At 47.6% G+C, this 70,571-nt stretch overlaps 2 protein-coding genes across 5 annotated transcripts in view; both read left to right on the top strand.

The window, feature by feature from the left end:
* Positions 1–16,193, top strand: part of PRDM16 (PR/SET domain 16) — a 424,846-nt gene extending 408,653 nt beyond the window's left edge. For 3 of the 4 annotated variants that reach the window (XM_034753221.1, XM_034753220.1, XM_034753223.1), the window contains 5 exons: positions 3,831–4,000; positions 5,136–5,310; positions 8,167–8,397; positions 10,086–10,260; positions 13,205–16,193. In XM_034753221.1, the coding sequence (XP_034609112.1) occupies positions 3,831–4,000; positions 5,136–5,310; positions 8,167–8,397; positions 10,086–10,260; positions 13,205–13,339 (886 nt within the window). In that variant the 3' untranslated portion in view covers positions 13,340–16,193. The remainder of the gene's footprint in view (positions 1–3,830; positions 4,001–5,135; positions 5,311–8,166; positions 8,398–10,085; positions 10,261–13,204) is intronic. The other variant, XM_034753222.1, reaches the window with a different exon arrangement.
* A 14,573-nt stretch (positions 16,194–30,766) lies between these two features.
* Positions 30,767–68,806, top strand: ARHGEF16 (Rho guanine nucleotide exchange factor 16). The gene is made up of 15 exons (XM_034753578.1): positions 30,767–30,890; positions 42,070–42,644; positions 45,782–45,833; positions 47,140–47,309; positions 48,942–48,998; positions 49,347–49,507; positions 54,216–54,368; positions 55,146–55,275; positions 56,220–56,294; positions 58,469–58,561; positions 59,341–59,498; positions 63,276–63,485; positions 64,580–64,653; positions 67,139–67,240; positions 67,958–68,806. The coding sequence occupies exons 2-15, from the start codon at positions 42,096–42,098 to the stop codon at positions 68,095–68,097; spliced, it is 2,124 nt and encodes a 707-aa protein (XP_034609469.1). The 5' UTR covers positions 30,767–30,890; positions 42,070–42,095; the 3' UTR covers positions 68,098–68,806.
* Positions 68,807–70,571: the final 1,765 nt, after the last annotated feature.

The raw sequence follows: 70,571 nt of genomic DNA, 5'->3' as shown, positions 1-70,571 counted from the left end.
ACAAAGCAGACAGAAGTGATTGGGATATAACATATGAGCAATTGGCACCACTTGGGGGATTACATGTTTGGCTGGGGTTTAATTTTTTAACTGGGGGTAAAGGTAGGGTGAGGAATGGTAGAGTCAGTAAGAGTAAGGGAGTAGGGAAAGGAAGGCCGGGGAAGGAATCCTCACCAATCTAGTCACGCTCAACAGGAAGGGTGATGTGGGCAGCATGGTAAAGGGGAGCCCTAAAGAGGGATTTAAGAGAGGAGGAGGAATAGGCTGCATGGGTTTTTATCAAGGAGTATTTCCCATGCACAAGACACTGACTGGTGGACGGAGAAGGCTGGTGGCACTGCCGGAGTGAAGGAGGAGATGCTAATGAGAGGTTATTAGAGCGAAGTGGAGCAGGGCTCAGTAGTGAAGAGCCTTGAACGCAAAGACAAGAAGCTTGTGTTTGGTGTGGAGGTGACGGAGCAGCTGGTTAAGGGCTACTGGGAGCGCTGAGGCCAGAGCAGTGGTAGTCCGAGCGTGTGGCTGGAGCAATAGCCACAAGGCTAGTCTTGCCAGCATTTGGAGCGGATCTTAGGGGGCAAGTTCGCAGAAGTCAAGGCTAGAGAGGTAGAAGCTTCTACATTCAAGAAGCTAAATGACCTGTGTCCATTTCTAGAGATCTGTGTCATCTACAGCATCTCTGTCCCCTTCCTTTTTATATTGCCTGAAGCCAGGGTAAGGGTTGATGTACCCTTGGAGAGCAACAGGCAGCTAGAACACCGATGTATAACATTGTGTAAAGGAGCTAGTCATCATAGAACTAAGATACTCTGATTAAATCACAACTAGAATATTATGGTGCCTTGTTCTTACTACAAATCAAAACAGGAGCCATCTTGGGGTGTTACTTTCCGGCACTTCCAGTGACGTTTGACCTGCCTGTGTGATCTGTGGTCATACCCCTTATGGGACTGCCAGAGCTATAGTGTGTGTGCCTCTCCCAAACGCTCACACCCAGGGACAGCTTCCCTTGGAACCCTTGATTTGACAGAGCTTGTGAATTCCTGAGAATTTCTTGATTGTTTTACAGCACACACATTGTTTGAACTCATTTCTCAGTGCAACGGCCTGTTCTTTGGAAGCTGCAGTTGTCCACTCAGCTAATAGGGAGCTTCTTGGATTGGCTTAACATGCTTTTGGGTTGGTTTAATTGGGGGGTTCTTGCCAATTTTAGCATCACCTTTGTTTATTTACTGTGTATTTAGCTCTGTGTGTAGGTGTGTATATACAAAAATATGACATTATAGAGTATCAGGGCTGGAAGGGACCTCAGGAGGTCATCTAGTCCAACCCCCTGCTCAAAGCAGGACCAATCCCCAACTAAATCCCCAAATGGCCCTCTCAAGGATTAAACTCACAACCCTGGGTTTAGTAGGCCAATGCTCAAACCACTGAGCTATCCCTCCCCCCCACTTTGATGAGTCAAAGTGTATACTTTCTTTCATTGTCCCGTATGATGTTCTTACTATAGTTCAACAGACTAGAAAACAAAGAGGAGGAATCGGTAGCCAAGTATCTATGGAATAATTGGCAAGTTTCAGAGTAACAGCCGTGTTAGTCTGTATCCGCAAAAAGAAGAACAGGAGTACTTGTGGCACCTTAGAGACTAACAAATTTATTAGAGCATAAGCTTTCGTGGACTGCAGCCCACTTCTTCGGATGCATATGCTCTAATAAATTTGTTAGTCTCTAAGGTGCCACAAGTACTCCTGGAATAATTGGGACATTTTGTTATCTGGACATTTTAATCTTGATGACCAGAAGTGATGGGCAGCCTCATCTTCGGGTGGCCTCAGTAGAAGCTGCAAATGCTCAACATATCTGAAAATCAGACCCTTCAATTTTGGGGAGGGAAAGGGAGCTGTACAAAACTTGTGCATGTTTAGTCATCAGTATATAAAATGATTTCTTTGGCTTTTTTGTTGCCAACAAAAGCAAACGTCCAAAGAGGCATCATGCTCTGTTTTCATCGATGGTTCAGTTTGCATTTTGTAAGAGTTGAGTTAAAAAAGAAATGTATTTGGAAAAGAATTTTGGAGAAAGGCAGTTTGAAAAAAATGTGATAAAGCAAAAGACTGTGTGTGTTTCCTAGTGTATTGAGGATGAAGTTACATTATATCTAATGTCTTGATCCTTATTTGTGATTTAACCGTAGGGAACACAGTAGTGGATGTGGAATCCATAAATACTGGGGGGAGAGTTTAATATATATATATATCTGTTACTTCCAACGATAATATGAATATATTTTTAGAGACCAAGTCACAGTCACAGATGTAGCACATCCAGAAGGGGTGTGTGTGCCACAATAGCATAGATTTTTGACACTTCCACCCCTCCCTCATTTGAGTCTTTTATGTTTTTTTTTTAAAACAACAACATTACGTCTTACTGATGGGCTGAATCTAGTTTCAGAGCTAAATGGTACAAAGAGTCCAATCCTGATGGTCTTCCTCACACCCAAGGACTCTCACTGAAGTAAATGGGACTAGGAACATTCATAAAATTAACAAGACTTGGCCAACAGCAGGGTTTAATGTTGTTGTGTTCTGCGGGAAATGGGTTTAATGCGCTAAATTTTGCTCTTGTTTATGCCCGTATCTATCCAGAGCAACTCCCTTTAAAGTAAATATAGTTACTCAGGATTTATGTTGGTATGAGTGCATTGGTCCAGAAAGTTTAAACAATTTGCAGAAGTCCACGGTGGAGAAATAATTCCACTGTTGTGGATTGTGGTGATGGGACTCGGGGAAAAGAGACTTGATGAGTATTAACTTACTGAGATTCAGACTGATATAAAAAGGACTTAACGTTTGAAATCTTCAATATTGAAACCTTTCCTTGTGGCTCAAAGCTGCCCTCTTCAGTAAGTTAGGTACATTCTTGTTCCTCAATACAAGTGAGTGCAGAGGGTTAGGGCTCACGAGGGACCATTGCATTTGCAAGGCCTGTATACTCCTACTTTGTTTCAAAGACACTGAATATAAAGTGTGTTGGGGGGACATAGTTTGGAAATGAGCTGCTGACACATCAACTGTGGGTTCTGCAGAGACTTATTTGAAAGGGAGCCTCTTTCCCATTCACCCCTTTCTAAATGCTCTCTTCCATGTCTCCTACCAACTACCTTCCCACCAATGGGTAGGTTTTCTCCACCTTTACAAATGCCATTTCTGGTTTGCATGATCATTTGCTAAATAAATCATGGTTTTATTTTTAGATTGCGTATACTCCTCAGGGCAGGGAGTGCATTTCCCTCTGTGACTGGAGATTATTTTGCAGATGCTGGGTACTACCACAATATAAATATTAATTATTATTAATTATATGCTAATAGGCCTCACCTTGAGCATCTCTTTGTTCCTTCAGCCCTTTAGAAATTTCACAAAAAATCACTAGAGTCTATTTTATCTCCAAATGACTCTGTCACTTGTGAAGCTACAAGATAATGGGCTTTTCTTTCTCTTCCTTTCTATCTCCTTCTCCCCCTTCTTCTTTCTTTACAAAATAAGAAACCTGAGAGACATAAATTCTCCTTTCGTGTTGGTTCATTTATATATGGAAAAGTAATTGTTTACTTTTAAGTTCCTATTTGTTTGGACTGGCTAACCTCTTAATTAATCCTAACCCCTTCTTTCCGCATCTTGAATAATAATAATATCAGAATTGTCGGAGATGATTAATGCCCCATGCTTTCCAGGTCCTCAGTCAAGTAAAGATTTATAGAGCGATGTTTGATGGTAGGTTTTTCCCCCCCCCCTCGGTTGCACTCATTGGCATTTGCTTCTATTTTTCAGGTGTAAATACTGTGACAGGTCATTCAGCATTTCCTCTAACCTCCAGCGGCACGTTCGAAACATCCATAACAAGGAGAAGCCATTCAAATGTCACCTGTGTAACCGATGCTTTGGGCAGCAGACCAACTTGGACCGACACCTTAAGAAGCATGAACATGAGAATGTGCCAGGTAGGGGGTCAACACTGCTGTGTAACTCTGTTAGGGGCACTGGAGAGAGAAATCCCCTATTTAAGTCACTCTGGGTCACATGAGAATCTTCATGGAAATCTCCATTCTTGTATGTGAATATTACTGGGCAGCAAAAGAAAAATATTTATTTTAGATGTTTGCATTTCTAAAATTACAAAGAAGTGTGTGTGTGTGTGTGTGTGTGTCTCTCTCTCTCTCTCTCTCACACACACAAACTTTTTTAAAGCTGAAATAATATATTTTAGATGCTCGCATAACGAAAGCAGATAGATTTTTGCTTATGTGAAAAACAACTTAACAAGAAGGAACCTGTGTATTGAAACCCAAAATATGAACTTTCATCTGAGAAAAAATTTCTTGAAAAAGCTACAAGCAAATAGAAACAGATGTTTATAATGGATTCGTCTTCTCCAATGTTTTTATACCGTAAATGCCTGCAATGCTGAAATGTGTCTGTGACAGTACAAACTTGATGTATTATTTAGACCTGCTAACTCCATAGTAACAGAGAGGAAGCGTAGTCCGGTGCTTAGGGTTGAGACTTAGGAGACGTGGATTCAGTTTTCTTGCTCTGCTCCATCCTGCTTGTGTAACCTTGGGCAAGTCACTTATTAAAGGTATTGAAGCCCCTTAAGAATTTTCAAAAGTGCCCTGGGCATGTTTGAAAATCTCATTAGGTGCCTACTGCACCTCTTAAAATTCTGGCCCTTCATTTTTCCATGCCTCCGTTCCTGCATATGTCAAATGGGGACCATAACTCTGCCCTGCCTGCCCACAGTGCTGTGAGGATAAATTCATTAAAGCTTGCGAGGTGCTCAGATACTGCAGTAGTGGAGGCAGAGAAGAACCTAGGATAGCCAGATAACAGTACTTAATGATATTTCCCGTCCCTGTAAGATACTAATTATGTCTCCCTGTGCACATTCACTTTTGGAAGATATCAGCTTTTTCTGCCAAGATTTTTGTTTCCTGAAACGTTCTTTCAATGTAAATTCTTACCATGCAGTAAATGCTTTATTGCGCTAATTTTCCTCCTTGTTTTCTATTGAGAGCAGCATTGGCAGTACCTGATTCTTTCTCCTGGTTCTTCTCTTGTCCCTTGTCCCCTGTGCAGTGAGCCAGCACTCTGGAGTCATTACTAACCACCTTGGGACCAGTGCCTCCTCCCCAAACTCGGAGCCAGACAACCATGCACTTTTAGACGAGAAAGAGGACTCGTATTTCTCTGAAATCAGAAATTTTATTGCAAATAGCGAGATGAATCAAGCATCAACTTTAACAGATAAAAGGTAAACAAACAAAGCCACACTAATGGACACTTCTTACCAGACTGTTCAAAGGCTGGCCAGCCATCTCCGTGTTCAGGGCTTGATTTCAAATAGTCTGAAAAGATCAGAGTAATAATGAGAATCCCGCAAGGCACTCAACTTAGACTCCCTATACAGAACGTCCCAATTCTTTTCTGCTTGTGGAAGAAGTTACATAAGAACGGCCATACAGGATCAGACCAAACGTCCATCTAGCCCAATAGCCTGTCTTCCGACCGTGACCAATGCCAGGTGCTTCAGAAGGAATGAACAGAACAGGTAACCATCAAGTGATCCATCAACCTTGCAGAAAAAACTTGGAAAGCTCTGTATAAGGAGTCTGTCTCTCAGGAGCCAAAGTCCCTGTCACAGAATGAGCGGTACAGCTCAGACTGGTGTGTAGCGTATGAGGAATGGAAGTGCTGTCTTTGGGAGCGAGTGTCAGGGGAGGACCCTCCCATGAGCACAGAATTCAGTGGGAAAGGGCACTACGGAGGAAGAACCAGACACTCATCATAAGTCAAGAGGTTCACTTTTCAAAACTCAGCTGTGGGTTAAGAGTCTGGTCACTTGGCATCTCGGGCTCACTGCTGTGTTGGGTCCCCCTTCCCAAGTAGAGCTGGGTGAATAATATCATTTTCAAGTATCAGAGGGGTAGCCGTGTTAGTCTGGATCTGTAAAAAGCGACAAAGGGTCCTGTGGCACCTTATAGACTAACAGACGTATTGGAGCATGAGCTTTCGTAGGTGAATACCCACTGTGTCTGATGAAGTGGGTATTCACCCATGAAAGCTTATGTCTGTCTATAAGGTGCCACAGGACCCTTTGTCGCTTTTTACAGAACCAGACTAACACGGTTACCCCTCTGATACTTGACATCATTTTCAATTTAATGGCAATTTCAAAAAGTAAAAAAAAATTGTTTCAGATAGGACAGAAAATGAAAATTTTAGAATTTTCCGGCAAATTGAAAAGTTTAAAAAAATTGCTTTGGGTTGAATGAAACATTTCATTTTGGTTGTTCGTTCTGTTGTTCTTTAACACTTTTGATATTTAAAGTAAAATTAAAAGAAATTTTTCAACAAAGTTGTTTCAAACAAAAAAAAAATTGAAATGTTTCATTAGAAAAAATGTCCAATCATAATGTTTCATTTTTTTCAGATTATTTTTTCCTTATTTGGTGGGAGGGGGAAAGATCCCAAATCAACAATTAGCTGAAACTGACCAGAATTTCCAAAATGTTTAGATGTTGCCAAATGTTTATTTTTTTCCCGAGGAAAAAAAAGTTTGGTCTAAAATGTTTTGCCCAGCTCTATTCCCAGGGATCCCTTCATTTTTTCCATCACTCGTGAACCCAGCCCTGGATATTCAGTTGCATTCATAAACAAAGAACAAATTGTGCTGGTGCTGGATGATTACACTGCATTCAGCGCTTAACTTACCAGCAGGCCAGCCTCGTGTTCATTGCCAATGCTACAATAGTGAGAGCCCTTTAGAACTTTACATGTGGAATGCAACACTTCACTTCACCCAGCATGCTTGTAAAAATGTGAAATTTAGACATGTTTTCCATTTCCTTCCCTACTCTGTTGCCTTCATCTCAGCCCTGAAAGCAAGATAAAGTAACCCCATCTCAGATACAGACTTCTCACCAGTTTTTGTTTAGATTGCACACGTGGAAATAAAACAGGGGGGAAAAGGTTCGCTGTATTTCCTGAGGGAAATTAGGAATCTTTCAACCTTGCCTGATGTAGACAAAAAAATAGACAAGAGGAGAACTCCTCCGCAGGCTGATATAATTGATCCAGAGGGAGAATCAAATTTGGGCCTGTACCTTAAAGAAAATCGATCAAAATTCTCTAAAACAAACATGCTGATGATATGTTTAGACCAAGTGACAAGATCCAGGGCTTGGAAAACATCTGAGTTTCCCCTTAATTTTTTAAACCTTATTTTGACTGAGTGATATTTAATCTACAGGGGAACCAAAAAGGACATTCTGTGTTGTACAAATGTCACTCTGTTCCAGGGCCAGTTGTAATTATGTTCCTGATGCTCTGTTGTTTTTACAAATAACCATTCAATGCTGATACCAAGTTTGAAAGCTTTTTTGTTTTGGTTTTTAAAAAAAAAGCCAAAAATGTTTGAATGGGACGTCCATGTAATTAGTGTAACCTACATTCGACAAAAGGAACAGGACAATGATGTTCCTGATTTTAATATTAATTTGGTTGTGGAAACTTTCTGGGTGAAGAAGTTGAAATTAAACTTCTATCATTCCATCTAGCAGCATCTCAGACTGTTCCAACTACACATTGTTACCAAATGGGATCTTGTTCTCTTAACCTGGTTTGTTTTATTTTGCTGGCAGCTTACTTCCTATCATGTCCATATGAGTATAACAAGGGGCAATGGGACAAAGGAAGATGTAGGTTGGCCGTTAGGGAAAGTTTGTAATGAAACCTATCCCAATGTGGAACTTTGTCGCTAGGCGAGTGGTTATTTTGATACTATAAGCACAGAGAAAAACATGGCCCTTGGCCCATAGAAGTTACAGTCCAAAGAGTGAAGATACTTAAAACCAGACTGAACAAAATCTAGTTTTAAGAATGGACAGTGTTTGACTCACTCCATTAGCTCTTAGACACTGTAGAGAACAATCTTGCGTTGGTGAGGAAGCACAGATTAGATCATCTAATAGGTATTTTCTGTCCCCAGCCATTCTGAACCATAAATAACAAATACATGGTTAAATGCCTGAATCTTGCACCAAAATGGCAGTGCATTGCTGCTCTCAGCTGACCTCTTGGTTCCTTCCCCGGTGCTCAAACATTCCAGGCCAGAAATCCAAGACATTGATAGCAACTCCCAGTGTCACGGGTTAGCAAATGAGAAAACAGAAGATGTGGATGAGGAGGAGGAAGAATTGGAGGAGGAAGATGACGACAGCCTGACAGGGAAGTCACAGGATGAAACAGTATCACCCACGACGGAGCCCCGAGGAACGTTTGAGGATGAGGAGGATGAAGAGCCCACATCCCTCACCATGAGCTTTGACCATACCCGAAGGTGAGTGGGGCCATTTCCTCTGGGAAGCAGAATGGGGTTAGATTTCTCACCCTGTGTCATTAGCAGCAGGTCATGGGTGGTATCACTTTATTTTTCAAACCATGAATCATACCTCCAGTTTGCCCTAGGAACTTCATTTTCACCATGGTGGGGAGCACAAATAAATAAACCGAAATGCAAAAGTATAAGAAGACAGATACACAAGGCCTGAAAAATGCACAGCGGGAAAGGTAAACAGCACATGAAAAAACCAGCCTCCTCAATGTATCATGAACTCTTCCACCTGACACAATGGCAATGCCTTGATTTTCAAAACCCTGGTCAGTGAAAAGAGAGCTGGTGCAAGGAAATCTAGAGAATGGCAGCTTTCCACTACCCCACCCATTTTATCTGCAACAAAATGGCAGCATCCTTTTGTCTCAGGATGTAAGGCCCTGCATTAATTTCAGATGAGACGGTGCATCTGGCCTTTGTGTGGGCAGAGTGGATGTGTCCCCAGGCCTTTGTTTGCTTCTTGTGCCCATCCGTGCAGTGCACCCTGGTTCGTACACCATCAGGAGGACATTTGCAAGTACAAAAAGGACACTTCTGAAGTAGTTAATCGGTACTCTGTTTTACTCAGGTGCCCATCCAGATTGACAATACAAAGCGCCCCAGTGTAAAGCTGTGTAAACCAAGAGAGGCAACTATCTGCCGCAGATGTAGTTTACAGAATGAGGTAGAGCCTTAGCGTGAAGGCACCCTAGGATAACTGTACATTAGAAAGTGCAATAAAATATAGCAGTGTTTGATTGTAAAGATATAAACAATGGTGGGAAATGGAATCCACTCCTTCCGTTAGCTCTCTTACCCACTTGCCTTTCGCAAAATCTGTTGCATTACAACCAGGAGCTGGCATGCCAAAGTTCATCCAAAGGGTGGTCCAGTAGATAGGGCAGGAAACCAGGCTACTATATGTCACTCTGCCATCGACTCACTAGGCGCTCTTGCATTTAAGTCACTTTAAGCCTAAATGTTTGGGAAAAGTCTATTTTTGACTCTCAGTATTTTCAGAGGGGAGGAGCACCTGCAACTCCCACTGACTTCCATTGGGGTCGTTGGTGTTCGGGAAAATCAGGACGTAGGTATCTAAAGTTGGTCCAAAACATCGGGCACTTAACATTAAAGTCCACTATTGAAATCGTAGATCTTAGCCTCTCTTGTGCCACAGGTTTCTATCCACTAATGATGCTTTGATATCTATGGATGAAAAGTGCTATGTCATGCAAAGTATTATTCTATTCAAAGGGTTTTTTCAGTGTGTCAGCGCTTTCCAATTAAGCCTATTGACACCCCTGGGGAATATGGTGCAGTGACTCTATTCCCCCAACTTTCAGGAATAGCTAGTAATCAGGCATCTCTGAATAGGAGACCAGAATGAAAACGATAACCACACCGAACCACAGAACATATGGTAGCACTAATGCTTGAGATGTATGTGCATAACCATGCATCCACTTTTTCTTTGCTCCTTGCATCATGTGCATTTTTTTGTCCACCTGTCTGTCTGTCTCTTCATGCATGTGGCTTGTGAGAACCCCATGGTATGTGCATGCGGGCACTAACTTAGCAACACACACATTGGTTAGACTGTAAACGGTGAGATGAGCTAACAACAGGTCAACCCCTTCCCCTGGTCATTGGTACAGGTGTATTGAGGAGGAAGAAGCCGGCTTGTTAGATTTGGAGCAGATGCCGAATTTTGGGAAGGGGCTGGATCTTCGCAAAGCAGCCGAGGAAGCATTTGAAGTTAAAGATGTGTTTAATTCCACCTTAGACTCTGAGACAATAAAACAGACTCTGTACAGGCAGGCTAAAAACCAGGTAGGTATATGACAGAACATTTTACCAAGCTTACCTCCAGCATTTAGCATGGGATTATCAAACAGCTGGGTTCCTTTAGCCAGATCTGTGTTCTGTCCATGCTGAACTGGAATTCTGATGGTGAAGACTAACTTGTAAATCACATCTGTTTGCTACCATGTTGCAGTCCAGGAGAAATAGGAGTGGGGAGGGAATTGTTAACTCAAGTTTTATATAATCAGTTCCACGTACCATTATAACCTTGTGGAGTGAGTGCAGGTTTAGAGCTATATAGTGATGTAGGTTCATCTATCTATATCTGACTATAGAAATGTATATAGAAATATGGTAATGCAATAGTTACAAACTTTGGGCCAAATTCTCAGCTGGTATATATTGGAATATATTGGTTTCACTGGAATAATGACAATTTACACCAGTTGAGCATCTGGCCCTTTGAAACAGCAGTAAAATATAATAGGATTTAATAATAAAAACATCAAATCTAATTCAGAATGATAGTTTCTAGACTTGCTTGGAGAACTGCATCATCTTAAGCAAATTTAGAAAATGCCATTGTTTTGTGCATTAAGCTTTAAACGTAACGCACCTTTAAAATAAAATCCCCCCTTCTTATCAAAAGACATACCAGTTCAGGCACAGCAAAAGCTGATGCAGGCCTTCTTCCAAAACTCGAAACAAAATCCTGAAATTTGAAAGAACTTGGAAAACTTTTTTTTTTTTTTTTAATTAGCATGGCTCTGTGCTCGCTGGTTTTGCCATAAGCAGAAATGCCATGAGAGGCTCTGTTCTCATTAAGTTTGCAAATAAAGCAGCAACAGATCTTCTGAGGGAGCCATTCTGTGAGATGTCCAGCCCCATTACCGGAACAAAGAGGATACATTGAGACAAAATTCAGAGAGAGGGTCTGCAGAAAACCTGCAAACTTTTCGCCATTGACCATCTGTTCTTATCTGCTTAAAAGAGGCCACGTAGTTCAAATGCTTCTTTTAAGAATACTAGTGCAGGTTTGAGTATATTTACCTCTGCTTGGGGTTTTATTGGGGATGAGATCAGCTACTGTACTTGGAGTCGTTCTGTCCCCTAAGCAACAGGAATACAATACAATACAATTTATCTTAAAGAGCACCCAAAGGTGCAACTAAATGCAGTTGCCTAATAGAGGTGGGTCTTCAATTAAAGGTCAAAGGGGATTGTGCTGGAAACCCTAAGGCTACTTTATAGTGACTGCTTAAGACTGGGGTCAGGAAGTTGGGGTGGGGGTTGCCTATTGGAAGTGTGGGTATTTTGTACAGATTTGTCTGCACCTAAGGGAGTCTTTTGGCTATGAAGATAACACTGAAGTTCTTTTCTAGTGAAAAAAGAGCTCATTTATCCTTTCAACACAAGCCACTTGCATGCCTCTGTCTGTGTCCTTTTACTAATACGCTGAGTGTACTAACTATTTAGGCACAACTTGATTTTTCTTGACTGCAATGTTAGATCTAGCACATGATTTTTTTTTTAAGTAATTTTGTAGTAAGTGAGATCTAAGACCTGTTACATATTGTCAAATATGATATAATTTGGACAATTTAAAATTCTCTGCTCTGCATGTATTACTGCAGGCAATATGGTGGGAAAACCATATTTATCTGGTCAGACCAGCACAGAAATCTTACCTTTCTATCAGTTTTGGCTCACTGTCACTGTAGTATTGAAATGCACACATCCATGCAAACACCATAAAGCAGAATGCTCTACAGCACATGCAGACGAGCATGAGATACAATGGTCAGATTGAGAACTGGATCTGAATTTGAGCTTCCTTGGGGGGAGGGGGAAGTTGTAATTGGAGTTTTGGGGCAGTTTTATTACTATTCTTTATTAAATGTGTTGCAGTAGTAGCTCCGGGTGCCATTGTGCTAAGCACCTTACAGACATCTGCAGTAAAGTGAGCGTCCAATCTAGGGCCCCTATCCTGCAAAGATTTATACATGTACTTAACGTTACACACCGTGGGTAATTCCAGAGATTTTAACTCACAATGTGCAAAGTTCAGCACATGCATAAATCTTTGAAGGATCAGGACCAGGGTTGTGACAAGATGCAAAAAATGGATGAGACAGACAAAAGTGGAGGCGGGAGAAGGGCTAGGTAGCAGCAAAGCAACCAAATTCCTCTCCAGTAAGCAGTGATCTCTGCTCATTCACGGACTAGGCTTTGCCGGCTGGTAGTGCTGCAATAAACACACACAATTATACCGCACTTACATTGCCAAACTGACACACACAGGCTCCAGCTCCCTCCAGACACAATGGAAATGCTCAGTAAATGAAACAACATGCCATGCGCAAGCTCATCTCCACGGAGTCACTCAGTCCCTTTTGTCCTGCATAGCTGAACCCCCAGTTACAATTCTCCTTTTAGGAGTCAGCAATAACTTCTGAAAGCCAAAGTTTCACTGTCTTCCCCAGGTGCACTGCAGTTATCATGCCCAGGTGTGTGTGTGTGGGGGGGTGCTCGGCACGATTCACTCAGCAACACACACAGTTCCATATGCACTTTTGAAAACTATGTGAAAAAAGGCGGCCAGAACTCCCTGGATATGTTCGGTGGGAAGAGTAATGTCCTCTAGGAGAGGGGCCTAGATGCAAGTGTCAGCATTTGTCATGAAGTGCAAGGTGCAAGGAAGGAAGTGAAGGGGTGTGTTTGAGATGCCCTTCCAAACCCACTGCTGCCTGGTAAAACTCCATGGCAAGGTCCACGTTTTTTTCCTCATGTGTGAACATAAGTATTGATTGGCAGGCACGATCCCCAGCCTGCACCAAAGTGACTGACACTGACTGTCCTGACTTTCTGGTATGTAAATAGTTAAATGACTCTCAACTTCATGTGGATTATTCCAGGACCCAGGAGTGTGTATTCACCCATTTCCCTTTCTCTGCTTCTTCCCCTCCTTTAGGCTTATGCAATGATGCTGTCCCTTTCTGAGAACGCTCCCCTTCACACTTCTTCCCAGAATTCTCTGGATGCTTGGTTGAACATGGCAGGAGCAGCCTCAGAGTCGGGGACCTTTAATCCCATCAACCATCTCTGACGGGTCGAGAAGGCACTGGTTCAGAGTCGGAGCGAGGAGGTGGTGGTGCTGTGACTGCCCTATCAGAAATTCTAGCACGCAGAAGATGGATCAGAGGGCCTCAGGGAGTCGTCTGGGCTTTTGGCTGGGAGAATAAACCTGTCACGTGTGACCTGCAATTCCCAGATTTGTATCTATCCACAGTCGTTCGTTTCTAATTTGTTAGAAAGAAACTCTCCAAACTGGATAGCCCTGAAGCAGCCCTAGGATTCCACCATCTCTAAGAATAGTGTAAACCATAAGTGAATTGCAATGGTGCAATCAAATACTGGCCCCTTTACAGTTACAAGACAATATAACTGAGCCAGCTGGTTTCTGCTTATAAACTAAAACTTGAAGTCATTCGACCCCTTGCCCCCCTCACACACCACATTCACTTCAGCTGAATAGCAGTCACAAGGGGGGGAAGAGATCTAGAGCTGATCCATCCCTGGTATCATTCTGATATAGTCACCAGAGTTATACCAAGGAACGGTGAATTTGACCCATTTTTCTTAACATAGCTCTTTGAAAGAGCGTGAAATTCTGCACCCCCCACAACAGCACTCCTCTTTACACTGCAAAGTGTTGTTGTGAGTCTCTGTTGTGGGAAGCCACGCTCCCCGCCATGCAATGTCCAAGCTGGGCTAGCTTCTGCCAAGAGCACAAATAATTGGTGCAGAAGGAGCATTGCTGGGGCTGCTCATACATGCACACAAATACATAGACAATGCCCCGTAAGCTCGACCCTAGAAAGCTCCTGTGTAGTTTCTCTCCCAGAGGGTCTTTCAAACGCTATTTCTTCAGTGTTGGGGAAGAAACCTCTGCCCTGTGCCCTTGTGTTGGTTTGCTGGTGGTTGCTTATGCCGAGTACCCTGCCATCATTTACCCCATAATTTTGATAATATGACTACAAAAAATCCTTGTTTTTAATAACCTTATGAGTGCAGCTCAGCTCCTCAAGCATGTGGTTAAGGAAATGTATTTTCTCTCTGGATCTACAATTACTTGCAATTTTTTACGGATGATTTTAAATTGCTTTGAAGTCTCAGCTCTTTTGCTGACATAAAGCAGCCTCCAGAAATCCTGTGATATTAGTTTGTGCTATTTCTACATTGTAATAACAACCTGGTGTTCTAGCTGTGATTTTTATAGGTAAAGCTGAACATAATTCTGAAAGGGGTTAGAAATATTATAAAGGATAACATTGGCTACTCTGACAACGTTTGTAATGTGTGTGCTGAGAAATGCCTAGATATGCTGTTACAGAATCAGGGTTGTCTGACGGTAAGACAGGTGCATGCCACCAAGTGACTTCAAGTTGAATCAGGGGTGCCGCAAACTTGCCCATCTGAGTGCTGCATCAGCAACTCACCTAGGAGTCTCCAGATGCTTTAAGGACCCAATTCTGTATAAACCTGACTCTAAGTTAGCAGGAGTTTTTCCACTGGCTTCAATGGACTTTGGACCAGGCTCCAAACACTTAAAGTGGGTGTACTACTTGTAGTAAGTGCTACACCTAGTAGTCAGTGGTTGCAGAGTTGGGTCAATAGCTGACTTCAGAGAAACGTCTCACAGTAGTAAACACATCTACTAGTAAGTGTTTGCGAGATTGGGCCACTACTTTATATGTGCGGGAACAGACTGCAGCTGCTCTGCTGTTGAATATGAAAGAGGAGGTTCCCGCATGCAATGCTCCATCTGGAAGCAATTGCTCAGATTACAGTGGAGCATTGCATGCTGGGATTTGCAGGCCTGATGGGCCACACCTCATACTCCGGACAAGGTCAGCCATGAGACCGCAGCTGGCCCCTGGGGCTGCACCTCCGTTTGCCACTGGGGAAGAGGGAATGAAAGGATAATTAGCAGCATCAAATAATTCTCCATAGTTCACCCAGGGAAAGACGACATCCCTTCTGCTAGTTTCTCCACGTCACCATGTATATGTGCCGAAGGCTCTGAATCCAACAGTGATCTATACCCCCCCCCAGTTTCAAATGTTTGCACAAAGCTCTTGACTAGGTGTAGCCCAAGAACTGACAATGTCAAAAGAAACCAGTCTCTAAGAGTCAGATGGAACATTCCTTTCCCTGGCACGTCTGCCAATGCTAACATTACAGTACTTGCCATTCACTTGGGCTTTAAATTATTCCCATAGGGGCCAATTTAAAATAATAAAATAATTGTTTTTTTTTTTCCTAATGGAATTTACCTTAATCTGTATATAACTTGTAATTTTTTTTTCTAATTCTTTTCTTATTTTATTTCTTCCTTAACAGTATTTTTTGCATTGGATATCATTATTGTGAAGAAATAATGTTAATATAAGTATCTAGTGAAGGACCAAAATTGTGTAATTAAGGTTGTATGTTGTATGATTGATAACCAGGGAGTAGATTTTTTTATGTGCCAAATGACCCTAAATAATCCTATTCTTGCTGCCGATTTTTCCGACAATCATGTTTTGTTAAATTTGAGTTTCAATTACATTTGCATGTAGGATGTGTTCTATTTATTTCTTTTATTGTTTGGAAAAAATATCACAACAAGAAAACAAAAACAAAACAAAAAACCCTTCCAACATGCCCTTAATAAAAAACAAAAGAAACAAACTAAAAAAAAGAGAGAGAAATAAAGCAACAAAACTGTAAATAAAAACAACTGTGAAACTCCATATTGTAGCCAGGATGGCATGCAATGCAGATGTGCCATATTTTGCAGGGGAAATCAGTGCTTATTTTTATAAAGGAATGGAAACAAAATCCCATCAGTATAATTTTTGTTAACTATAAGCAATCTATGCCTTGTAAATACACCTCTACCCCAATATAACGCAACACGAATTCGGATATAACGCGGTAAAACAGCGCTCCGGAGGGGGTGGGGGGGCTGCGCACTCTGGTGGATCAAAGCAAGTTCGATATAACGCAGTTTCACCTATAATGCGGGAAGATTTTTGGCTCCCGAGGACAGCAATATACTGGGGTAGAGGTGTACCTGAAATACAAATCTAGCAGTGTAGATGGGTAGCTGCAGGATAACACTGATTCAGTTGGCATTTGTAGCCATTTACAAAAGTCACTGGCATAATTACCAGAACTAAAAGGTTCTTCTAAAAATAAAATGGTATAGTACATAGCGAGGTTGTCAGCAATATTATATCCCTAAAATATTCACTCTTTCAAGAAACAAAAGTACCCCCAAAGAACCTGCAAGGTGAAGTTTCATCCTGCAAACATGCTTAATTTTAAAGTAAATCAATGGGACTATGTATGTGTTTGCAGGATTAATGCTCAGAGGCCCACTCCTATCAACACTATCAACGATAGTGCTTACCACACACTACGCCCCACAGCAAGCACTTAAGCACAGTCTTAGCCTTAAGCATAGGATCAAGTCCGTCCCTACTCAGTTAAAACAGGTAAGCCTGTGCTTTGAAGTCAATGGAGCTACTACATGCTTAAAGTTAAGCACATGCTAATGTCTCTTTCTGGATTGGACCAAGAGTGCTCTGCACCCTGCAAGATCAAGCCCTAAGAGCAGGAGTAGGTGTTTGCAGAGGCCGATCCTAAGTTTCATCTGTAAGTAGCTGGCGTGGGTTTGTGAAGAGGGGGTCAGCTTTCCGTCTCCATGTGTGGGGATAACTTGCCATGGTGACCTCATCTCCAAACCAGCGGCAAAGATCTTAGAAACAGAAATGTTATACAGGCTTTTTTGTCTTCCCTCCAGTCTGTGGACACTGCCCCGTTATTTGTTCCATTGTTTCTTCAAAAGAACAATGTGTTAAAAGCTCTTAATTCTGCCTGACAATGAGCAATATCTGTTTACTTTCTAGGGACCAGGTTGTGCCACCATTACGGGGGCTGAGTAGCTGACTGATTTGAACAGGGCTCATTGAGGAGTACGTTACCAACCACCCTGAGTAAGGGTGACACAGTCTAGCCCTATATTAAGAAGATGAAATTTTTTTAAAATCATAAAATGATTTTTTTTCTGTTTCCTGTTACTTAAAAAACAAAAAAGACCACACTTTGTTTCCTTCCTTTTCTTCTAGCTGGTCTCTGTCCATTTAAGTATCCAGACTTCTCTAAACCAGCACTGGCTACACGTTTTAAGATTTTTTCCAAGCAAGATAAGCAAATACAATGCCTAATCAAATTTATGTTTATCCCTTAGCCCCTTCTTTAATTGCACTCAAAATGTTGCGATTTGTAGCTCATATTTTTGGGGCTTTAACAAAAAAAAAAAATCGCTTATTTTGAAGGATGTCTCGTGAGACTTGCTTATGTCAAGTATAAATAGAGGCAAGAAAGATCCCACAATCAGAACTGAGACTCTCTTTTAGAACTAGCCAGGTGAAGGAGCTGGGGCCTCTGCTGAGCTATGTAGCTCATGTGCACCCTACACCACTAACATATTATGCTCAGGAACCAATGCTGTTGATGTGGTACATCAAGGGGTGGAGTTAGAGTGATTTCCATAAGGCCTGGTAATTGTTCGAAATCAAGGGTACCATCCCAGAGGTGATTATAATTAAGAATTTTGTTGGATGGGGGCTATTTATTTTACCTGTTTTCATGTCTGCAGCAGGTAGCCATATTGCCATAATAGCAGGAGGTGAGGAATGGGACCTGCTGTGTTATTTTTCATATCACCAGGTGGATCCAAGGAGGTTATTAGCAGCCTCTGGCTATGCCAAACTGTTCAGTACTGCTGAAATAAAACTATAAGACAGAGGGACCCTTCCTTCTACTTTAAATTTAGAAATTTTATATATGAGCGAATTATAAAAGCAAAAAAAAAACAAAAACCGTTCCTGCTACTCCTTTCTGTTGCTGTCTCAGATACCAGCATTGAAAATAATGCTGTTAATCACTTGGCAGGTACAGAATGTTTAAGGTGCAATGCAACTGCTGTGCTACTGAATGCGCCAAGTCCATCCAGGTAGAATGAACTTGGTCTGTTTTTGGAAGATCCAGGTATGTCCAGGTAGAATGCACCAGATTTGCTGTTGGACATCCTAGGCATGTTCCTGTTGAAGACGCTGGGCTGCTGACCCTCCTGGGGCCTCGTTACAGAATGCATCTACTGCGTTGCTGAACATACCAGCTGGGTCCATTACGTCACTGGACGATCAGAGCCTAGCCGGCACAGCAGCATGCTAGCAGCAAACCAAACCAAAAGGGTTAAGAGCAAAACACGAGCTGAAACGCTACACTGCATTCCAGGACAAATAACAAAGTTACGATTTTCTGTCTTGCTCAAAACGATTAGTGGAGCCTCTCGATTTCCCCAAAACCAGCACTTAGAAATTCAATAGTTATTGAAAACTGCTTCTCTTTCATTTCATACGAAGCATTTATAAAAGCACTTGCACAATGACATATTAACATGTTTAGACTCTAAGCATCAAAGCACTGGACTGTAAGCCCTCTCTCACCCCTCCAGCCTATTTCAATCTACTGACTTACATTCAATTTTTACGTGCTGTATTTTGTGTGTGTGTATGTGTGTGGGGGGGGAGGGGGAAGCATCATGGTGTCGGAACCTGCACTTTGCTGCCTGTTTAAAAACAAGCAGGGAGTGAAACAATCTGCTCCGATTTGTGTTGGTAACATGAGGGCAAAAGCTCTGCTCCTAGTTGATGGTCAGTAGTGTTTAAAGCCATGAAACTGTTTCTCTGTAGTGTTGAGTGATACTGTGATTAAAATGTTATTGCATTATTCCAATATTTTTTTCTTTATTCTGTCATTGATTCTTATTACCACTTTTGGAAAAGAACGAAAAAGAGAGAAGAAAAAAAAAAAGGCAGCTTTGATTTCCGAATGTGCAATTCACGTGTGAACAAAGTAATTCTGAAAATATTTCTCAATGTATTTTACGTTCTCATCACTCTCTTCAAAAGTAAGAGATGTTTTGCCCTGATGTCATTTTCAGCCTGCAGAAGATGTAATTTAAAACATATATATATTATGCTTGCAAAAATCATAAATCTGTGCATCCTATGTCATTCCTTCTCCCATTGTTACAATACAGATTTGATTTAGGGTTTGTTTGTTTTTTTTCCTTTAGAACTGTATAGTGTTTTGTTTTTTTTTTTTAAAAATCAATTGTAAATGTCTGGTTTTCATATGATGTTTAAAAAACATTGAGAAAGAGGATGGTGCTTGTTCCATATCATTCTTGATTGTATATTGCTTCTGTTATGTTTATAAGTAAACTGTGCATGACTTGTGTTTAGCAGTCATTATTGTGTCTGTTTGTGAAATTTTTATCAAAAAGAAAAAAAATTCTGTAGATGCACTTATTGTATATGTGATTAGGTTTTGCGTCCAAGGCTAGAAGCCTTGAACTGCCAAGGAAGAAAAAGAAAGAGGTGGCAGTTATTAATTAATATGAAATCGCTTTGTTGGGAGCATAATGAAATAAAAGATATGAAGTGTAGAAAATAATTAAAAAAAAGCGATTTTACAAATTTCATTTTGATGCTTGTGATAAAAGGCAAATGTATTTGTGTAGAGAAAGACCTTTAAAATAATGAATAGGAAAGCTGATTTTGAGGTTAATGCTGTAGAATAGGAATGTATACCAAATGTAATCTTTCCAATGCTACAATGAATTTATACATGAGATTGATATGCAATAAACCTGTGTGCTTTTCTAAGCAATGGCCCTGTGAGCTTTCTTGGCACAAGACAATGTACCACAAAGTGATGCCTGAAAGTGGTCCAGCATTTTCATTTTGACAGTAGAAAAATCATAATAAAGATGTTTGGGTCTAACAAACTCACCAGCAGCCCCACGAGTTTCCGTGGGAATACAGGTTTGAATAAGGGATAGGGCCCAGCTGTTTGGTTTTAGGCGTGGGGAAAGATGGGTTTGTAAAAGTTTGGGTTTGGGACTTTTACATAGTCTCAATTGTGGCAAACAGCATCTTGGATTCCCTCCACCCACCCACTCAATTGTTGTTGCTGTCTTCTAACACAGAGCAGCAACGGCTAGTCAATTCTTCTTTCCACTGTAAGGTACACATCACATGGACCTAGAGACCCAGGAGAGGGTCTCCAATGGCAAGAGAAACTCTAAAGTGCTGACAGTATTTCTTCAGACAAGGCCGAGTACTGCTCTGAGGATGAGGACGAGTCTAAGCAACTCTGTGTGACAGAGCATAGATGGCATGAACTCACTTTTCAATAGTAAAGTACCTGTGGTGACCATTTGAACGGGGTGTACCCCGAGTTGGCAGAATGTTTGCATTGTAAATAAATACTGTAGAATGACCTTAATGAGCGTAACCTTTACATGGCCACATCTGAAATTCAGCAAGAGATCTTTTAAGCATAACTTCTGGAGCTTTTGGAGAAGACAACTAAGGTAAAGTGGGTTCCTGATGCCCTATTTCCTGAGTAGTTCTTCCCAGGTCAAGAAGAGACAGCCAATGCTACTGGGTACCCGAACGTCAGACTAATGGGGTGCCTCTTTCTTAGCAGAAAATTCTTAGTGGCAGGTGAGTCTCTTACATTATAAGAGGGAGGAATTAAAATACGTGGCAAATATTTTCCCTTCAACACGATGAGCAAAGAGTTAGTAAAATATCTAGAGATGGCGGTCAGATGTTTCAGCGGGGGCGCTGGGAACAAAAATGACTTGAAAGCAGGGTCTTTGAACTAACAATGTGCATTACAAAACTGATGAATGGTCCGTGCTTCAAAAAGTCATTCATGGTGCTCAAATGACAGTATCCAGCATACAACATAATAGCACTTTCCTGGAGTTTGCCATATAAGGGTTTCAGTCTCAGACGAACTGAGTTGAAATCCTCTGCATCTCTGTGGCGGCTGGCAACCTCTCTCCTTATTAGCCCTGGAGGGGAGTAAAAAAAAAAAAAATCTATTGGCTAAGAAAGCTCCGATAATAGAGCGATTGTCAGGCAGGCTTTAGAGAGAGAACAGAGACATTTAAGAGAATATTGCTGACAAGTGGACTTTGTCGTCCAGAAAGCACTTGATTCTCACCATAAACTAGCAAGAAAAAGGCTCCATTTTTAGGGAGGGGGAAAAAATCAACAGGGGAGGAAAAAATGAAGGTCAAGGAAAGATCTGTTCCCAGCAAAATGTGTGTTATCAATTGTGGGGTGGATACATATAGTATTGCCAAGCAGGGTCAGGTTTGGCTGACTTGCTGTGCCACCTGTCCTGTGTGGATAACCTTATTTTCTTTAACATACAAAACATATCCTAATAATAAATTAAATGATGCAATCAAGGGATTTGAGATCAATATTTTGAGTGTATAGGAGGATTTTATTATTATTATTATTATTATTATTTATTTTTATCGCAGTATCTAAAGGCCCAGCATAGATCAGTGCCCCACTGTGCTAGACACTGAATGGACATAGAGTAAGAGGCTGCCCCTGCCCCAGAGAACTTATGATCGAAACAGACAAGACAGATAAAAGGTGGGAGGAAGCCTGGTAGACAGGTATTCAGTTATATGTATATTTGCCTACAAATGAGGGGTGACTTCCAAAAGCAAGGGCAAGAGTCAAGAAGATTAGAGGAAGGGCGGTCTTGTGATTCAGAGCTCTGGGTTAAATTCCTGCATGACTCTGGGCCCGGCTCTTAGCCTTGCAATTCAGCGGGACAGTTAAACATGTGCCCTTGCTGTAAACACGAGTAGCATCATGGGGGTCCCAAGTGCTTTGCTCAGTTGGGGCCTTAATCTCCCCATGCTTCAGTTTCCCTCTGTAAAACGAGGATAATATTTTCTTTTTACCCCTTCTGAGTGAATCGAGTGTTGGTGAAAGTCCTCTACTTAGCCGCAGTAGTGGAAGTGCAAGCGTCTCTCATACCTGCCTGCTCCCGGGTGCCTACACCCTGCTGAGGAGACAACCAGCACGTTAGAGGGAGGTTAGCCTCATTTGATCCTTGGCATGTCTGCTGCAACTGGGCCAGCTGGTATCCTGTATCATTGCTGACAGAAAACAATGGGGATCTGGGTTCTTTAGGCTTCCCTCCTGCAGGGAGCCAGCACAAAGCCCAGGTACCACTTAGTCTCTCAGAATAGGGTGTAAGTGGCTCAAGTGGGCTGCATGCTGGCCTCTACACAGGCTGCTTTTCACTCCTGGAACGCAAGATGCTAATATAACGGTGTGGGCTGAAATCGTCACTAAATCTACAGTCCCACTGCTCACTACAGTGCTAGCTGTCACCTACTTCAGTGGTTCTCAAACTAGGGTGACCAGACAGCAAATGTGAAAAATCGGGACGGGGGTGGAGGGTAATAGGAGTCTATATAAGAAAAAGACCCAAAAATTGGGACTGTCCCTATAAAATCGGGACATCTGGTCACCCTATTCTCAAACTAGGGCTGCCACTTGTTCAGGGAAAGCCCCTGGTGGGCCGGGCCAGTTTGTTTACCTGCCGCGTCTGCAGGTTCCGCCGATCGCGGCTCCCACTGGCCGCGGTTCGCCGCTCCAGGCCAATGGGCTGCAGGAAGGGCGACCAGCACATCACTCGGCCTGCGCCACTTCCCGCCACCCCCATTGGCCTGGAGCGGTGAACCATGGCCAGTGGGAGCTGCGATTGGCCGAACCTGCGGACGCAGCAGGTAAACAAACTGTCCCGGCTGCCAGGGACTTTCCCTGAACAAGCGGCGGCCCTAGTTTGAGAAGCACTGACCTACTTTCCATCGCTGACCTAGCCCAGGGGACAATTTGAAAATCAATCCTTTCGTTTGCCACCTGTTAGTGTGATGGGAGACTCTCTAAAGGTGTCAGACCTTCTCCAAACTATCTAAACTCCATCCAAGGTGCACTCTGTCTTGTGAGATTTCTGGTCCCTTCTTGCTTGTGGCTGGACTGGAAATACTATGGACACAACTTCTCGTGTGTTAGTTCAAGTGCAGAAATTAGATATATGAACAATTAGGCCTGGGGTGAGCCAAACCCTTCTGAAGTTTGGGATGGTGGGAGCTGTGCTTTTGGTTTGGTCTAGTGCAAAGAAGGGAGCCAGCTGCAAAATTTGGTTCTGGGTCAGAATATTTCCGCACTTAAGGCTATTCTGTGCAAGGGATCTGGTCGGGGCTCATTTCTAAAAGTATTTTTTTAAGCAACACAAGTTCTAATCAATAGCTTGATCCCCCTTATCCCATGAGTAGCTTGATCGAACCTCCTCCTTGCTTTGACTCTTGACAACAATGGTTCTGGATGCCAGCATCATAGTTCTTCTACTGGTAGAGAGATGGGCTGGAGAACCAGCCTTAGAAATGTGAACTGATGTGCCCTGTTCAGCCATCTCCCTGCCCCCAATCACCATCACCAAACAGAGTGAAGACAAAGTTTCTGCCAACAGCCTTGCTAATAGCTCACTGTCTCATGTTAAGGTCAAAAAGATTTCCTGGAGAGAGCCCAGCGAGGGAAGATGCCCATATGAACACTGGTGCTACGTAATAGGTCAGGAAAATAATGAAGAAAAAGTTCTGCAATGAAAAGCTCAATTGTTGTGGGTACAATAACGCCCACATCAAATTCCATTGCAGTGCCATCCTCAAAGGCAAAGAAAATGCCCCTTATTACATCAGCTTGAGCCCACAGACAGCAGAGTCAAGACCCCCAGATTATTGATGTCAGCAACAAGTGATGGGGGGAACTTCTAAAGATCCTGAAACCTGCATGCTGAGGTGACCCATGCTGGAGCTGCTAATGCAAATGTCCCACATCTTGTCAGTGTAGGAACTGGAGCGTATCCTCAGATCTCAGGATTTCCTTCTCCCGGCACTGGGCAAAATGAGAAGCATGGAGATTTGGGGTTTTTTAAAAAAAAGCTTTAAGTTTTTTGAATAAAAAATAGCTCCTGATTAGGGTTGGGAACAAGTTTGGGGTGAAAGTGCAGCTCAGTTCTTGTATAATCCAGACCAACCAGCTCAGATGCAGAAGAAAGGCGCAGAGAATGCTGAGAAACCAGCGACAGACGACTGCACTTGGAAAGTGTAACTGGGTTTTAGCATTTGCGGTGTTGCTGTAGCAGTGTCCATCCCAGGATATTAGAGAGACAAGGTGGGATCATATATTTTATTGGACCAACTTCTGTTGGGGAGAATGACAAGCTTCCGAGCTTCACAGAGCTCTTCCTCAGTGTCAGTGTGGTTTAGAGACGCACTCGTGATACAACCGTTATATAGACAGGAGCAATGCTGTTAGGATGGCCCTTGAAGCTAATGACACATGTCCCTGGATAAGCAGGAATTGGTCCTGCTGGACTGTAAGGTTCTCTACCAGACTCAGAAACTGTAGTTACATCGATGCTTGTTTAAAGCGTGCGCTCACACTAGACACTCTTGTGCCCATTATCCAGTAGCACTGTTTCTTACTAGTGCTAGCAATAGCCCTAGCACTGGAGTATCAGTATCACAACATGGTGAGAAAACCCCTGGCCAGCACTAGTGTCGCTGTGCTAGTGTTGGAAAAAGAGCCCACGATTTCCCAGCACGGGCAAGGCCTCTGCTGGGGGCATAAAAGCCAGGGTACTGCTGTGCAAAATGTGCCTCCATGTGCCTGCCTTGCTTCTGAGAGGGGAATTCGTCCCAGACAGCCGGCCCATAGCTATATCACTGTGTGCCACTAGGGAGCAGTTTATCATTACATTTCAGCCTCTCCCTCTGCTCTGGGAGAAGGCATTCCGAATTCTTCATTCGTGTGACAGGGTTTTACTCCAGGGAACCTCAGAATGAAAGTCTCTTTTCCCCTCGTGGTGATTAGAAAATGACCCTGATCAGAGGCAGGGTCCCAGGGCAACAGTGACCTTTAAAGAAGGAAGAGGCCGTGCAGCTGTGACTGGTCAGTTAACTCCCAAAGGAGGCCGCAGAGAGGGCAGCTGGTGTGAGAGGGAGGGAGACTGAGGGAATCAGACACCCAGGTGTGGGTGAGCTGCCTGAGACTCAGGCAGAGACCAGAAGCAACCAGGAAGAGCTGACAGGAGCTGCTTGGGGGAGGGTGGCAGGAGTCCCAATAGAGAGCTGAGTTTGAATGGGAGCTGAAACAGGCCTGTTGGTGAGAACTGTTCAAAGCTGGGGACCCCGGCTGACCAGACGCCTTGGGCAATGGCCTCTGGGAAAAAGTGGAGGATCCGTATTGGTTAGGGGAAGCTGAGCCTGGAAGGGAGAGGGCTGCTTGGGAGAGTGGATCCCACTGAGCAGGGGCAGGACTCACAGGCAGGGAGGCCTGGAGGAGTGAAGCACTGCAGGGAACCTTCTGGGCAGAGACCGGAGTGAAGGGCAGAGGGACAGAGGGGAGAAGGGGGCAAACCTGGGATTTGGTGGTGATGTCCCTGGAGAGGGGAATGGGGACCTGCTGTGTCTTGGGATGTTTGCTGTGAGAATTGGAGAATGGTTTTACTACAAGGCTTTTGAGGAATTGCTGCACTGGTGGGAAGGAATAAATTATGCCCAGAGATGGGCTTTTATCAGACACTGAGAAACTCTTCCTTTCTGGGTGGAAGAAAGGGGAAACTGAGGCAGGAGCCCCTGTCATGGTACAGCCTACTGCTGGGGGGTACCCCAGGCAGGATCCATCATGACAGTTTATAAATATTTTGGGCCATCCACCAGGAGCCAAAAATATAAAATACAGCAACCTACGGAGGTGGGAGAGCACAGTCATTCAGCACACACCACAGAGACTGAGGGATCCAACAGTAGCAGAAAACCTGATAATACTGACAACTCCCTTCCTCAGACAGGCTCACTGAGCCCTGCCAGCTCCCCCCACCTTCATTTTTCACCATGCCTCCCCCCCACACACACACTCTTCAGGCCCTCTGTAACAACCTGGCTCTATGTGGCCAATGAAGGGCTGATGCAGAGGGATGGAAAGCCCCCTCTTTCTCCAGCTCTGGCCTTTCCCTTAACATCACCACAAAAATCTGTAGGGAAGATGTTTTGGATCCTGTATGTCAGGAGTCCCAAGTGGGATTAATGTGCACGCTGCCCGGACAAGTTCCTGGGCATGGCTTGCGTGTTAATTCACTTTACGGTATCCAAACTCCCTTACAGATTATTCCTGCCCTAGCAGGGAAAGGGAGAGCTGAGCGTACGGGCATGCAGGAGCACTAGTCCTGCAGCATCTCTGGTGGGGAGGAAGGCATTCTACTTCTGTGTGCCTGTGTCCTAACTGAGCACAGTCATCCAACAGGAGAGAGAGAGAGTGTGTGCGTGTTTTGCTAGCTCACACAATGGGCCTCTTGACCAGCTCATGCTAACATTAAAGCACATAGTGGGCACAGCCTTCTGGAAAGAGTTCACGTGGGACACTGCCATGACAAATCATTAAAAATTAGCTTCAAGGCCATCAAAGGATCCCAAGCAGGAAATGTTAACTTCAGTTAAATGTGTTTCATGGAATCTGTTCCTAACCACTCGCCCCCCTTACATGAATGTCCTGGCTACCTGAACCCCAGTTACCTGGTACCAGATAAGCCCAAATCCTGCATGAGGATTTGCGAGTGCAGATCCCTGCATGTGCGTTGAGTCCCACTGAAATCACTGGGGTCCACCCGGCCCACAAAGAAACCTTGACCCACATTAACATGTTTTTAGTGGCTGATACTAGGATATTGGCTACCTTGAAATATACAAGCACAGCTCTTCTCAGCAAAGGGTTCTAGCCAGCAAAGCAGCTACTCCATTACCTTAGCTGGGAGGCAACCCAGTGCACTCAACTAGCTGCTATTTCACCGTAATGAAGTGTTGGAAATAATTACATGCCTCAAGCATGGGTAGGAGCATAGTATACGACATGTGCCCGTGCGCATATGCATATGCACAGACGTGACTGTAACGAGCCAGTGCAATGACACCTTTGAAGTACTAGCTCCATTTAGTTCTATTTTACTCCAGACTAAGACCCTGAGCCGGCAAACACACACACAGGGAGTCCACGGGCCTACTCCCATGCTTCAGGTTAATTCGTCTGTAAGGATCAAGGCCCCCAGGTAGGTTCACCAAGAACTTTACCTCACGCCCTGGGGAAACCAAGTGTCAGGACACTGTAATAAAACTGGGCTGATGAACTAAATACGCAGCACCTGCGGTCTCTGCAATACAACCCTTGGAACGGCAGAGGGCAGTCTTACACAGCTCCTGCCCGCTGCCTACAGGTACTTTAACCAGCTCTGCCTTGAGACAAAACCCCTGGAATCTGATACTCCACTGCCCTGCGCCTAGCTTTGTCCTTCAGCTCTGTGCAAAGCAGGGCCTTACTGCACCCAGATGGGAATTCTCCATTCCCTCCTAGCAGTGCTAATGATTTACACGTGCAGATCAGGGCACCGGGAATCGGGCTCATATAGTACCCTCACCACAGCTGCTAGCGATGAGAGCAAACCTTGATTTAATATCACACACCATTCAATCCCTTTTGATATTGACATCTGAAGCCTGAACACTGACCCATTTTTTAAATTGCCCAACCCAAGGCAAAGCTGCTGCCTTTATGTCCACAAGGGGCAAGGTCGTGTTCTTCCCCCCACGCTCACAAGTGGCTTACCTGATTTTGCTGGAATTTCTTCTTCTCTTCTTCCAAAATTATACTTTAGAAACAAATTGCAGAACTTCTTTAGTGAGTGAGCGCTTTGCTCTTCAGCGTGTTCTTGGGTCACTTCAGTAAGCTGCAGCCCTGTTGGGAAGGGAAGCGAAGACAGAGAAGGCCAGTGCTGGCGTAAGAGGCTTGTTCCCTGGATGCTGCCAGGGGTAACCTGTAGAGTCAACCCCAGCCACTCAAAAATCACAAGATTGGCTTAAAAATCATGAGATTTTTTTAAATACATTTGTCTTTGCCGTCTGGTTTCTGAGCTTTCAGGGCCCCTTGCTTCACCTTTTCTGGCTTTTTTCAGCCACTGTGAGAGCGAGAGAGTTATTTTGGGGAAAGAAAAAAAAAAAACTAAACAAACCTAAAGCTGAGATTCTCTGGTGTCCAGCAGTGCCGGCTACGTTCACCAGCCACCAGCTCTACCAACCCCTCGGCCTCCATCCCCAGCTCATCTCCCTTTCGGTACCACCCCGGGGCTCCAGTATTCTTGCCAGCAAGTTAAAGAAGTATGAATTGGATGAATGGACTATAAGGTGGATAGAAAGCTGGCTAGATTGTCATGCTCAACTGGTAGTGATCAATGGCTCGATATCTAGTTGGCAGCCAGTATCAAGCGGAGTGCCCCAGGGGTCGATCCTGGGGTCGGTTTTGTTCAATATCTTAATGATCTGGATGATGGGATGGATTTCACCCTCAGCAAGTTCACAGATGACACTAAGCTGGGGGGAGAGGTAGATACGCGGGAGGATAGGGATAGGGTCCGGAGTGACCTAGACAAATTGGAGGATGGGGACAAAAGAAATCGGATGAGATTCAACAAGGATAAGTGGAGAGTCCTGCACTTAGGACAGAAGAATCCCATGCACTGCTACAGGCTGGGGACTGACTGGCTAAGCAGCAGTTCTGCAGAAAAGAACCTGGGGATTACAGTGGACGAGAAGCTGGATATGAGTTAAAAGTGTGCCCTTGTTAGGGTGACCAGATGAGATGAAGAAAATATCGGGACACTGGGGGGCAAAAAACAAAAACAAAAACGAGTGTTGCCGGCCGAACAAAATATCGGGACAAACAGCTAAAAATGAGGACGGTTCCGATTTTATCGTGAAGTCTGCTCACCCTAGCCCTTGTGGCCTAGAAGGCTAATGGCATACTGGGCTGTATTAGTAGGGGCATTGCCAGCAGATTGAGGGAAGTGATTATTCCCCTCTATTCAGCACTGGTGAGACCACATCTGGAGTATTGTGTCAAGTTTTGGACACAATACTACAGAAGGGATGTGTGGATAAATTGGAGAGAGTCCAGCGGAGGGCAATGATTAGGGGGCTGGAGCACATGACTTATGAGGAGAGGATGGGAGAACTGGGCTTATTTAGTCTGCAGAAGAGTGAGGGGGGGATTTGATAGTAGTAGCCTTCAACTACCTGAAAGGGAGTTCCAAAGAGGATGGAGCTCGGCTGTTCTCAGTGGTGGCAGATGACAGAACAAGGAGCAATGGTCTCAAGTTGCAGTGGGGAAGGTTTAGGTTGGATATTAGGAAACACTATTTCATGAGGAGGGTGGTGAAGCACTGGAATGGGTTACCTAGGGAGGTGGTGGAATCTCCATCCTTAGAGGTTTGTAAGGTCAGGCTTGACAAAGCCCTGGCTGGGATGATTTAGTTGGGGATTGGTCCTGCTTTGAGTAGGGGTTTGGACTAGATGACCTCCTGAGGTCTCTTCCCACCCTAATCTTCTATGATTCTAGGGCAGGGGTGTGCAAGCTACGGCCTGTGGGCCACATCCAGCCCACCAGATGTTTTAATCCGGCCCTTGAGCTCTGGCCAGGGAGCGGGGTTGGGGGCTTGTCCCGCTCCGTGTGGCTCCCAGAAGCAGCGGCATGTCCCCCCTCCGGCTTCTATACATAGGGGCAGCCAAGGGGCTCCACACGCTGCCTACACCTCAAGTGCCGCCCCCGCAGTTCCCATTGGCCGGGAACCGTGACAAATGGGAACTGCAGGCAGGAGCGCTGCCAGCTTTTCTGCCGCCCTAGGCGGTGGAAGGTCCGCCCTGAAATGCCGCCCCCCCCCCCAGAGGCGCCAGAAGGTCCCGCTGCCGAAATACCGCCACGGTTGTCACCCCCCAAATTGTAGTGCCCTAGGTGACCGCCTAGGTCGCCTAATGGGTTGCGCTGGCCCTGACTGCAGGGGCACTGCCTGCAGACAGGACAGCGTGCAAAGCTGCCTGGCCATGCTGCCGCATAGAAGCCAGAGGGGGGACACGCTGCTGCTTCTGGGAGCTGCTTGAGATAAGCACTGCTCAGAGCCTGCACCCCTGATCTCTGCCTGCACCCCAACCACCTGCCCCAACCCCAATCCCCCTCCTGCCCTCTGAACCCAGCCCAGAGCACCCTCCTGCACCCAACCCCTCATCCCCAGGTTCACCCCATAGCCCTCACCCCCACTGCCCCCTCCCACACCCTGAACTCATTTCTGGCCCCATTCCAGAGCCTATACCCCCAACTGGAGCCCCCACTGCCTCCCGCACCCCGACCCCCAATTTCATGAACATTCATGGCCTGCCAAACAGTTTCCAGACCCAGATGTGGCCCTCGGGCCAAAAAGTTCGCCCAACCCTGGTCTAGAGCGATTCACGGGCGCTGAGCGCCCAAGGAGGAAAGCCAAGGACGCGCAGCGCCGGACACAGGCCAGACCCACCTGCCGCGTGACCCCTGGCCAGGGCAATTCCCCGCTGCGCGCCCACGAGCGGCCGGGCCGGGGCTGCCCCAGCGGCGGGGACGGGCCCAGGTGGCCGGCCCCACCCCCGGGACAGGCGGGCCGTGCGGGGGTGGGGCTCGGCGGGCCGGGCGCGTCTCGCTGCCTCCGCCTGCAGCCGGCGGAGCTCGGCCCGGAACACGCACCTGCCCGGCGGCGGGGCGGCGCTGGAGGCTCCGGGCTCGCTCGCTGCACAGGTAGGTGCTGCCCGCGGCCGCCTCCCCGCGGGGTCCCGCTTCCTCCGCCGCTTCCCTCGCGGGGCTCCCTGTGCGCCCCCCCCCGGGCCCGGCTGCAGGTACCGAGCCGCGAACACGGGACCCTCCCTCCCTGTTGTCCCGGCGCCTCTGCGCAGAGCCTGCCCCCACCGGCTCCCCCCGCTGCACTGCGCCTTGTCCTTCTCCCCCACCCGGGCAGCCCCCTTATTTCCCACTCTGGCCGCTGGCCCGGGCTAAGGGGGAGGCAGCAGCCCGGGGTGGGGATGGCATCTTGGCTTCCTCCTCTTGGACGTTTGGGCCAAGACATTGGGGGCTTTGCGGAGCTGGGACCTTCAGCCTCCTGGTGCTACTTGCTCTGGCTCCCCTGGGGCTGAGCCCGGCCACAGCGATGCATTGAAGAGAGGAACCCCCCTCCCAGCTCTCCTCCTTGGCTGGTGGCACGGAGCCGTGGCTATGTGGCAGGTGGGGGATGTGGTGCCCACAGCCGGGTGCGGCTTGTTGGCAGGGCCAGGGGAAGGGGCAGTTTGCCTGGGCACCCCGGTTTCAGTGGGCCCCCAAGCCAAGAGGCATTGTGACCTGGCATGCAGCGGCGCAGCCCCATTCCCTGATATTTAACCCAGCAGCCCCCCAGGCCCAACCTGAGTGATGCTGTGACCCCCTGAAGTGAGAGTGGTTCTGTTGTGCGTAGCGTGGGAAATACGTGCCGGGTGCCCCTGCCAGTGGCTAGTGCAGGGGTAGGTAACCTATGGCACGCGTGCCGAAGACGGCACACGAGCTGATTTTCAGTGGCACTCACACTGCCCGGGTCCTGGCCACTGGTCCGGGGGACTCTGCATTTTAATTTAATTTTAAATGACGCTTCTTAAACATTTTTAAACGTTATTTACTTTACGTACGACAATAGTTTAGTTATAGATTATAGACTTATAGAAAGAGATCTTCTAAAAACGTTAAAATGTATTACTGGCACGCGAAACCTTCAATTAGAGTGAATAAATGAAGACTCGGCACACCACTTCTGAAAGGTTGCCGACCCCTGGGCTAGTGCATTGCACTGGGACTCGGGAGACCTGGATTCTATTCCCGGTTCTGCCACTGGTTTGCTGGGTGACCTTAGGCAAGTCCCCATCTGCTTCAGTTTCCCCATCTCTAAAATGGGGATAACAATACTGACGTTTTAAAGACCGATATGGATAAAAAGTGCTCTATAAGAGGGATTATTATTACTATCTTATCACTTCACCTTATGGTTCATGCACAGTATTTGCGCCGAGTCTGAGTCACTCATGGGTGCTGAGAACAGGGATAGTGAGCTTTAGTGACAACCTGAAGGTGTATCTGTTTGGGGTAACTGATGACTAATGGTCACCAGCAGTTCTCCCATGCTGTCATGTTTTGATTTGAGACTAGTTGTGGTCTGCAGCAGAAGTACTTGTATTACCACTGCATCCCCGCTCTTGAGTTGTACGTGAAGTCTCTGCATCAAACTTGAAAGCCTGTCCTTCCTTATTTGTACCACAGAACTGGGAGCGGGTGGGGGAATGGCTGGAGAACCACGTGCTAAAATCTTTAGCAAAGCTCTTTGGGTGTTTTTATGGTTGTGTTTTTTGTAGCGCGCAGCAGCTCAGATTTTTGCAGAACTCTGCTCAGTGATGGCTTTAACAGTCTCCCATTCTCAGAGTGGCATGTTTCTTGACCTCTGGGAACAGCAGCATGGAGAGATGCAATGTGACTCTATATTAAGGTGATAGTCTGATCTCTTGACTCCCCTCCTGCGACATCTACTGAGCTCCACTGGTGATGACTAATTTGAGAGAGCTTCAGTTAATTGTTCAGGATGCAGTGATGGTTCGGTGTCTAGACATTTCAGCAGCGTTTATGGACTGGAAAGCCTGGTCTATATATGGATTTTTATACCAATAGAACTATTTTGGTTAGGGATGTGAGATTTATTTTTCTAGAGTAGTTACACTGGTCCAACCTCTGTTACGGATGCAGTTCTGTTGGTGTTATGCTCCCCTTCCTGTTTGGGAATAGCTGTAATTGTGTGTCCATGCTCTTCCGACTCTCCTGGTAAAGTTGAAACAGTCCAGCTTGTGTGTAGACAAGCCCCAAGTGTGTGTCTGTGCTTTTGTTGTTGTTGTTGTAAATACAAATGTTGCAACTTGTAGGTGGTTGGGTGTATCACTGACACTGCGTCTGCACTTGGGCAAATCATCCAACATCTTGGTGCCTCACAGCCCCATCTCTAAGAGTGCTACTGCAAGGCTCCCCCACCCATCAGGGATGTTGTGTGGCCAGTAAAACACTGTTGGGGCCTCAAGGAGCTCTAAGTGGTGAGTAGAAACTGCTATTGGAGACTAATTCCTTCTGGTGTTAAGAGCCCAGTTCTGTCTACAGAAGCCATTAAACAGGTACATAATGCGGAGCTGGGAGTCTCCCAGAGGTCAAGACGTTACTTCTATCACCACTGGGAGCTGAAAGCAGAGTGGATGTGAGAGCCAGGTCAGTTGCTAACCCAGAGTTGGTGGGTGTGATTGGTTTCTTTAAAGAACTGCCCTTCTCGCTTACCTGTTCCCAGCTCCCATCTAGGGGTGGAGACTGGCACTGCAAACCAGGCCCTGGAGAATGGGACAGTCCTGGTTCCGCTGGCTGTCCTGTAGGTGGGGACACTTCCTCTGAACGTCTGGCCCTGCTCTCCCAGCTGAGATGGGTTTTGTAACGTTCCCCTTTCGCGGCCTCCACCCTGCCTTGCCAGTGGGGAGAGTGCAGAGTGTCCCCGCTGTGAGGCTGCCCTGGCAGGGCCTAGCCCATGCTTTGTTGTGATGATGTAATAAACCTAGCTCTTTTGTTAATGTCTTTCCAGCAGAGGATCCCAGGAGCACTATAAAGGCAATGAGCCGAGTAGCCTCACAACACCCCTCAGTGTAGGTGTGGTGGGTAGAACACCCACTTTGCAGGTGGGCAAACAGAGGCACAGAGCACTTGAACAACAGGCCCGAGGTCACTCACAAGTAGAATTTAGGAGTCCTGGCGTCCAGCGTGCCGCTGGAACCACGAGATTCACCATCTCCTTAAGAGTCAGCAAACTGCTCCTAACCGGAGCGCAGCTTTTCTGCAGAGCCTGTGCCTGGCTAATGCTCTCTTGCCTAACAGGTTCCCCCTTGCACTGTGAAACCGAAAACTAACTGTTGGGTTTGCATCCAAAATCAAATCTAAAAATACACACTGAATAAATTGCTGCCCAGCCTTTGGGAAATAAATCCCAGCAGCCAGCACGGCTGCTGAAACCAAGTATGTCAGGGACTTTCTTGGAACGACAAAATAAACAAACAGATTGTCTGACTGGGGGCAGGTTCCAGGGAGAGGAATTGACATAGTTTCCCCCGCCTCAACTGCATTTATTAGACTGTGTAATTGTTCTTGGACAATACCTGTATTTAATTTCTGTGGCCAGTTGGGGCACGTTCAAAAGAGTCTCGCTTTGAGCACTGAAGCAAAATAAATGAAGAAATACATAAGGGCTTGTATATACAATTAATAGCAAGGCAAGAAAGTAAGAGGAGCTTTGTGACCCATGTAGCACTAATCCAAATAGTTCGTGACTCTTTTCCTGGACTGAGAAATAATGGCATAAAGAAGACACTAAGCTATTCCCTCTTAATTTCCCAGTCAGGCCAATATCTTCAAAGGTGACTTTGGATCCCCAGCTAAGACCCCATAAAGGGGTCTGGATTTCATAAAGCCTGGAGCACTCTGAAGACTAGGTCCCTTTCAGGTGTCTCAGGCTGGGCACCCAAAATCACTAGTCTCTCTTGCAAATCTTCATCTTGGTCTCTCTTAGTTTGTAAGCTCTTTGGGCAGAGATTGTCTCTGCTTTGTTCTCCTGTACAGCTCCAAGCCCTTGGTTGGAATAAACCACCAATAAGTAAGAATCCTTTTGTACCTTCCATTTGAGGCTCTTGGTGTGCTTGCAAATAGTAATGAATTAGGCTCCACAAAAACCCCTGTAAGTTAGACTCGCAATAGCAACAGTGAGACTTGTGCAAGAGGTAAGTTTAAAGCTGGTGCTGTTGATTCATCAGGTGGGGCTACTGCTTGAGAGCCAGTATTGAGCCTGTACTTAGAGTAATGTGAGCTTACTTGGGTGATGCTGGACACAGTCTTCTCGATGAGATCTAAAACTGTAGGTCTTGTATGTGACCTGTGGTCATTAAGAATCAAATGGAATTTTGTGAAAGAGCACAGAGGGCAACCCCAGTATCCTTTCCAGTGTGTAATTGGAGTGATTATGAGCTGCCAGCCAAAAGGGCCCCTGCCGTTTCTGTTCTCTGTTATGTCGCTGCTGCTTTTCAATTAAGAGGTGTCGGCGTTTCAGCCACAGGTATATAGATTGAATAAAGCACATTTAAGTTTGTGAAGTACTTGAAGCAACAGATATTAGTCAAATGTGACTTCTTATTGATGAGAATAGTTGAGAGCGGTGTGGTATGAGGCTCTAATTCATGTTGATGGGGTGCTGTGGGGACCCAGAATGGTAGTGGCTATGTAAGAGCAAAGCACTCCTCTGTTTACTGCTATCTTAACTCTGGTACTGCAAAGCAAGCAAAGGAACCTGCCTCTCCCTTTCTGCCTCCCACTGAACAAACTGTTCAGGGAGAGGCAGTCTCCTGGACAGATATTATTGATCTGTGAACTCGCAGCAGGTGTTCACTCCACTCCTAGTGTGACGTGGCATGGTCTGGGCTAATTGCAGATTAAACAATTTCCTCAGCTGTGAAGGACTGTAGCCAATCTGACTGATGGGAGGGATGTGGCAGGGTTAACTCCTGGCTCTGTTGTTAAACTGACCATAGGGGTTGATAATTAGCAGAGTAGCATCTCTGTATCTGCTAGGAGGTTATTGGCAAGGCCAGAAACTGGATTTTAACAAGGGTCCTGTTGTCTTGTGACCAGTAATATCAATAGACACTACAGATAAGGATGATCAAATCTCATGCTTCAGGACACAAGCAGATCACTGATCAGGAAGGAATCCCAGCACTGTGTAAAGGGCCTAATTGTATAATGCAGTCTTCGATGTTCCTTTGAAGCAGGGCTTGATGAAGCCAATCCAGTATGGCTGATTCTGTGTTCCAAGTTGACAGGTTTCAGAGGGGTAGCCGTGTTAGTCTGTATCAGCAGAAACAATGAGTCCTTGTGTGACACCCCCCCACACAGTCAGTAAGGCAACTCCCATCTTCTCATGTGCTGTGTATTTATACCTGCCTACTGTATTTTCCACTCCATGCATCTGATGAAGTGGGTTTTAGCCCATGAAAGCTTATGCCCAAATAAATTTTAGTCTCTAGGGTGCCACAAGGACTCCTCGTTGTTTGTGCCAAGAGTTGTTAGTGAATTTCATCTGTCTGGAACCCAGGAATTGCCACACGGATACAGACTAGCTCATCTAGTCTGGTGTCCCATCACTTCCAACTGCGAGACCCTGCAGAAGAGAAAGAAAAGCACCTAATGCTATACAGGGGAGATTTGGGGGCGGATGAAAAAGAAATTCCTTCCTGATCCCTGCTAGCAACCAGCTTATGCCCCAAAGCATAAAGAACAGCATAGTATAGCTGCCAGCAGCAAACATTCCTTCCCCTGTCAGCGTCTGATCCTTCTCTTTGTGGCGTATAGTTGCTGCAGAGCGGTTATTGCTTTTCCGTGACAGTCAAGTTTAAAAAACAAAACAAGACCAGCTTTCCCCGGGAGCTTGATCCTAGTTCTGTACCTTGTGTTTTGGTAGGGTGTGGAGCGGGGGGGTTGTTTCTGAGTCACCTTCTGCCCCCACCCTGTGCATATGCAAACATAAAATGAGACTAACCCATGAAATTGGCCTTTCATATGTGTCCAAATCCAGTGAGAGGTGCTGGGTGAGTAGTTCTGGGGGCATCACATGTAGTGGAGGTAACTGAGTGAGAAGCTGAATGTGGTATGTTGGGATTAGCATCTTTGAGACAGACTCACCCCTGGTCCCCTCTGACAGAGGGCAGAGCTGAGCGACTTCAGAACTAGCCGCTGCCCAGACTGAAAACACCTGATCCAACCGGTGTCGGCATGTTGGAGTCTTTCCCTCTTTATTGCCTTTTCCACAGAACGGAATGTCAGGTAGAAATGGTATTAAGATCCACCGCCCTGGAGCCACGTTTCCTGTTCTTTCCTGACCAGCTCAGCTGGTCTCAGAAGAAGCTAGATCTAGTTTCTCCCTCCATCCTGACTGTCCAGCCTCCCTGAGCCTGTGTAATATCTGTGCACAGCACACACAGCTGTTTTCAGGACAAGTGTTCCAGGGGGGGAGAGGGGAAGCCCGTAGCTCAGCCCTGCAAGGTTGGGAAGAGCCTTCTACTTGGGTCCCAGTGGGAAGACTTCTTCTCCTTGCCCTGAATGAAGCTGGAGAGCCTGGCTCACTTCTTCAGTGCTAGTGACTGGGTAAGAAAAGGGCCTACCTAATGGGTCTGGTACGTGGTAGCTGGTAAGTAACTGGTGGGTCAGTGTAATCGGACTCGAGCTAAGGTGCTCCTGAATGCATCCCTGTGCAGTGATCCTGCAAACATGTAGGCACGTGCTTAACTTCACGCACACGAGGTGTCCCACTGACTTCAAAGGGACAGCTCGCGTGAATAAGGCACATACGTAAGCGTCTGCAGGCCAAGAACATACCGAACAGGGCCCTGTCACTTCCTTGTAGATTTCAAAGCAGGGGAGAGAGGGGTTACGGGACTGTTCTATAAAGCACATGCCGAAGCACCCAGTCTAGGAGCTGGTGTTGGAAGCTGGTGTGAAGTTGTACGGTGCACTGTAGGGAGTGAACCCCCTCTAGATCCCTTCCAAATCCATGCTCGCTCCGCTCAGGGAAGGCTCTCTATGGTCTGCTGGGCTTTGTCTTTGTCTTCCTCAGTAGGAGCAGATTGTGGAACTTGCTTCTGAGTCATGAGAATAAATTGTGGTGATATCTGGTAATACTGGAGGTGATGAACATGGGGATGGCCAGAGGAGATCAGGTAGCCTGTAGCCTGTCTCTGGCAGTGGCCTGACCAGATGTTTCAGAGGAAGATGCAAGAACCCTGCTGTAAGCAGATGTGGGGTAATCTGTCACTCACGAAAGCTAAACCAAGATGCTGGGTCCAAACGCCTCCAGACTTGCAGAGGTTCAGAAGCCGCTTTGAATCTGAATTTTGCAGCTGACTCTTGTCCCGGAATTGGGTCAGAGCCAAACTTCCTCTCCCCCATCCCTCAAACAAGGTGGCCTCATGGCGTGGACCCATTTTTCTTACTATTTAGTGCTGCTGTTTGCAAATGTCCCTGTTTCCCCTGAGAGATGAAATGACTTGCCAGAGGCCACACAGTGACTCAGTGTCAGATTTGGGATTACAGTTCAGGAGCTCTTGGTTCCGAGGTCTGTGCTCAGAACAGCAGAACCCACCTCTCTTTCCCAGAGCACCTCGAGAGAGCTGCAATGGCTGTAGTTTGGCAAGTAGCTAGAGTTCCTATTTTGCTTTCTCTGTTAGCTGCCTTATTTCCACTGCTGCTAAACAGGGCCCTTCTCTGCAGCACCGCCTGTGTCAATGGATGGAGCATGGCGGTTTTACCCTCCTCCCTCCGACAGGATGCTTGGCAGGACACTGGCCGGCACGGGGCATGTATCCCTTGTCCAACCAGATGAAAATGAGCAGCATCTCAATCAAACAGGCCTTTGTAGACCAGGCTGACTTGTCTTTCTGCCAGTTATTGTAAAGAAGAACATGTTTCAAGTCTTGGTCTGTGTTTCCTGTTCGATGGTTGTTGATGGGGAATGGTTCAGCGAGAGCTCAGTACAATGGGACCTCAGTATGGGCAACTTGGAGCATGCTTTTTGTGAAATCATGTAATGGGGAGAAAAGGGGCATGAGTGTAAGTGCATTAATTGTGTGGCATGTCACGTTAGCATTTATCTCCCAGAAAAGCAATATGCAGAGTAGGGTCTTTGAGGTGGCCGCCGCTTGCAAATGGGGTCACCCCAAACTTGTCAGTAAGGACTTTGCACCCTCATGTATGCTCTCTGCTGTGCACTGGGCACATGCCTGGCTTTCCAAACGGCTCTAGAGACATGTGGAACCTTTGGGGGAGCTGAGGTGCATCCTCTGTAGTGCAGCTGTTGTATCAAGGTGTGGAATCTTCTAGAGAGAGCCCAGGGTGGCAGCAGAGGGCAAGTGTGTAGGGTGACCAGATGTCCCGATTTTATAGGGACAGTCCTGATATTTGGGGCTTTTTCTTATATAGGCTCCTATTTACTCCCCTCCTCCCCCCCCCCGTCCTGATTTTTCACACTTGCTGTCTGGTCACCCTACAAGTGTGCAGGAAGTAGACTAGAGAGCAGTAAGTAAAGGACAAGTGCAGCGGGTGGTGTTTGCACCCTAATCTTCTTCCTGCTCCCAGCTTGGAGCAAAGAACTGGAACTTGCTCTGGTGACATCAGCCCTAGAGCCAAGCAAAGGAAGTGGCAGAGCTTTGAAACCCAGGCACGGTTGCCAAATCTTTCTTTTCCCTCTAGCCAGGGTGTGGTCTGTGTGTGCATTTCTCTCCTTAACTCGTCCTAAGGATGGGAGGAACTCCCCAGTGCTGGCCGGATTTGTGGTGTGTTTGTATTGCAGTAGTGCCCTGGAGGGTCACGCTAGGCGTTGTATAAACACATAGAAAGATAATTTTTTAAAGGAACAGTATACGGTATATTTCTTATCTGCCCTCCCCGTGGGCAGTAGACTGACTTTATCTCTGGACCTACCAGCTGATCAGTGGCACCTTCGTTTGTGTTGTCTTTCAAACCCAACCACTTCTTGTGAATGTGTGCAGTTTTGCACCCTCTATGAATTAGCTGATTGGATTGAGGGTGGTGGTGGGGGGGGGAAGTCATGAAAGAATTGCAGGTGCTGTTACCTTGTGCCCACGTGTAGCTTTATCTGTAGTTACCCACCCCGAGGTGAGGGTTTGCACCTACTTTAATCTGTGAGAGTTCAGCCCCCAAGACCCTCCCACCATAGGGAGGTTATCAATAGAAGGGGGATCCCACGGTGCACAGCAGAGACCACATAGTGCTCTTTCGATAATAATTGCTTTCATTAGCCAACCAAACAGTACATACACTGCAACCTGCTAAGGGGGAGACCAATACAGAATATTGGCGTTACTCACACCAGGCCTTGTGGAAAAACCCTAAGAGCCAGTCTTCATCCTCCTCCTCACTAGTGGTTGTCATCCTGGTGTCTCCCCCCTCTCCGCCCTCCCCCCGACTAACACACGCAGGCCAGGATACGGCTTTTATAATGTGTTACACTGATGCCGCTGGGGTTCAGACATATTTGTGAAGGTTTTAACCCCTCCTTATTTGAACTTCCACACGCCACTACTGTTGGGGTGCCCTGTTTTCATAGGCCAGCTCGTTTCCCTTGTACTCGTTAAAGTTTACGTCACCTTGTCACCATAACATTTCACCCCAGTTACCAATGGGCATCTTGTGGTGGCTGCTGCTCTCTCGTAGACGTTATTATCCAAGGTCAGCAGTTATTTTCAGAACATCAGCATATCGCAAACAGATACAAGTTCAGTAGGTTTATTACTAATTTACTTAGCCAAATTAGGCCTTAGGATAAATTAGCATATGCTATTTTATGGGCCTGGGGCCCTGTGTTACAACATTAATACATACTTATATTTCACTCCTGTGTCTTAAATATACCTGATACCTTTTATCTGTGGCTACATCATATAAGTGGAGACCTAGTACAAAATTCAAGCCCTGGAATTTCTGGTTGCTGTCCCAGCTGGGTGGGAACCAGGGTCCATTCCTCCGAGACTTTCCTTTCCTTTGAACGATGCAGTATTAAAAGGTGGGGGACTGCTGGATAGAACCTAGGCGTAAAGGTTGGTGTGCAGTGCAGTCCCTCCTTGTCTCCTGGGGCTGTTTGGGGGCAGGAACTTGCCTCCTGTTGAGTGTTTAAGGAGAGGAGATGCAGGAGAAGTAACGATGGGCTGGACAGTAACTGCCCGTATGTATTCGGAAGCTCACTGGGGATAATGGATGGGATCTAACATGGGGGGGAAGGAGGGGCTGGAAATTCTTGTCTCTAGTTTTTCACAGAGAATGTTTTGATGGGAGAACAAACAGCTCCTTTGTGGTCTTTGTTTTTGAAAGACTCCACAGAGCTGCTGTGGGCTTCTTGGGTCCATGGTGGGGATTCACATTCTTACCTGCGTGAGTCCTGCAGGCCCCTCAGCTCCATAAGCCTGGGTTTCACTTGGGCCCATGGTGCTGCCAGCTGGCTGTTTGCAAGAGGCTCCGTTTCTTCTCGTAGAACTCAGCCTCAGTCAGTTAGCGTGGGCCTGTCTGATGGCACTCGGGTAAAGTAGACAGCTCTCGGTGTTCATTTTTGAGTCATTTATTCTTGGTGGGCTGATTGCTTACGTGCTGGGCAAGGCCGTGGTACTTTCACTTTGGTTTCTTTTTTCCTTTGTTAAATTTCTCTAGCTTAGCTGTTGCTTCCAGATTCCCTTGATGTTCACAACATACAGCTCGGGCGTGGGAGACCGGGTTTTGTTCCCGGCCACCTGCAGGTCAAGTCATGTCACCTGTCTGGGTCTGTTTTCCCCTCCCACTTTCTGTCTTATTTCTTTCGTAGTCTGGGGCACGGACAGTCTCTCACTGCATGTGTGTGCAAGGCACAACAGGGTCACAATCTCAGTCGGCGCTTCGAGGTGTTATTGAAATATAATAAATGAGATCATGTGACTTCTTTGGGTTTTTTTTTTTTTTCAAGTCAGCTGTTCTGTGTATTGATTTATTTGCTGGGTGTTTTGTTTTCTTTTTCTCCCATCACAAAAGTCCTAGGCTAGCTCATGCTCTTGTTTGCTGTCAATGCAGAGTAGATTTCATTTTCCAGACTCTCCTGCGCAAACATGAAATGCTGCAAATGCTGGGGGGAGAAGGGGGAGAAAATGTTTGTTTGACTCTTTAAAAAAACCAACCAACCAACCAAACCCCATCCAGTCCTAAACCCCTCTGTGCTGGTCCTGGATCTCTTTCATTGACCCCTGTTCCTGGAAGAGGGCCAAGCTCCTTAAGCCTTGTGCCCTTTCTGTTTTCTCTGCAGGGTCCCTGGCTCCCCACAGCGCCAGCATGTCTCACCGGCACTCTGACGGCTCCATGGGTGACAAGGCCCTTCTCCTAGAGCGCAAGTTCCGTTCAGAGCTGCGGATAGATGCCGATGTGCCCTTTCCCTCTGGGAAACGCAGCTCCATGGCAGCACTAGACAACGCCCAGCGCTCCCCGTCCCCCACCGAGCCCCACCGGGTCATCCTCAGCACAGAGAGCCCGGCCGCGCTCAAGGTGGGCACCCAGCAGCTGATCCCCAAAAGCTTGGCCGTGTCTACCAAATCCAAGACCCCTGCCCGCCACCAGAGCTTCGCCGTGCCCATGCCGAGTAAAGAGGCAGCTCGCTGCGACCTCAAGCGGATGTCTGCCCCCAGCATTTCCCTGGATGACCTGGACATCGAGATGGATTCTAGCGGGAGCCTCAAGCGCAATCTGCGGAACACGTCGTACCGGGCAGCCATGAAGGGACTCGGGAATGTCGAGGAGCCTGAGCCTTCTAAGAGCGTCGCCACCCTAAAGCCTGTGTCGCAGGACATCAACGCACAAGCAGCACGCAGCCCAGGGAGAAACAAGGTAGGCCCGGTTGTGTGCTTCCAGTCCCTCCTGCTGCTGGAGTGTCACCTGGGGCACGCCAGATCTGCCCTGACCTGAACAAAAGGTTAGTAGTAGTTGTAATACCTTCGCTCCTAAGAGCACTAGTCATGGAGCAGGAGCTCATGGTGCTAGGTGCTGTACAAACACAGAACAAAAAGATGGTCCCTCCCGCCAAGGAGCTTACACTCGAGATAACAAACTCTACCTCTTCTATAATGACAGGTTTCAGAGTAACAGCCGTGTTAGTCTGTATCCGCAAAAAGAAGAACAGTACTCCTGTTCTTCTTTCTACCTCTTCTACCACCATTCCTGGCCAGACTCCATCAGTTGAAGCAGCAGCTGCCTGGGTATTCCTGGGGCCAAAGCTTAGACCAGAGTTTTGTTCTCATCTGTACAATTCAGCTGAGCACTGTGGTGTCTCTGGTCACTCAGCCAGTGGGTACGGTCTGCCTCTTAGTTAAGCCATATATAATCACCTCCCGTAATGGCTGGGTTCCAAATGCGTGTGGAATTGTGTTGTGAAACCAGTTAATCCAGGTTTTGAAGCTCTGCTGTTCCCTAGACTGGTTCTAGTGCACCCATATCTGGCGGTTAGTCACCAGTGTAATACTGGCTGGGGAAAAAGTGGCTGATCCTCGCTGCCTGGGTGGCCTTCTGCTTTCCTTGGGTGCAGGTTGCTAGTGATCACCCTGCTGGTATGTTTGACGACTTGGACACGCTTTTGAAGAGCAGCTGTATGCAGTGAGCATGTGTGCTGGAAGGACTGCAGGGCCCGTCTTGCTGCCTTAACTCAGTGTCCAGACATTGTGCTCTTTCACAGTCCAACCCCGGGTCCAACACAGCTGAGAGAGTCAGGGTCTGATTTCTATCCCCTTGCTTTCTCTCATGTGAAATTACCATAGCAAATCCACACGCTTCCGGCCCCTCCCCTCTCTCCCATTAGCAGATCCAACTTCTGTAACTCCACTCCCTGCAGATGGCATTAATTACTACAGCTTGACCCCGAGGTATGGCCAGGAGGGGTTGAGAGGCCAAAGCATAATAAATAAACTAACTCCCAGGCTTCCGGTGGTTCTTATGGGCTGTCTATGGCTATCCACAGCAGCCAGGTCATTACATGTACTTGCTTGAGATTAAATGAAATACACCTTCAGAACTGCTGTGCCTTTCAGAATTAGGGTTTGTGAGGTTGGGGGCGGGGGAGGGTTTGAGATCCGTCCAGGTTAAGTTTTAGCAACTAAACTCCCTTGGAAAGGTTGTGGGGGTCGGGGCAAGAACAGGCTGTGTCGAGCTGATGTAATCCTCTGGGAAGGATGCGATCCAGCTGTTTAACATCCGCTCATGTTCTGCCTGGCGCCTTCATTCACTCATAATTGCATCTAAGGCTCGTGGCTGGGGGGGGACTGCTTGTTTTGAAGTGCTTTTCACAAATGTGCAAGGAACAGCTGGTGGGGAGTGGACTGAGTTTAGATGGCTGTATAGCATTGGTGGTTAAGCACAAAAATGTATTTCAGCACGTGGTACAGCACAGGTGAGTTGCAGTCTGACGCCTGTCGGCAGTGCAGACAGACTCCACTCACAGAAATGGGTGAAGCTGCTCACGTGAGCCAACTTAACCCCATGCATTTTAACAGTTCTCAGATTTGCACTGTGCTGGGGGCTAGTGTTTGTAGAAGAGTGGCATAATCCCAGAAACAAACGAAACAGGCCCTACCACTGGTTAACCACAGGTATCTTTTGTATGCGTGCTGTGACAAGAAGTAGAGCGGCTGCGTCCGGCTGAAAGAAATACTGGGATCACTTTCAGGCTGTTCTGACCCAAAACTCGGTAACGTAAGGTGAAAGCTGAGTCACTCAGGTGGTTTTTTTTATTAAAAGCAAACAAAACTGCAAGCAAGACCAACTGGAATTCACATGTTTTTCCTGAGGGACAAGGATGGTATTGACTAGGTAACGAGCTGGTTAGGTAACTTCCTTTTTTAAGGAACTAAATTTAAAAACAAAACAAAACTCCACAAAATTGAGAGAACCCTTGGATTCTGTCCCCAGCCCTGCCACTGATTTGCTGTGTGGCCCTGAGTAAGTCACTTAGCCCAGTATTTGTCAAAGCTGGCCCCTGACCTTTTTTTTTATGCTCCCATTCTGGATAAGTCAGCTTAAGCTCACTGGACTGGATTTCCAGAGATCAGAATTGGGGGGGAACTCTGCCAAAGGCAAAAGAGAGACCCTGGCATGAGAGGAGAATCAAGCCCCTTATTTTTGATACAGAGCAGAGTTTTTCTTTCTAGCCTGTGATGTAGGTAAATTGAGGCCTATTCTGGGTGTCTTCCCATAGTAAAAATTGTTCTGACCCTCCTTGTCGTTGATGCCCCTCTGTGGCTGTCCACTTGTGACCTGATGGGACTTTATGTAAGTAAAGGGTTCTGCCATGAGAAACATAGATGCTTAAAGAAAACACCCTTTCTCTCTGCACACACAACCTAATTAGCTAACCTTGCTACAGAGCTTGGTGTTTGTTTGCGTTTCATCCAGACACCAACTGGGATTTTCCTCTTGCATGTTTATAGTTTCCCAGTTGAAGACAAAGGGGGTGGAAAAGAGAGATGCTCTGTCAGTAAGCTATCAGAGGCTGCTAACAGGCTGCCTGTTCACTTTTAGCCAATGCTGCTAATGGCCAAAAGTTGATACCACTTAAGAGCGCTTTCCTGACCTGTCAGGAAAGGAGTGAAGGGTGGAACCGCCTTGCTTGTTCAACTAGCGCATCCCCTGTCAGTGCAGGATTACTCCCTGTTGGACACTTAATCTACTCCAGGGTTGGCAGCTTGTGTGAATTCTGAAGACTGAACTCCCCAGGGTGTCCCTCTCCAGATCCAGGCTGGGGACATTGAGGGGCCAGGGAAATAGCATGTGTATTACCGAGGTTGCAGACACTTGGCTTAGTCTGTGGGTAAAGGGCAGACCCAGGGCTGTCAATACAGCATCTCCCGGTCCCTGTAAAATGGACCTAAAGAAATCAGACTCCAGCAATGGCTTGTTATTCCAGAGCTGTCAGGATGAGGTTCGATTCTGTCCACCCACGTCTTGTATTGACTCTGTCTTTCCTGCCACTCTTTCAGAGAACACTCGGGAGGAAGCGGATGCAGAGACATGGGGGCTCCTTTAAGGATGGTGAGTTGTTTTTTCGCTCCTGCTGTTCCCAAACTCCTTGGTGTTGCTGGCGTCAACCTCCACCCTCATCCCAGCATCTGGGTGTCAGGGAGGGTTAGTGAGTCTCTCCCAGCTGAGAGGTGCCCCCTATCCTCACAGCCATGGGCAGGTGCCCTCCTGGATCAGCCTGAGAGAACAGCCAGGGTCCTGGTCTGAGCATTCCCGGCGGGAATGAGCCATGCAAACAAGCCCACCCAGCGGATGGGGCTCGCTGCTCCTGGGTTCAAAGCACGAAGGATTGACCCAATCCATGAACGTTCACGCTTGAGGGGTGGGGGGAATGTAACCACCAAGATGTGTGCACCAGCCCCCGTGTGACTGCATCACCTGACCGTCGTCGTGCTTGTCCAACTCCTCCCCTTCCTCTGCTCTTGCCTTTAACCATTGACCTAGACTGTAAGCTGACCTGGGCAGGGAACCTGCCTTTATTTATTCAGTGGCGCGCTAGGAATCGCACTGGAAATAATTGAATTACTTGATGCAGAATCTCATCTGAGACTGCACTGAGCTTGTGTGAGTTCAAAGCAGCTGGTGTCCAGGGGTCCTGAGCCTTATTCTGAGAGAGGCATGTCCTGAGCCCACACCATGCAGCCAGGCACTCCTGAGCGCTATTGCCATGTTTGACATGAACCGCCTCTGGCCCAGGACAAGCTACCGGCCCTCTCTGCCTTGATTTCTCCACCTGTAAAATGGACTCCACAACATTGCCCTTTCTGCTGAGGATGATGCGAGGATTAACTGCCTCCGTGGCACTCTCTCTAGTATTTTTATGAAGAACTGAGAGCCCAGCTGCTGCTTGTGCTCCTGACCCTGTTTCCTGGGAGCAGGACCAGTCTCTTGCGGTGTGTCCCTGGCTGGATTTCCCTGCAGCTCCAGCTCTGCACAGAGCAGTTGCAGGGCCTGTAAATGTCTTCTCTGTAAAAACTCTCCCCTTGTATGTTTTCGCTAAGTGCCTTGAGGCTCCCGATTTGCCAGAGAGACCCCCTGACCTGGCCATGTTACGTTCAGCACTCGTGCGTCATCCATCCCTTGCCCCTGTGCCACATCCCAGCCTGGCCATGAATCCTGCCCCAGCTGAGGAGAGCCTGCTCCTGGGGGCCTTCCAGAGGCTGTCGAATGTGGGGTCCCTGTGGGCCTCACAGGAGGCCCTGGGTCTCTCCCCTCCCCTCCCTTGTGGAAAGGGCGGTGTGGGAGGTGGGCTCTGGGTGGAAGGGGAACGATTTCTCAGAGTCCGTGTGTAATTTCTTGGCTTGCGTCCTCTCTCCAGATCCCCGGCTGTATCAGGAGATCCGTGAGAGAGGGCTGAACTCTATCAACCATGAGTCAGATGATGACTTGCTCGAGGAGGACTCCGTTCCGGAGGAGCATCCCGTTCCCAACACCATTGTGGTGAAAAGCTATCGCCCTGCCCAGGTGACCTGGAGCCAGCTACCCGAGGTAGGGAGCAGGAGCCCCATCTCACGCTTTGTCCTGTCCTCGAATCCTCCCTCTGGCCTGCCAGAGAGAGCCCGCTGCTGCTGCTGCTCCCACTCCCGCTAACTCCAGGCAAACTACCAGAAGGATCTCTATTCCTGGACTCTGGTTTTCCTTCTCTTTCAATCTCCCTCTGCGTGTGCCCCTGCTGCAGGCGGGGCTGGGACTGGGGCTGTGTGAAGCAGGGCTGTGTAGATGGTGTGGGCTCGTACTAATGTGTAGTGAGGAGTGCGATCCGTTGTTGCAGAGGAGTAGATGTATCTGGGTTGAAGGTCGCTGTTTTCTCTCTTTGAGCCAACTTTGGTGCTCACTGCATGCGAGTCTCCCTAGGGGCTGGGGAGGTTTTATGAGCCTTTTTTAAATTTGGCTCAGAGCTGGGTTTGAGTCTGGAAATCTTGCTAAGCCAGGAAATGGATAGGGGGGTAGTGGCTGCTTTTTTTCCCAACCAAACTAAATGGGGTTTTAACACCACAAGACTGGGGGCTTAAGAGTCAGTGTTCGTGACTGTCACTGGCTTGCTCTGTCACCATGGAGAGTGCCCTAGTGCACCCAGCTGTAGGATGGGGCAGCCGCCTTAGGGTGCGGCTGGCAGGAGGAAAGATTAATGTTCATAAAATCTTCACAGAGACGGAGCTGATTGAGGGTCAAAGGGTTTAGTAAAGGAAAATCCCTTTCACTCTTTCCTTGCCAAAGCAGGTGAGATCCATATTTGCGTCTGATTGGCTATCAGCCCAGGTCCCTGAGCTGTCATTCCAGATAGACATCAGAATCCAATATGTGTGTGTCTGTCCGTCTCTCCCAAAAGCTCCCTAAACTCATTTATTTTTTATTTGTTTGGTAGAGGAGTCCCATCAGGAGAAAAACAAACGCCTTTTACACTTTCCAATAATAGTAAAGGCTGCCATAGGAGAGTATAAATCTTTATGAAAATCATGATTCATTGTTAGCCTGGACCAGAATATGACCTCCAAGGGTCATTGCCTCCAAGGCTGCAGGTCTGTTTTCATGGTTCAGTTATTCACCGCCTGTTCCCATCCCATTACAATTATTAAACTTCTTAAGAGGTGCCTCCAAGAAAGTCACTTGTAAGACCCAGTAATGAAGTTTAACACCAGACAGCTGTCCGGCAGGCCAGTTTAGCAACTGCTAGTACCTGCTTCAGTGTTTGCTTTGGCTGAGGGTGTTGTGGAGGTAGTGACCTGATAACTCTCAAACTACTCTACCCTAGCACCCTGCAAGGTTGGGGTAGCTGTATCTCATGCTCCAGGTGCAATCAGATTATTTGCAAGAGTCAGGAAGAATGTCTCGTGATACAGTTTTTCACCATTGACCACAGGCATTGGGAATGATTTTAATCCTCCTTTGAAGCATCTGTTTGCTGCTGGAGGCAAAGTGCCAGGGTAGGTGTCTGACCTGCTATGTCGGCTCTTATGTCCTTAGAGCACAGAGTGCAGGAGGCTGGGAGAGTTCCTGCCAGATGCCTTGGGCAATGGTGCATCCTCTGATACCTTTCCCAGGCTGCACATGGGACGCGATATTTGGTGGTGGGAGCAGTACTGTCCTTCACACCCCGCATGATCTTTCTCTGTCGTTCAGGTGCAGGAAGCAGGCATCCTAGACAGAATAACCCCAGAGGAACGCAAAAGGCAAGAGGTGAGAGAAACTGTTACGAATCCACGAGGGCTCTGTCACAGTCAGCTGGGGTTAGGTTAATGGGAGCCTTGTCCTAGGGGAGACTTCTCGGGTGCACTAGTGAACCTACTGCTGGTGGTGAGCATTGCTACGTTTCAAAAATTTGTGACTGAGGTCGCCATGGAACGACACCGTGGCAGTGTAAGCGTCTCTAGCCTCTTCAGTCCAACGTGTGTGTAGTTGTTGCACAGAGCAGGCCGTCATGCTGCTTTGCTCGTTCACGTTGTCTATGGGAATGATTGCTGCTCAGATGTTCCAGTCCTCATGGGTATATTGTTGTGTTTTTCCCCCCTGTGCCCCCTTGATTAGGCGATCTTTGAGATCATCACCTCTGAGTACTCCTACCTGCACAGCCTGGGTATCCTGGTGTCTCACTTCATGAAATCCGAAGAGCTGAAGGAGACAATGACCCAAACTGAGCACCATCACCTCTTTTCCAACATCGGCGAGATCCTGAGCATCAGCAAAAGGTAAATCTTGGACGGGAGCGCATGGGGAAAATCTACCCAGTAGTGGTGCCTATCGGGGTGCTGGGGAGGGGAAGGGGGGAGCATGCGCACGCACAGTTTTTGCAATTGACCCCAATCACTTTTAAGCAGTGGTCCTGTGCTAAATCAGTACCGCTGCTGCTGGAGTGGTCTGGAGTGTTGCTCTGACTGTGTGGTCCCAACACCACTGAACCTTGGCCTGGCTGCCCTCTACAGCTGGAGGGCGGCTGGGCCGAACGGTGGTGCAACCTGGCTCACCTGTACCTGTCTGTTCCTATACAGTGGAGCACTAGGGAGTCTAAGAACTCAACTCCTGGCGGCAGCAGCTCATGCACCGTATGGGTCAGAGAGAGGGGAGGCTCCCTGGCCACGGGAGACTTGGAGTCCCTGCTGGTGGGGAGTGCAGGGACCAGAATTTGCCCCATCCTCCAAGAAACAACTGAATTGGCACCAGGACTTGTCACAGATGTTAAGACCAGAGGGGGCCATTATGTTCATCCCGTCTGACCTGCATAGCCCAGGCCAGAGACCCTCCCCCTGTGATTCCTGCATCCAGCCCATAACTTCTGCTTAGTTGCCGCTTATGTTTTAGAAAAGCATAGAGTCTTGAGTTAAAGACCCCGAGTGATCGGGAATTCCCGCTGTCCCATGGTTGGCTGCCCTCCCTATTTAAATACGATTCATTTTGTTGAAGGAACAACTGGGGGGCGCTGCTGGGCAACCCATCGGGTTGCATGTAATATGTTGTTAGCAAACGTACCATTTACCCTCCTGCCTCCCCTTCCCCTCTGCTAAGCCCCTGTGCCATGGTGCTGAGCCCACCTGACTGGCATACCTGGGCGCTAACACCATGGGTATGTTCATGTGGCTAGTGTCTACAGTGTTGTATTCTCTGTGCAGACAGGGAGGAGCGCACAGTCCCTTCCTCAAACTAGGCAGTCTAAGGCCTCCTGGTGCTGCTGCTCTGCAGGGCTGGGTTGTCTGGCGAAGTTCGCGTGCGTGGGTAAGAAAGTCCTGCTGATAAAGCCGCACTCAAAGCAGCGTAGACACCACTGGGCTCCCTCGACTGGTTTCAAATTCTCATCCTTGTGCCCTAGAAGAGCCTTGTTGTGTGGGGTGTCTTCTCCCTTCGTCGCTCTGGCCCAGTGACGCAGGCGCAGGGGAATCTCCTGGCAAAGCCCTGGTCGAGTTCAGACAGACATTAGCCGGTAGAGCAGAGGCTGCCTGGGAGCCTTCCCGACCAGCCACTGCTTGTTCTGCCTCAGCTTGTAAAGAGGCTGCTGAAAGCAAAACGGCTACATCTCTAACGCACCAATGCAGGCGTGGCCTCTGCTCTTGAGGAGGGGATGAACCTTGCTGGCCTTGCACTGAACCGAAAGCTTGTTGGCTGTCGGTGAGCTGGGCTGTGTGAAAAATGAACAAAGGAAAGCACAAGCCAAAGACTCGTCAAGGCCTGGGAGCTTGTGTTGGGGGCGTTCCAGGGGCTCGTGGCCTGTAGCAGATGGGTGCTCTGTGGATGTCTGACTTACTGCTTGCTTCGTGTGAGAGCAGGGCCGGACTGGCCTGCAGAGGGTGGAGAGAGTTTTGGCAGGGAGGGAGCAATAAAATTACTCTTAAAACAGCTGACATGAAGAATCTGTTGAGGGAAGGATAAGCCCAGGACTGAGAACCAGGTATTCCGGAGAACTAATCCCAACTCTGCCACTTGTTTGCTCACTTAACCCCTGTGTGCCTTGGGGTCCCCTTCAGTGAAAGGAGGGGTGGGGGGGGGTGTAGCATTGGGCTGATTCGTTTGGCCCTTGGGAGGGGAGAGGACGTGTATCATAAACAATATTGCTATGATTGATTAAAAAATTGTTGCTTCACCTTCCTGAGCAATAACCAGTTAAAACAAAGTAATAAAAGCTTAACAGAATTCTCCGGTGGATAGATGGGCTAATCTATGCCGCCCTCCCATGCTCGCTTTCAAGGAGGTCCCTTCCCTTAATACATATGGTGTAGGAGGGATTTCTTGTCTTTCGTATACTGCACTATCTCGCCTGGCTCCTAGCTTGCAGTGCTGAGAGAATAGAGCCCTCATTCTCCTGGAGTAGTGAATCTGCCTCCAGCTGCACAGCAATTCTAGGCATTTGCAAAGCTCAGAGCAGACCGTACTGCTCCGAGCTGGGTCGCCCAGGGCAGAGGGAAATCCATCATTCTGTCAGTTAGAACCTAGCTTTTTTCCAAGAGCCCTCTGTGTGCGTATGGAAGCTTTTTGCTGGCGCTCTCTCCTCCCCCGAGGTCAGTGCTGACTGACTGACTAATGTGATGCATGGCCCAGGTGCTCTTGGCTTGGGGCTCTTTCTTTTATGACCTGTTGCAAAGCTCCCCTCTCTGCTATGAGCCCTGGAGTGAGAGCTCATTATAAGGAGCTCCTGGGTCTCTGGAGATCTGAATTAACATATGCGTGCACGCACAGCAGGATAGACTGAGACCTGCCAGGACCTTCGCGTCCTGGGTGGCCAAGTGTCAGACCCGAACCTGGGGATCATGTGAGCAAGAATGGCCCTCGTGAGGCATTGAATCCCAGTTATGTTCCATTAGCATCGGGGGTGATGGCTCATTCCTTTCTAAGTGTGTAACTCATCTGAGGCTCGAACCCAAACCCCAGGCCTGAACCTGGGGGAGCTTCAGATTCAATTCCAGACACTGGGGCCTGTCTCTGTGTTGAACCGCAGGTATGTGTTCCTGTACTGTCTGTCTGTCTCTGTCTCTGAGCGTGTCTAGGGAATGTCTCTTGTGAGGTGAGGTCTGATATTTAGGACCATGAACTATTCCTGGGAGGAAAGTTCAGATGCTGAAGCTTAAGCCTCTCATCACCTCTCCCTGTTCACATGCTACTGGCTGTGATGTCTGATGGTGTCTGGCAGGCCACGTGGCTGTGCTGAGCTGGCTCTGTGCTTCGGGGCCTCTGAGATTTCCCTTCTCTCCTGGGCCAGGAGTTCTGGATTCCCACTTGGGGAAGCTTCCCTTCTCTGCACCCTGTGGCAGGTGAGGTGTGTGCAGGAGAGGCAGACTCCAGGGACAGTAGTTCAGCAGGGAAAAGGAGAATTGCGGCTTAGCATGCTGCACGCTCCTCCCCAGCATTCTGTTGTTTCCTTTAAGCCTGTATAAAATCCTCTGTGATTGCACGCACATCCCCGTGTGACACGTGCTCGTTCTGCGCGGAGACTTTGTGGGCTTGACGCCCAGGAGCTGCGCCTCCCTGGGGCTGAAACATAGAACGGCGCTTTAGAGTTACACTGTCCTGCTGGCCTCACCACATGCATGGCTCCCTGCAGGCAGCTTCTAACAGCTCTGCTGGGAGTGGGTAGTTTTTGTTTTTTAAAGTCCCTTCTAAGGAAAGAGTCAATCTTGGCTCCCTAGTAGATTTCCTCCTATGTCTTAAGCGGTGCTTTCAGGCTGTCATGGTAGTGGATCTGCCTTAAAATTTGACACAAATAGATGAAGAAATCAGTTCTGGTACTGTAGGCTGGCTGGGGCGTGCTGCTTGTGACCAGGTGTGTGTCTGATGGCATGAGAGAAGAGTCATAGCCCTCTCTGGATGTTTATAGCTTGGTCTGCCCAAACTTGCCAGCCCCCCTCTCCCCAGGACACTTTGGCAGCTTGCTGAGAATCTAATGGCCTGGAGACTCTCCCAGCGACACCCACTACCACGAGTTGCCTGTTGGCTGAGTTTGCTAGTCAGCAGGTGGGAACATAGGTGTTTGGGGGGAGCAGACTTGGCTCTGCCTTGGTAGAATTTGGGCTTGTCTGCACAGGGTAACTGACCGGAATAGCTGTGATGGGATAAATGATTCCAGAATAGCGATGCTGGAATAGCTCCCTGTGTGGACCCTCTGTTCCAGAATAGAAGTCACTTTATTCCAGGGTAGTTACTCTGCTTTGGAAGCACACTAACTCTAGTTAAAAAAAAAAAAAAAGTGACTTCTGTTCTGGAGCAAAGCGTCCACACGGAGAGCTATTCTACAGTAGCTATTTTGGGCAGTTCCTTCATGTAGACAAGCCCTTGCTAGTCTCTGCAGCCTCATGCAGGGTAGTCACAGCCACGTGGGCCCAGCTCCTCCTGTTCTACCAGGTGTTTGTGAATCGCCCACTTAATCAGAAGTGGCCTTGGCTTTTGGACCAGATACTGTAGCCTAGTTAGTTTTTTCTTCCTGAGCTGAGCTTTGAGGAGGAGGTGCACTAGGGGAAGAGCTGATAACACTGATAGGAAAAGTCTCTAGACCACAGGACATTGAATAAGGGAGTGAGGTCCATTGACTGGAAAGCCATTGGTATGGGGAGAGGAGAGATGAATTCAGGGATGAGTAAGAAGTCCTATGAGACAAAAGTAGTGGCAAGCCAGCAGAAGGGCACTAGGGATCTTGGCTCATTCTCTCTCTCTTGGTGGGGGAGGGATAGCTCAGTGGTTTGAGCATTGGCCTGCTAAACTCAGGGGTGTGAGTTCAATCCTTGAGGGGGCCATTTAGGGACCTGGGGCAAAAATCTGTCTGGGGATTGGTCCTGCTTTGAGCAGGGGGTGGACTAGATGACCTCCTGATGTCCCTTCCGACCCTGATATTCTATAAGAGCATCTCTGTACACAAACACACTTAGTCTGCTTCCTGTGACCCCACCGATCACCTGTTTGTGTGTTTGTTCTTGTCAGTTTTTTTGAGGACTTGGAGAAGCGGCACCAGGAAAATATACTGATCCCCGACATCAGCGACATTCTGGAGAATCACGTGTCGAACCGCTTCAACCCTTACGTCGTCTACTGCTCCAACGAAGTCTACCAGCAAAGGACGCTACAGAAGCTGCTGTGAGTGTTGCGGCAAGGCAGGGCTTTGGGGTCTGTAACTAGCCAGTAGTAATCCATCCAGGCAGCCCCGGCTGAGCTACGCATGGCGACTTACCGGGGTTTTTGCACACCCGCCTGTGAGTCTCACAAGCTAATTCTCCTGTAGCTCAGATGTCTCCTTTGTCAAGGGAGCCATCTCTCTCCCCAGCCTGCAGTGTGCTCGCTGTTCAATGCTAGCTGTGGGGACGATGCTCTACTAGTTGGGACAGCGACTGTGGGACCTACCTTCGGTTAGCAATAGCATGATTGTTTTGTGTGGGCAGAGGTGGTGTAACGAGGGGGGAAGAGAGGGAGTCTGAGAATGTCCTCCCCGCTCACAAATTATCGACATCCTGAGGGAAGTGCTCTCGGGGTGGATCTGGAGACTCGCGGATGTGGAGAGGCTCTGACCCCAGCCTGGAAGCGAGGACCTCTCGCTGGGCGGTCTGTGTTTTCCAAACAGTCATGCTTTCTCTGGCTCGTGCCAAGGTCACATCATTCGTTGCGATGTCAGTACTGATGTAATCACCAGTGGGGAGGACTGGGTGTCTCCGGTGCCTTGCCTTAAACTCCGAGGGGATTAATCCAGGCATTCTCTGAACCAAGCTTGTGTCCCAGTTGCTAATGTTTCCCTGGGTGCTGTAACCAACTGTTAGAAACCCTGGAGAGCCCACGTTATGCCTGTGCCGGTAGCTTCTCTAGCGCATGAAGGGTCTGGAATGCCCAAGCCTAATGGAGGATCCTTGTGTCCCATTTTAGAAACATGAATGCTATGTTTAAAGAGGCCTTGAAAAACATTGAGAGGAAGCCAGAGTGTGGTGGCCTGCCCATGTGCTCCTTCCTCATCCTCCCCATGCAAAGAGTAACACGCCTCCCCCTGCTTATGGACGTAAGTAAGAGCCAGCAAGTGGAATTCCCTGGCACCTTTCAAAGGGGCCGAGTGCGTTGAACCCAGCGCGCCCTGCCCTGAATGTAGCCCTGCAGAGTACTTGAGACCCGCCTCCTGGCGGTCTTTGGCTGGCGTTACATCTGTGCAAGGGAGGTTCGGTTCGGAAACTGACCTGAATCTTTCTCCAGAGCTTGAACTCCAGCCCAGAATGCTGATTGGTCCTATTCCCTACTTCCTTCAATGCACTGTCTGCTATGGAAGGACCCAGTGTGGCTTTTGATGTCTCTCATCCCTGAAGCTCTGCCCTGGTGCCTGCATTACTTTTTTCACAGTCTAATGCTGCTGCCCTGCCCCCGAGAGAGGAGGTGCAAAGGCCTTGGGCAGGAAATGGTCTGCAAAACTGAGACTGTTTAATGCCCCCCAAAGCACAGGGGGTGTGGCATCTAGGCCATGCAGTGGGGAAAGGCAGGAGCTCCCCGGGTTGGGCTAGCAGTGAAGTTCTGGAGAGAGCAGTCTTTGGAAGATTGACCCCATCTGTGCAATCCCGGAATCCAGCAACCCTCAAACGGGGTGGGTGGGGGAGGTGGGGAAGAGCCAGTTTTACTTTGCTCAAAACAGTTGGTTTCTGCAAAGGGACGAGAACCTGTTAATATCCTTGTTTTCTTTATGGCCCCCATGTAGCAGCTACAAGAAACACCAATAGAGGCCAAGTGGAGAAGATGCCTCCAAGTAGCACAATGGTCGCTTCTCCTGGCTTTGTTTATAATTCCCTCAGTGTTGCATGCATCCTGCCCTCCCTCACTTACATGCGCTAGTTATGAGCTCCCAGCTGGGAGAGGACCCGGGGTGTACCGCATCCTAGAACCTGCGCGGGGGAGAGAGCAAAGCAGTTTAAATTGACCTTTGTTTTGGAAGGCTCCTCTAATGTTCTCTTCGACTTCTAGACGGTTTGTCAGAAAACCCACGTGTATGGCACAGCCTATGAAGCTGCCACCCAAGCCCTGAAAGCCATCAGCAAGGTGAGGCATCCCCTGCTTTGGAAGGAAGAGTCTGTATGTATTGTCCAATAGTAAACTGCAGGTGCTTTGTCTCGCTGCAAGACGACCCGTGGCGCTTACGTGATACACAGGAGACCTGATTCCTGGGGCTGCGAGGGCTTCACAAGTCAGCCACCTGAGTCTTTACCCTTTTGTTGCTCTACACATCAGGAGGCATCTGATCCCCTCTGGCAGTACTTCAACACTATAAATCAAAGAATTAGCCACCTCCCTCCCCCTCCCCCCCTGCCCCAACACAGAATTGTGATCATTCCTGGCATCAGTATTACAGTAGCCTCTTCTGCCCACTGTATTCTGGCCTCTCTGAGCCAGTGATTGGGGGAGGGGGGGGGGACGCACGTGCATGATTTAAACGCACTGAAGGGTAGCTGCCAGTGGAAGAGATGCCCCTAGTACTATAGTCTGAAGTTACATACTGTTGAGAGGGCATGCTCTCTGCTGTAATTAACAACTCGTAGCACATTCCCTATGGTCTATAAAGCAGTTGCCCTCCGAGAGCTACGAAGCGGGACCTTCCACACACTGCATCCCGGGATGGCTTTGAAGGGAGATGGACACAGCGCTGAAGTGCTCTGAGACGAGAAGGGGGCCCAGCAGACTGCCTTGCTCCTGAACAGCCGATGGTCTCGGATTAAGAAGGATCTGGTGGCTGTGGAGGGACTTACAAGGATGCTCTAAGATATCCTGAAGTCCGATGGCAGTGGGGCCGAGGAGAGGAGGGAATAATGAGTGGAGAAGGAAAGCGCATGCAGTGGAGAGTTTGACTCCATTGAAAGCATCCTAGTGTTGCTGAATCATATGGGCTGTAGGCTTGGGAGCAGAGGAGTGATCAGTCAAGCACCTGTAGCTGCTAGCTGTCCAGGACAGAGATGAGAGGCCAGCTGATTAGCGGGGATCCTAGTTTGCCGTGATATGACCAAAATTCTCCAATTAAAAAAATTAAAATCTGTTTTCCCGCAGTTAAAATGAAACCCTGAACTTTAGTTTCCCTAGCCACAATATCTATAGGTATTAGTGGAGCACAATGTTTTATTTGATATATTTACAATTTTTAAGCAAATTCTAAGCCTACCAGTGCCATTAGTCATTATACGAAAACGAATAGAATGATCCACTCCCAGTGCAGCATTTCTTTACAGTTGTCCATGGCCCTGCTGTTTCAGCCTTTGGTTTTTGTTTTTCATTCAGTTTAAGTTTAGCACTTTCCATGTGTTCTCCAATTGTCTGCCTTTGAATGTAATCTACGGCCTGGCTGCATGCAGTAGAGAACGGCACATTACCATCAACGTGAAATTTGTCCTTACCAAACTCAGTGACACAGTCGTCAGGGGTGATTTTTAAAGTTTTGGGCATCTTTTCATAACTTTAAATACTCACGTCTGGAGGCTGAAATGAAATTGGAGGTGCATTAAAACACAAACCCCTATTCACCATTGAGGAACCTCTATAGGTCGGAAGCAGTTTATTGGAGTATGTTTAGCTATGTAAATTTAAAGCACATTCAGAAATCAATCACAAGAGGGGGAGGTTACTTGCATTGAATAAGTGACACCGATCCTCTCAGTACACTTTAGTTAATATGTTTTTATTTTTTCACTAAAACGCAAAAGCTAAAAATTCTCTTTAAAATCGTAAAATCCACATTTTTCCATGGCAAATGGATTTCTAGGATCCCTGTTGATCAGGCATGTTTGCACCGTGACGGGAGGGGCAGGAAGGGTGGCCAATGCCTGTTGTCACCCTTAAATCAGTTGAGTCCTAGGCCGTGTTGCCAGGAGCTGCGTGGTGAGGGCAGGGGGAGGGAATTGTCTTTATTTTGCTTTCCAGACAAAGAGGAAGAAAAGGCTGGAAAATCTTGGCGAGAATAGGCAAAAATGGCCCAGCACTGCAAGCCTCTCATGGCTCCAGTGGAAAAGAAGGTGACTTAAAAAGGGGCAAATGAATTCCTCTTCCAAACTTTTAAATCTCTGGTGCCTATCTCCAGCCCTCCCTCCTCACTTCATGCTTCAGTTTAGTGGCAGTGAAGAACTCCAGGATGCCCACGAAGTCTGAGGCTTCCCAGGAACAATTGCATCCGCTGTGTAGAAAGAATTATCCTGATGCTCAGCTCGTGTTCTCTGTCTTTCTGCTTCCAGCTGGTTAAGAAATGCAATGAGGGAGCCCACACGATGGAGAGGACCGAGCAGATGTACACGCTTCAGAAACAGCTGGAGTTTGGCAAGATCAAGGTGAGGAGTCCTCTGACTTGGAAATGTGCCCTGGACTTCTCTTCTTATGCTTTGTAGTGATGGCAGCTGTTTCAATACTTGCCAGATTGGCAAAGTTATTTAGGCACCTAGCGAGATTTACTAAAATACCTGAGTGAGTTGGGCACCTAACTCATATTGAAAATTGGTCTGTCTCTTAAGAGTTAAATTGTTGCTGTCGTTTAAAACAAGAACTTTGGTTGACTTGAGTGAACAGTCTCCCTCAAAAGCTGTTTATCCAGCTGTCTTTTGTACCACCATTTAAAATGGAAGATGCAAAGTGTTAACGCCCAATATTGGATTTCTGTGCTTTTTGCCAAGAGCACTGTCAACCTGGTGGCACTCCGTACACACTGCCAGTCAGGAGATCAGAACAGAAGAGTGGGACTAATTTCTTTAAGAACTGCTGTGCATTTAAAAGCATTTCTTTTGAGGCCAATCCCCCTGGTGGGAGGAGAAGAGAAAGGAAGAGTTACTGTTGTCACTCTACATGGTCTCTTGTTCTACCAGGAAACTCCTTCAATACTAGCTAACTAGGGGCCAGATTTTCAGAATTGTTCAGTGCCCAAGTTAAGTCCAGTTTTTCCAAAGAGCCCAGCTCTCTGCACCTCCCCTAAATCGTGGCGCTCAACATCTGGCCTTAGAATGGCTGTGTAGTTCTCCATTGACAATGCGATAGAGGACCTTTGGTGATCACGTCACTTTTCTTTTACTGTTGCTATTAGTTCCCAAAATCAACTAAATTTCTTGTTCTGTTGCAGCCTTTCCCACTGATTTCAGCTTCCCGCTGGCTGCTGAAAAGAGGGGAGCTCTCCCTGTCCCATTCAGAAGACGCTAGTATCTTCCGCAAAGGCTTTGGCCGGACTAACTGCTACCTTTTTCTGTTTAATGACGTCCTGATCGTAACCAAGAAGAAAAGGTAAGGGAGGATATTTATGGTCTGTTTCTTGTTGAATTCGTAGGAAGAGACTTTTTCAGATGGTTTGACATTGACCTTTGCAATTGCCTCACCTGAAGCAGTCAGTAGCACTGAGGGTGCATTACCTAGAGGTAAGTTACTGTCTAATGAATGGCTCTGTGTATTTACAAAGCTAGAACCCTGGTGGACTAGGTGGTTCAGAAGAATGGCAGTGAGATGTGGAGCATGCGCACCTGTCAGCAGTTTGAATCCATTCCATAGTGAGTGCAGTTGGCCGTCTGACTGTGATTTGATGCCTGTGTAGTTAAGCAAGTTGGTGCCCTTGCTCCAGCTCCTACACAACGGGTGTCCTTATTTCAAAAAAAGAAACAAAACAAACCCCTCCCAGTTGGCACTTCCTAGGTGCTGTTGTTGTTAAGCCAGGGACTGAACAGGCCACTTCCCCCTCATGCTGAGATGTTTCCTCCGGGGTTGGGGCCCATTGCGAATAGAGCTGGGCAGATTTTTTTAGGCAAGTCTAAATGTTTCATTTCAGCCAGCTCGAAATACTTTAATGTTTCACTTCAAAACAGCATTGTGTTTTGAAATTCAGCTAATTTAAAAAACACAAGTGGAAAAGCACCTGAAGACGACCCAAAACAAAAAACTGGGGAGGGGGAAAAATCATTTCAGGTTAAACAAAATGTTTAGTTTGACCTGAGACAAAGCAAATAAACAAAAAAAATCATTTCGGGTCCAATGCAACTGAATATTTTTTTTCTGGATTTTTCAGTTCAGCCCCTGAACGAAAAAAAAGTGATTCTCTCAGTAGGTTACTGGTTGGGGGTGAGGTGGGTAGAAACTTGTTCCTGTCCCGCTGGGTAAGAAGTGGCTCTACCCTCCAATGCTGTCATTTGAGCCTCTCTGATCAGTGTTAGAGGCAAAAAAGGGCAAGAAACGCACACAGTACAGGAAAGAAGTCATCCCTGTCCTTTTTATTAGTGAGTTAACCAAAGAGGAGGAGGAGGCGGCACCATAGCCTTTGTCCAAGACACTCCTTAGCCTGCAGCTATGAAGCTCTCCGGTTAACAGAATGTTTAAAACTTTTGATCTTTGACCAAATCCTTTGCTTACAAGTCATCAAAGAGGAGCAATTTAGGTACACAAATTAACCCCATTGTGATGGACCTTTTGCTGGAACCTATTGCTTCCAGCTATTCGGGAGCACTAACAATGGGCAGTGAAACCAGCCTGATGGAGCTGGCATCCACTGCTTTTTCTCAGGGGCCAGGTTGAGGAGGGGCTGTGTTGATCTTACTTAAAAAAAAAAAAAAAAAAAACCCTTCTCCCCCAAGATTTGAGCAGTGCATACAATGTCAAGAGTGAGAAAGGAGGAGGAAGACAATAGCCAGCCTTCGGAATTTAAAGTAGAAACAGGACCACCAAATCACAGCCCTGCAAAGCTAAAATGAAAACTTACCCGCCTGGGCACACAATTGACTTGGTCTCATGTGATATTTATAATACCGCAGTACCTAGAAGCCCTGGTCATGGATCAGGACCCCATTCTGCTAGGCATTTTACAGGCACAAGAACAAGATAGTCCTTTCCCTAAAGACGTTACAGTCTAAAAGAAGATGGGGGGCTGGGGATTGAATATTTGGTTTGCCTGACCAAAAAATGGCACTTCCAAGAGAGCCCTCTGCAAAGCTGTATGTTTATCTAGCTATCTATGTCACTTCACAAAGCTCAATTCACCAAATGTAAGCACCTTTCCTCTGGTTGGTTCAGGTGCCATTTGTGCCAGGCTGGCACCACATAAAGAGGAATACCAGCCCTGCAACGTTGCTTCTTAAACAGTTTTCTATGATTTGACTCCTTGGTTTCCTCTCACTCCCCCAATTGGCACGGAGATCTGATTAAATTCTCTGCATCGTAGAATATCAGGGTTGGAGGGGACCTCAGGAGGTCATCTTCTAGTCCAACCCCCTGCTCAAAGCAGGACTAATCCCCAGACAGATTTTTGCCCCAGATCCCTAAATGGCCCCCTCAAGGGTTGAACTCACAACCCTGGATTTAGCAGGCCAATGCTCAACCCACTGAGCTATCCCTGGATGTTTCTGTCTCTCCTGTTTGCTGGCCTTTAAAGTGTTTTGGGGTCCCTTTTGGGAATTGTCTGTTTCCATTTGGAATCCTGTTGCTGCTGTCTGCTGTGGAAAGGTGAGGATTGGGTTTATATGGAAATAACACACCACAGTCTGTCGCTAGAGGAGTTAAGGTGAACTGCTTCTCCCAAGTAATTACTAACGTGCACATGCTGAGGAGATGAAATGCGAACTCTCTCTGGGTGGGGATCTCTCTGCAATTCTGCCCATCTCCATGGCTCTTTCAGCTCATTATGGACCATATGCACTTGAATGCTACAGCAGTTCCCATGGTGGCTTGAGAAATTCACCATCCCAGAAAGAGGTCATGAATAAATGTTCAGTTGGCTACTGAACTCTGGGTTGCCAATAGCTAAAATCAAACCAGCCCGTCTCAAGCACTCTGCTATTGGCTCTAGGACATGGTGGATTGTGATAGTCTGTGTTACTGTAGCGTGTCATGGGCCTGATCCAGACTGGAGCTGTACAGACCTAGTAACAGACAGCCGCTGCACCAAAGAGATTACAGCCTAAACAAGGCAGAGCGAGAAATGAGTTGGCCCAGGTCATCCAGCAGATTAGTGCCCTGTGCCCTGGATCATGCTGCCTCTCAACACGTAGGGCTAGTTCTCTGGAAACATCCGCTCAGCGTGCAGCGCCAGTCAAAACCAAAACAATGTTAGGAAGCTTTAGGAAAGGGAGAGGGAGATCAAATATATCATATTGCCACTGTATAAATCCATTGTACTCCCACACCTTGAATACTGCATGCAGTTCTCGTCACCCTGTCTCAAATGTATTAGATGTATTAGAACTGGAAAAGTTACAGAAAAGGGCAACAAAAATGATTAGGGGTATGGAACAGCTTCCATGTGAGGAGAGGTTTAAAAAAAAAATGGGGACTGTTCAGCTTGGAAAAGAGATGACTAACGGGGGATAAGATAGAGGTCTGTGATATCATGAATGGTGTGGATAAGGTGGATAAGGAAGTGTTATTTACCCCTTCACATAACACAAGAACCAGGGATCACCCAATGAAATGAACAGGCAGCAGGTTTAAAACAAACAAAAGAAAGTATTTCTTCACACAACGCGCAGTCAACCTGTGGAAGACATTGCCAGGGGATGTTGTGAAGGCCAAAAGTATAACAGGGTTCAAAAAAGAATGAGAGGTTCATGGAGGCCACTGTCGGTAGACAGGATACTGGGCTCGATGGACCTTTGGTCTGAGCAAGTGTGGCCGTTCTTATGTTTTGAGGTCCAACCCCAGCCAGTAGCCAAAGTCGGATAGGGGACTGGTATCCGTGCAGCTTTTCTGGCATAATGGCCTCTGCCCTTGAGGCTTCTGCCAGCACAGCTCCATTGGTCACGTATTGCACTTCATCAGCCCCTACTGTGTCAGCAGATGTCTGTAGGGGAGCCCAATGGCTGCACAAACCACTTGGCCTTGATGGCAGGTGAGTTAATGAGCTAAGAAAAGGTCTGATGGAACAAGTAAGCTTTGTGTGTATCCTGGCGTTTGCTGGGCCCTGGTAAACCTTCGGGGAAGCTGCTTTCAAGACCGCGTTCCCGTCCCTGGTGAGCGTGGCTCTGGAAGCGAGCAGCACGCCCAGCACTGGGAGGTTCTAACCCCGCTGCGCTTTGTTGCCTCTAGTGAGGAGAGCTACACGGTTACAGACTATGCCAAGCTGGATCAGATAATGGTGGAGAAAATTGAAAGCCCCGAGGCTCCCTCGTCTCCCCCCGGGAAGCCAGGGTCAAGTGGCGGAAGCCGGAGCCCGTGTAGCAGCCACTCGTTTCGAGTGATCATGAAGAGGAACAGCGAGGGGAAGGAGGAGACGGTTGTGCTGTCGGCGGACTCTCCGTGAGTGTCGCTCTGTGGGCTTCTTCCTAAAAATACAGAGGGGCTGTGAATTTTTTTTCCGGCGTTATGGGTGGGTGTTTTAGTATGTTACACCGGTGCCTGATTTTATAGCACATGAATAAATACGTTAGAAAGGCCACCAAAACCACTCCTCCCCCATAGCACAGAAATCAGTTTTGCCTTAACTCTTCCCTATTTGTCTTCTGCAAATTGCTGAGCTCTGCAGAGAACGCAGTCGCTCACTCCTTTCCCAAGGTCTTCAGCATTGCTTGCCCCCCCCCCCCGCCCCTTGGACTCTATAGACCATCAGCTGCGTCCTCCTTCTTTTTGCTTTCTCTTTTATCCTTATCTACCTACCTTTCCCTTTCCCCTCTGGCCATAAGTACTTTCCATTTGCTGCTGTTAAATCCTGTTCTCTCTTATGGAGGCTTGTCTTTCTCTTTCACTTCCTGCTGTTCTGAGGTCAAAATGGCTTTCTCTGGGAAGCCCCATTAGCTTGACCAGATCAGCCTTCATCCGTTCTACTTGATCCTGTTTCACAAGAAGTGACAGTTCTTTGGGGATCCCCAAACTTTTGCCTCTGATCCTGGGTATATATTTCAGCCATCTCCACCATTTTATTGTCTCGCCTGATTTTTTTTCAGTAATGTGTGACAAAGTCCTGTAGATATAGGGTGTCCAGATGTCCTGATTTTATAGGGGGACAGTCCTGATATTTGAGGCTTTTTCTTATATAGAAGACTATTACCCCCCACCCCCTGTCCCAATTTTTCACACTTGCTGTCTGGTCACCTTATATAGATACTCAGCAAACTTTTATACTGCTTCTGCTTTAAAGCTGCATCTCTCCGTTCCCTCTGGTTTTCAGCCTGCAGAGAAGAAAGTCCAGACCCATTTCATAGAGATGAAATTATTTTGTTTAAAGTTGCGTCTTTCAGATGTTTGGTTCTTTTGGCAGAGGGTTGCTGGAATTTACCATGTGCAGGAGACCAGTATTTTGATCTTATCTACAGCCTGGCAGAACCCTTTGGTTATAATGTAAAGTATTTCCACACTTGTTAACTGCACATAATGAGGTCTTTAACTCTTGACAGGAGTGACCGGGCTCGCTGGATCACTGCTCTGATGCATAGAGAAAACAAAACAGATGACATGGCTAGAAAAGGAGGTAAAGCTTTATTGATAGTCATTAAGGTTTATTTTTAACATGTCTGTAGCTTGCACACTGATGTCTGTTAATTATTGCACGACTCTACGCAGTTAAGGACTGTAAAGATCTCCTTCCAAAGGTCAAAGTGTCGGGTTGGCAATTTTGACTCCAGGGATTCCCTTGTGCTGTGGACGTGCATGTATTAAATATGAAAGGATCTAATTAATTCTCCTGTGGGGAGACCCATTCTAATCTTTTCGCATGTTCTCCTGCTACCAGCATTTGCCTCCTATGAAGATATCAGACCTTTTAAGCTTATGCTCTAATAAATTTGTTAGTCTCTAAGGTGCCACAAGTACTCCTGTTCTCTTTCAGAAGCCGCAGTTAACTCTAAATCTGTCCCTTTACGATTCTGTCATTGGCTTGTGAGCTCCTTATAAAGGTGGGTCTGGATGCTAAATAAGGGAGAGGAAATGGTTCTAGTTGGAGGAGGAATGCTCTTCCCAATAGAATAAGAAAAAAAGAGACTTTTGCTCCCTCTGCTGGCTCTGCCATGGCAGCTGCTAACTCGCATGGTCCTGTGACTCCAAAATCAGTTCATGTCTGGGAATACACCAGGAAGTGAACAAAAATGTCATGGAGATCCTCAACTGTGCTTTGTCAGGGAGTTTTTTTAGCAGATGGTGTAGTTTCTTTAGTTAATTCCAAGCTCTGCAGAAGTGGAAGAAGGGGGATATCTGCCAAACGAACAGCTCAAAGCTGATCAAATAGAAATAAAGCTTCTTTCTCCAACTTCCGTTTAGCCCCACCGGCTCTGTGCACTGTCTGTGGAGCTCGTCATCCAGATGGTGGCAATTTAATGTATTTGATTGTTATGAATCTAGCATTGCCAGCCCCAAGTGTTGAAAAGTTATGTCAGGGCCCCAAGCAAATCATGAGACTGTCGTAAAGATCATGGGATTTAAAAAAAAATAAATACATGCTGGGGTCAGCAGGGGGGGGTCGCCACTTCTTGGTTTCTGAATTTTTAGTGTTAACTCGGATCCTGTTTTTAGGCTTTTCTCCACAACCACAAGGGCTAATAACTTTTTAAATGAAAACTGAGAGTCTCTGCTAAGCACATGACTCCAGGAGCTGGGGCTTTCAGATCCCCCTTCCCATCTGCCACCCCCCAGATATTGCAACACTTGTGATAAAATTGTGAGAGTTGGCAGCATTGCGAATCACCTTCCCAAAGACCCATAGCTCTGAACAGCCTGGGTAACAAACTCTCCACCAGCTCAAATCAAAGAGAAGTCGTGTTCAAAGCTTTGCCAGTAAGAGCAAAGGGTAGGACTAGAGCCACTGGAAATGGATACATTTTTGTTCAGCTGATTTGGTTTGTGCCACCTCCTGCCCACTCTGTTGCTTTGCTTTGAGATTTGTGATCAAATGACCCTAAAACCCAAACTTGCCACGTTTTTGCCTGGTTTGGGGTCAAAACCATCAAGTTCCACAGGGCTCCTCCCCAGTGTTCTGCTTACATCCGCTGTAAGCGTCACAGATATTACTAGGCCTTTCTCTGTAATTGTTTAGCTATAGTGCAGTGGCACCTTCTAGGCGACATCCATGCTTGGAGCTGGTGGTGCGATTTTCCCTGCTTGCGTACCAGCATGCACACCGCTCTGCCCGTGCTCGTGTGAGTCCCACCGGTCAAGGCAGAGCGAGCTGAGCCATGCTGAGTATTTACTCTCCTGAAACCTCTGGGTTTGTACTCGGTGCAGCTCAGCTGTGCCTCTCCTGCCACCGGGGTTGCCATGCTGACTTCTCCTCCCCAGCTTGCTGAGAGCTAGCGCCTATAGGTGGGCAGGGGAATCACCCCCTGGCTCGCAGTCAGACGTGGACCTTGCCCCGAGAGCTTGCAGCCGAGCCCAGACGGAACAGCTCTGGACGGAGAAGTGGGCAGGGCGCAGGTGCAGAGCGGAGTAGGAGGCACTTCTAGCAGGCGTGGGTGTACTCAGGGATTGGAGCAGAGCGTTAGGCTGCCCCAAGGGCTGGGGAACAGTGCAAGGGAGGTTGTGAAGTGGAGACCGGGTTGGGGAGCCCACAGGGAGGGGTGTGTGGGAGGAACAAGAGCAGAGATGTGGGTGGGGTGAGCAGCATCTTGAAGTTGGCACCTGAGTGCTTAGCTTGAGTGGTTGTGGGGCCATCCCTGGAACCTAAATCTGCTCTGGACTTGCACATCTGCCATGGGCCATTATCCCAGTCTCTCGGGTGGCACCTGCATCTCTGCACAGTTTTACAGCTCTCCTTGCGTGAGCAAAGGCCGTCTGTCTTGAGCCTCCCGTCACTTAGGAGCCTGCAGTGATGCACTTGGGCCTGTCTGGTCTGTGACCTGCCCTCTCCCTTCTGCCTGTGACTGTCGCTCTGAGTGTTTGGCTGTCGGGTCCATCTGGCATTTTGTCCAGTCACGCTGCGCTTTGCATTTCATTCAGTCTCCCCTTTCTCTCTCTCCCCTGACTAGAGCTGAGACAGGTGGAGATAATCAGGGCCTACTTGGCTAAACAGACGGATGAGATTTCCCTGCAGCAGACGGATGTCGTCTTGGTCCTTGGTGAGGAGGATGGTAAGTTATTTGGCGAGACTGAGGTAACGAGCAGAAGGGGGAAGAGTGGTCTGGAAGTTAGAGCAGGGGACTTGGATCCAGGACTCCTGAGTGCTGGGAAGGGAGTGTGATCTAGGGGGAGATGGGAGCCTAACCTGTGCTCTGAAAAGGTGCCTCCTACTTTTTGGAGTAGGTTTCCCTGGGCTCAGGTCCTGATGCTACCGTAACACCATTTGACCTTCCCTTCACCACGTCGGTCGCATGGGGAGAATGGCTCCCCCGTGGAGGTGTTGTGGGAAGTGCTTTGAGGGCCAGGGATGGCAGATGCTGCCGAGTTACCCAGTGAATGTGCCAGGACTATATAGGAGCTGTCTGGAGCAGCAGCCAGACGTCCACGTGACTCCATAGCACACTGTCATTTGCAGTCATGACTAGAGCTGGTCAGAAACTTTCTGATGAAACCGTTTCATTTTGGGTTGGATGCTCTGTGGTGGACGCCCAGGCAGGGCTCTGTTGGACAGCTGGGCAGACTGCCGGGGAGTCCAGGCTCCAGAACTCCAGGGCATCTCCACATGTGGGGAACCCCAGGGTCCCTGCTATGGGAGCTGGGAGCCTGGAAGCGCGCGTCCAGGCCCTGGGCAGTTCATGACTGGCTGGTGTCCTGGAGCAGACTGTGTGTGTTCACTGTCTAGGTGTTCTCTTTGCCCGTCTGACCGAAAGCTTCACTCCCTCTCTTAGGCTGGTACTTGGGCGAGAGGCTGCGAGACGGCGAGAGAGGCTGGTTTCCCCAGTCGTGCGCTCAGCCCATCACCAACCGCAATGCTGTGGAGAGCAACGTCCGCCGCATGGAGCGGCTGCGGATAGAGACGGACGTGTGAGTCCCAGGACCCGGGGGATGTTCTTTCTCTGGAGTGAGCCAGTTAAGGCCACGAGCTGCAGCCCTGCAAGCTGGCTGGGCCCATCGACCATTGAGGAGAGGAAAGTCTGTGGTCCGGACCCGCCAATGCCCTCAGTGTGTCTCCCATGCAGCTGATCTTCGGAGCAAACTCCATTTCCCTTCCTTTTGAGAAAACGCTTTCTAGAGGAACAAACTTGACTCAGACCTGAGTGCTTTGTGCAGAGAGAGGCACTGTGTAACCTCTTTGCATGCACTCAGGATGTGTCATCGTCTCGCCAAAGACTTCAGCAATCCTAGGAGCTACTTCACATCGTCTGATCTGCCCTAGCCCCTCATACACAGCTGGATGGTTTTCTAATATCAACTGGAATTTGCTGCAAGGAATTTAAAGCCATGGCTTCTTGCTTTGAGATCCAACCCAGAGACTTCCCTGAAATATTCACATGTGGAGCTGGGGCTTTAGTTAGAGATTTCAGTTTGTGTGCTGCTGTCTCCAATTCACCTTTATTCTCTCTCTGCCATCACCTATTGCTATTAGTCCTGGGGCGAGCACTTGTCGGGGATCCTAGCTGAACACGCAGCAGTTCAGTTACAGGGCTTCTTTGCAGCCGCCGTATTGCGGGGAGCACGTCCAGGTGTGGTTTTGATAAATGTGTATCTATAAAATGGATATTTTTCCTTGTTACTGATTTGAATAGTCTGTCCTCGTTTTCAGCAGCCTTTGGCTCTGCGTCAGCTGGCGTGTGGGGGAGGGCTCTGTTGATGAAGTGACCTGAGCCACTGAAAGTCTGAGCTTCATACGAACCAGGGACGGCTGCTTATGTGATTCTGCGCCCATGCAGAGGGTGACTCCTTCACAGCTGGGGTTTGGGGACGAAGGGGGGTGGGCAGTGAGTGCTCTCCAGCGTTCTTAACACTAACTATAAGCGTAGGAGAAACTACCCAGCGCTCTGTGTGCACCCTACACAAGAGGTTTGGGATTTGTCCTGCAGGGTGTTTCTAAGTTTGAAAAGGCTGGCTGAGTCTAAGACAGTGCGGCGTGGTCACCAAGACAGCATTGAGTCTCCAGGCTTCACGTTCCTGGGGTCTCGGAGGAGGCTGAGGCTGTACCAATGCCAGGTACGAACCCTGAATGCCAGATTCTTCCCCGCGGAAGCGACCTGTTGTCATGTGGCTTTTCAGCCAGCATCAGTCTTGGGCTGGATGTTCCGGGAGGAGGATGCATTTTCCGAGAGTCCAGGAGGCTTCAAGGCCATTTCAGTCAGGCTGCAGCAAGGAGCCCTCTCCCGGGTTAGAACGAAGAGTGCCCGGAAGCCAGCTTTGTGATCCTGGGACTGCAGTTCAGGCTCGAAGCTGTAGGGGCCTTTGGGGTGGATTAATTTTATCCCTTGCAATCTTTCTGGTTCCCTCCCTTTCATCCCAACCCCATCAACTCCCTGAGTAAATGCTAAGGAGACGGTGACAGGGGAGGGAAAGAGCTAACGAGTGAGGGAAAAACTGGAACTAGCCAGCGGCCTGGGGACAGGGCAAACAGCTATAATGGGAATTCCCTCTGGCAAGTGCTGCTGCCCCAGCAAATCTGTCGTAACCTGTAGCTGCTCCGCTTCCCTTCAGAGGTACCAACTTGGCTGTGTGGCCACCAGCGTTTCTCATACTGAGCATGCTGTGAGCCAAGCCCCCAAAGAGCTCTCGAGAGCTGGGAACAGAGGCAGCCTTTCAAACCCACCTGCGGCCTCTGTCTGTGGCTGGGAATGGGTTCATTACTGAGTCGGGCTCACTCAAATTTATTTCTCCCTCTATTTCCACCCCCCCCCCCCAAGGTATTTCATGGAAATGTCGTCTCAGCCAGCACTGTGGCTGATCCAGACTGCCTGGAGGATGTGAATAGTTTGGGGTCGCTGGAGGATTGTGCCATGTAATCTTTGTATTTTAGCACCTGGCTTTAATAAGGCCGAGTGCGCAGTATTTACGGCGCTGGTTACTGTGTTCTGTCTGGGAGCCTGGATTCCAGGAAAACCCAGGGCAGGCTTAGAGAGGTGCGAAGGATGCCTGAATTCCCCTTTGAATGCTGCTCTGTGCCTCCCCCCCGAGTGCGCCCGGCAGACGGCTTTAACGTGTGAGAAAGCAGCCGAGATTCGCTGTGCTCAGAACCGCTGGCCATACAGTATTTCTCCAGAAGCACAGCGAGGCTATTGGCAGAACAGAGTCCACAAGGGCGTTGGGAACTGAAGCCGATACATTAAGGAAACCTTGACCATTGTGAGGGGCGCTGGCACCTGGGGGGACATTGCAGGGTTAAAGGTTTTCACCTCCACAGCCCCAGAACTGGAGTCCTTCAGGCTTGGAGTCTGTCACCTAAAGCACCTGGAATCACTATTGCCACCAATGGTTAGGATGCATCATTTATACGCTCGGCACTATGTCCTCTCCAAGGTTCCTCTCCTCTCTGTCCGT

Source organism: Trachemys scripta, chromosome 19 (genome assembly GCF_013100865.1).
Source record: "Trachemys scripta elegans isolate TJP31775 chromosome 19, CAS_Tse_1.0, whole genome shotgun sequence".
In the NCBI taxonomy this organism is placed as follows: Eukaryota; Metazoa; Chordata; order Testudines; family Emydidae; genus Trachemys; species Trachemys scripta.
The sequence above is the reverse complement of the archived record's forward strand: the minus strand, read 5'-3'. Positions and strand labels throughout refer to the sequence as shown.

Coding starts and splice junctions, on each gene's coding strand:
- ARHGEF16 (XM_034753578.1), top strand. CDS start 42,096: ATGTCTCACCGGCACTCTGACGGCTCCATGGGTGACAAGGCCCTTCTC. Junction 42,645..45,781: donor GCAGCCCAGGGAGAAACAAG/GTAGGCCCGGTT, acceptor CCACTCTTTCAG/AGAACACTCGGGAGGAAGCG. Junction 64,654..67,138: donor TGACATGGCTAGAAAAGGAG/GTAAAGCTTTAT, acceptor TCCCCTGACTAG/AGCTGAGACAGGTGGAGATA.